General features: G+C 39.7%; 2 protein-coding genes across 2 annotated transcripts; both read right to left on the bottom strand.

Moving 5' to 3' along the window:
• Positions 1-23,903: 23,903 nt before the first annotated feature.
• LOC131255945 (protein kinase PINOID 2-like) lies at positions 23,904-26,660 on the bottom strand. Its single transcript, XM_058256913.1, has 2 exons — positions 26,061-26,660; positions 23,904-25,022 (listed from the first exon to the last, which is right to left on the bottom strand). The coding sequence occupies exons 1-2, from the start codon at positions 26,624-26,626 to the stop codon at positions 24,149-24,151; spliced, it is 1,440 nt and encodes a 479-aa protein (XP_058112896.1). The 5' UTR covers positions 26,627-26,660; the 3' UTR covers positions 23,904-24,148.
• An 11,554-nt stretch (positions 26,661-38,214) lies between these two features.
• LOC131255938 (uncharacterized) lies at positions 38,215-69,414 on the bottom strand. Its single transcript, XM_058256904.1, has 10 exons — positions 69,189-69,414; positions 67,472-67,597; positions 67,226-67,313; positions 62,561-62,646; positions 61,671-61,889; positions 45,705-45,871; positions 39,074-39,232; positions 38,861-38,941; positions 38,715-38,769; positions 38,215-38,631 (listed from the first exon to the last, which is right to left on the bottom strand). The coding sequence occupies exons 1-10, from the start codon at positions 69,297-69,299 to the stop codon at positions 38,422-38,424; spliced, it is 1,302 nt and encodes a 433-aa protein (XP_058112887.1). The 5' UTR covers positions 69,300-69,414; the 3' UTR covers positions 38,215-38,421.
• Between the last annotated feature and the right edge of the window lie 2,675 nt (positions 69,415-72,089).

Genomic DNA, 72,089 nt, shown 5'->3' with positions numbered 1-72,089 from the left:
TACTACCAGTATGGTTATATATTGATGGATGAGTGGCCAACTTAGTGTGATTTTTTCTCAAGATTACACACTACCGCCCTAGTTAAGCATAGTTGAAAACAACAAGGCATTCGAAACAATATATGATGCAGTCTTTTTAAATGCATAGATGCGTAAATGCACATCGACCGGGGAATGCTCATCCAGTTAGACTTGGGCTCATTACCCATGCATAAGACTTGTCACCAGCATAGCATATTTCGTACAGTATGGTGCCAAGTCATCAAAATAGGTCGATAGTCGATAGTTTGGGAGCTAGCGAAACGATACCTTACTAGAACTAAGGGCACGTGCTAAAAAATTCAAAATTAGTCACCCGTCATCGCCAATATGCTATGAATGCATGATTAGCCAAACGATTATTATTCCAATTACAATTAGCTAGTTTGAGTAACTCAGTGGTCACTACAGGGGGCTCGTCACCCAGCATAGGCCAACAGCTCGGGCATAGTGTCCCATGACCACCACCCTGGCTCATGAAATTTCCTCACCTTGGGATGCTTAATAGATGCCCGTCAACCAATGGCCAATCAAATTCAGTAATTAGGGATTACCATCGCATTGTATAAGCCATTGAAGCCACATCGGGCAAACCTCAAAATATCACAGCGGCAAAAAGAGTACACGGAACATCAAATCAATCGGCAAAAAGGGTCAAGCAAGGCTAAATCAGAGCAGTTAAAAGAGATCATTTATAAGCCACTCAAGCCATATACCCTATGGATGGTAAATCCCACATTAATGTTTCATATCCCATATATTTTTTAAATCGAGGGCTCATTTCTTACCACAACCCATCTTGTTACATCCTAAGTATGGGTTCATGTACACAAGAGGGAATTACCCACTAGTAAGTGTAGCGAATAGAGATTCATAAGCGACTTACAACAATTCATGTGAAAGCATATAAATATAGTATGCCAAATGTATGTGAAGCACTCGATACATAATAATCGCAAATATCATGAATTGAAATTTAAATGTAAGTCATCATGTAAATAATTATTGCATGCAATCATAAATCAAATATAAGTCATGGCTTAAGAGTTTATGACTAATGGAAGAGATCACACCCGATAAGATAACATGTGTGATTCTGATAAAGACTATTACTTAACCAATTTGGAAATGGAAAGCTTAAGGGGAAGAAATCATCACCTTACAACCTGGTTCGCTAGATAGTGTTGCTAAGGAGCGCACACGCCTTAAGAATCAAATCCTATCATGAATTGCGAACCGTATGGTTAGATTAAGGTTTACAAACTATCTACAGTAACGTTTTAACGTTAGAATCTTAATTATATTATCTAGTAGACCTTTACCTACCATCCAACTTAAGGTTTAGATTACCTAGGTTTAGAGCTTCATCCTAGAGTTTAATTCCAAACTTAGATATTTAGGATTTGAATGCTAGTTGATGTACGATGAGTCGCAATGTTAACCACAAAACTGTCATTAACATTACTGATGTAATCAATTATTAACTATCATGATAATAATGATCATTATAATATTAATAAATAGTATGATCTATTATCAATGATAATATCTAGGAATGATAAATAAGTATTATTATCTAACATCTAATAGTTGTAATTTGTTTATAATAACTCATACTAGCATATATAACCCGCTAATAGCTAAACATGATTAATAGTCCCAATAACAATAGTAAAACCAATTATAATAATAAATTAAACGATTCACTTTGTGAGTCGATTATCCCTTATCTTTTCTAAGAATCATGTAACGCTTATTCGTTTGTCTTGGCGAGTCAACTCGGTGCAACTAGGTGCAATGGTTAAATCCTATCAAAGATAAGTTAGCTTTCTTAGAGAATGACCAACACCAACTGACTATAGGCAATACTAAGGTCTATCTGGAAACAACTAGGTAAGAAGGGAATCAACTCAGTTGGTTTGAATTCGGTTAGGAGAATTACCTGAAGAGAGTAGTTTGTGTTAGGATTTAGCCCGAGAAAGTCGATAGTCGGGGCTGATCTACCAGCTGTGGATGACCTTGTAACAATGAAATTTGGATGTAATCAGCAGAAGCTATACCAACTATTCGTCTGGCTGGCTGAAGCACACCCAGCGGGTAGAGCTGGCCTAGGTCCGAGGTTTTCCTGGTGTGGGCGGAGAGTTTGCTGTCGTGAACGGACATGAGTTAGCTTCACTCGCGGGATGGCCTATCCACTCTCTCAGCCTCTGTACCTTCTAGAACTTAAACAGGGCTAAGCTGAGGCTCGACTCTGCGACTCGAAGGGCTGACCCAACCCAGGTTATTGCCGTGAACCGGCAGACCAGCCAGTTGCTCCTCCAACGAGTCAGGCGTTGTGGTGTGGCCTTGGGTTTGCAGCAAGGACCCCTCCTTTCTTTCTCTGTTTCTAGCACAGGGCCTCATCTCAGCTCGAGTCATCGATTGTATCGACTCAATGCAGTAGGGCAGTGTTCATGCCCTCTCCTCCCCTTTATTTTCTGATTTTCCTCTCTTTTTTCTTCCTTTCTCTTAGAGAGGTTTAGAAATATCTAGACTCAGTAAAACTCAACCCAGCTCGCAAGTGAACTTGCCCGACTCAGTGCGACCCACTTCAGGAACTCGACTGCACGATGTAGTGCAGTTGCGGGACTCAGTTTCAGTCTCCATCTCTCCCTCTATATTTCTTCTTCTTTTCTTCTCCTTTATCTTTCTCCCAGCATCAGGGATACCTCCAGGCAATGAGAGTCCGAAAACATCTCAACTAGACAGGGTCCGACTCTATTTGACACGATGAAGAAGATGGTCGGCTCTAATGGCGGATTCCAAACAGAAGTTCCTTCTTTCGATCTGGAGGTGCTGGTGGTTCGGATGGGCTTAGAGGAGCTTGTGGAATAGAGATTTCGAAGGTTAAAGGAGGTCGGGCTTATGGGTTCGAATGGAGAAGAAAACAGCCAGTTTGGTTTTGTTGTGGAAGAAAAACCCTAAACCACTACTAGAATTGACGGCTGAGATAGACCTGAATGGAGGGCTAGGATTTCTCCTCACGCAAATCACCAAGTTGGCAGCAGCAGGTTTCCATTTTTGGAATGTTGTGTTTGTAAGACTCGCTTGCAGCAAGGATCGTGTGCATGCACACGTGTTGAACTGTGCGAAACTCCCTTAGTTTTGGTCAAAGCCACGCTCTGAATTTGATGGACGGTTTGGATCGTCCTAACGGGGCTAGATGGTGGGCCACCGATCAAGGGAACAGATGTTCATTCGTCCACTGTTAAAAACCAAAGAGAGAGAGAGAGAGAGAGAAATCTCTCTTTTTAGAGAAATTACGGGTCAGCCCGCTATGACCGAGTTCCCCAGGCTGGTGCACAGCGAGTGCACCACCCCTAGTGCACATGCGACATTTGTGTGGGGTCCACCGTGATGTTTATGGGAAATCCAACTGTCTATTCTCTTTGAGGGTCTCATTTGAGACGTCGGGCCAGTGATCAGACTGATCCAAGGTTTAAGTGGGTCATGGTTTTAAAATCTCAAACTTTAATTTTGGATCTTTATCGACCTGAGAATGTTATATGGCCCAATCATGAAATTTGCGTCACTCATCTAACTTGTGGGCCACCCAAGGCCACTCTCTCTATTTTAAATTGATGTCATCTTGTATAGATGGGCCATACATCATCTATTCTTGGGTTTAGATTGTGGTTCCTGATCACCTGATGGTTAGATTATTCTAGATCTGATCATCAACATGCCTACTGGTTTGTAACTCGATTTAGGGAAAATTCAATAATTATTTCTACAATTAATGGTCCATACATTTCAATTGAATGAACGATCATGGGTTTGAACGGATGGATTATCTTAGAACAGTTTATCAATGGTCCAAGAGTAACTTGGATGGATTTAATGACTAGTTTTGATGATTAGATCCATCATTGCATGATGCGAGGCCTAAATCGAATGATCTACCTCGAATCCCGTAATTGATCTATAATTCCAACGGTCAAATTTTGAGATCCAAAAACACAAGTGTTTCAGACACTCTCCTCACTAATTTTATGTGCCCTAAAGACCCTATAAGTAGAGATCTAACCACTAGTCCTATGCTTAGAGGGCCAGATGGCTCGATCTACAAATGAAGATCCTCCTACTGGTTGGATGTAGACTAGAATGAACATGAACATTTGCTTAACCTAGGTTTGTATTTATATCAAATTAGGTTACACGGTAACACTCGAGTACTGAAAAGTACAGGGTATTACACACGGTGTCCTATACCACCATGCCCGACTAATGAGTCTTAGTGGAATCATATCGCACTAACGATTATGAATAGACCATCTAATGGGAACGGGATATCATATATTCAATTTGGTCGTATCATATATTTTGAACATATATGATTAGTCGGCTAGTGGACTAATTTGATTAACCTTGGAGAGCCGTGGCGTAACCGGCATTGGTTGTAAGCATCTCATGTAGTCCAGCTACTGTCGGTCGTCCGTGTACACCCGATTCGATTAAACAAACCTTGGGTGGCCGCCCTAACTTGGGCTTCCCCTTGATTTTGGCGATTTACCAACCGGCCCAATATCGTAGAAATCTTAAGTATCGTTATGAACTAAACACTACATCATGCAATAATAACATATGTTCTACTATACAACCACTTAGGCATTTCATCAAACATGTGGGCATCAATGGAAGCAGCACACCTGCTTAAGCATTTTATCAAACATGTAAGCATCAATGAAACAAAACATCTACTTAGGCATTTTATCAAATATGTGGGCATCAACAAAATAATACATTCAATTCAGCATTCAATCAAGCATATGAGCATCCATAAAATAACACATTCAATGACCTAGACATTATATCAAACATGTAAGCATCTATATCCAACCAATAACATATATTATAGAAAAATCAAAATATTAATATATTAGCATGCACAAATTTATTTATAAGCACTAATCATAACTAATACCCTCAATGGTCGATAAAAAACAACCTAGAAATAATGGTCAGCACCTTGTGACGATTCACCGGATTCACGACGCTCCTAAGGTTAGATTTTTTTTAGAGAAAATTATTGAAAGACCTAAACAATTATACAAGCTTATGAGTTTAGAGATAAACAATGATTAAAACCCTAAATTATATGTAAGATTCAACACTTACCTCCAACAATTGTTGGGAAAGCTCCGACGACGACTTTGGCTACGGCGAGGCGGCTAAAGAGGAGATAAGAATGTGGAGGTGCACCAACACTCACACCCCAAGCTTTCTCTATCTCTCTCTCCTCCTTTCTCCTCTTTCTCTTCTCCCTTTCTAAGGTAAAAATTGTATGGGGAGAGGGGGTGTGAAATAAATGGGTATTTATAGTGCTAGATGTGGTATAAATGGTCCTAATGACCCTTTGTTCATTATTCTAACACTAAGAGAAATTGTTTCCCACTAATGGGACCCAATGAAAGGCATACGGGTCAATCTAAGTCATGGAATATGTGTCCAACAATGCAATCTTTGTTTGGATATAAATATAAGATGATTAGGTGTACCAATCAACCGAGAAGGCCGTAACTTAGATCGATGGTCACTGATGATCAATCGGGGCCGTGGTTATACAAATATGTGTGGAGAAATATCTTCAATCGGTACCCTAACTTTGGTCATAAATCGATAGTCCAAAAGCTACAACTTCGTAAACGAACAAAGTGGCTAGTTTCACTTAAGTTATAAATTTTCATATAAAGTATTCACATAACTCAAGCACTCGCCTTGCTAGTCCAAGTTAAATGATTCGAGATGCGATCTTGGCTCGATGTCCCGTGATGGACGTCAAGCCCACTTAGACGAACATATTTCTATAGCATCAGGTTTAATGGCACATTAATAAGCGGTCTAGAGCTTGTTTGGATAATCTGGGCATTTCTTAAATGAATTAAGTATCGAGATTTCTTGTGTATAATGATTAAGATTTGGATTAAGTAAGTTAATAGTGTGGTCTATTTATAACTAGCGAAAATGATAATTCGATCATAATCACCATAAACTGTTGGTTCTTAGGTTAAAAGGATAACTGGGTCAATTTGGTTTGTTAATTAAGATCTGGCTCCTACTTGTCTCGGCTTTGGATAGATCTTTATTTAGTTACGATTATCTCGATTAGTCAGTGATGGGTCGGGTAAATTTGGGCCCTAGATTAACAAATCATCAAGCTAGAATTGATGTTTAAGTGGTCAGGCGGATTTGTTAGCTTACTATAGCTACTTAATTGGGTTTGTATGATTCTTTACTGGTACCACCCGCGTATAAACTAATATCGAGTGTTAATGGTCAGCAAGTAATAACATAAATTAATTATATTAAAATTTTTTAAGGGTTTTTAGAAATCTAAAACAATGAAAATCCAGGATGTTACATTAATTTTGTAATCTCTTATCAGAATTATAATTATAAGATATCATTAAAAAGCTAGAGAGAGAAATTCTTTGGAGAAAAGCTCAAATTCAATGAGTTTTATATGGCTATTGTATTTTATTTATGTTAATTTAAAGTATTTTTACTAGATCTATGTAATGAATGGGTTGAATTGGCCACATGTTCATTGCATTGATCTATTCGATTATAATTAAGAAATGCATATAGAAATTTGGATTTTCCTGTGTAAGGATCTTCGACACGTGTGATTGTCATATAAAAATTTTGATTGTCGTACAAATTTTTAGATTTTCGTGCATAAGGATCTTCGACACATGGCACAGGAGATTCTCTCTTGTAATTTACGCATGGATGAATCAATCGACGCGATCCTTCAATTCTCTAAGATAAAAATATGTTAGGATATCTCAAGGATTAGACCAATCTGATTATCTGATGGATCATATTTATCGACAGATATCCAAATATTTCTCTTATTTGTGGATAATTTAGGATATAATTTTCTGTGCAAGTATTTTCATGACTTGGTGTAAAGAATCATATTGGGCTATTATAAGTTGTGTGGTTAGATCCACACCAATCAATATATTCATAAGATCTGAATATATTAGTATTTCAAAATTCAGATCAATTAGACCATTGAATGGGCTACATCAATTGGGATGGTTGAGATCTAATATAATCTAGATTGTTTATTTAAATCTTAGGATTAGACTACGTTTAGGATTTCTACATCGATCTAACTACTTGGTGGGGCGCACCAATTGAATGATGATGATTATTAAAAATTATATAGCTTTTAATAAAAGAAACTATGGATTGTCTAGATCTAAACGATTTATTAGTTAATCCTTAAATCGATTTTTTGGAAGTCAATTGACTCTTTAAATCTGATCCATATGAGTACTTAATCCTTAAATCTAAAGATTAAATAAAATCCAGAATTTAAGTCAGATCATCGAAATCGACGACCTTCGATCGATCAATGATTGATGTCGATTCGATCAACAACGTCAAAAAGTGTTCAAAGATTAAAATTCGTAATTTAAAAGTTTTTCGATTCGATCAAAGGACCTTCGATTGAACCTTGATTCGATCAACAGATCATCGATTCAAGTCCATTTGATTGACACACAAATCGAGTCAAAGGACCTTCGATTGAACCTCAATCCGATCAACAAACACATGGACAGATCTATTTAATTCTAAACCTTAATAATTGGATTAATAAACTTAAATTTCTTACAATTTAACATATATTAGACCATTTATGGGTTGCCAGAAGTGGACAACCACTTTTATGTGGCTAAGCGGGCCCCACATTAATAGTAATGAATGTAAACCGTGTAATAATTAAGGGTTGGATCTGAAGGAAATTTAAGTTTGATAGTAAGTAATTCTTCTTTTGGACCCCACTGTGGGAGATTGGTTAATCAAAGTTGGGTCCTACCATGTTTATATGTATGTTCAATACTTAATTTCATTTATATGATTATTAGGGAGTTCAAATTTGATCCAATATGCGTATTCTACAGAATCATTTTCACCGAATATATATGAGTGATCCCAACATGTTTCCTCTCAATTTAAATTAAAGGAGTTTGGTTGTTTGATATGTTTGAATGATTACTTTGATGTTGTTGTTATTTTCTCTTAGTAGATTTGATTGGATTCATGATTTTGATTGTTATAATAATGTAAAAGTAACAATGCTTAGATTCAGGATTTCATTCTTGCATTAATATAACTTATTAATATTGATTTACTATATGGATGTTATTAGATCACATGAAATCATGTTAATATTAATTTGAGAATCGGAGTGATATATACAATCCACGGGTTACAACTATATTGCTGTAATTGTGTATTTATTTCTTGCATACACAATACATAACTGAATTCCCTTAGGATCTTCTTAGATGGTGCACCTGATAGAATTGCTACCGGATGCCTACCATACTGGTAGAAGCCTGCACAAGGGGTAAATGTAAGCCTTGCCCATGCCTACCAAAATTATAGAAGCGTACCAAGGCGCAGTTGCAAGTTAACAGGTTTCCACTTAGGCAAGTGGAAGTATTTTCAGTATTCATGCATTTATACAAAATTTACGTTATGCATCTATATTGTTAAATGGTTGTTTATTGATCTATTTTGATTTGATGTAATACCATGTCAGGAATTCTCATTAAGTTTGGTCAGTTGAAAAAAATCCGTACAGATATTACTAAGACTAGGTCATTGGCAAAAATATGGTAAGAAGTAAGGAGCCAGTGAACGACCCATGGAATATGTGGCCATATTTGACTGAGTTAGTTGCCTTAGACTACTTTTTTTTCTTAAAATGTTATTTAATTTATTTGAAAAGTGTTGGATATGAACTTTAGTAATTGTTATATTGATAGATGTTATTCACTTTGAATAAGTCCGCAAATGGACTGTGGAATTCAATTTGATGAGTTGGAAGGGATACTATTGTCAGAGGGGATCTACTTGATACTCAGGCTGCCCGTGATGCTTGATACGCATGCACTCGGAAAGGGTACACGTGCCGTTCATGAACTCAAATTAAACCTACGTTTTCCAAGTTACCGTCCAAAAACAAGATTGCGATCATAATCTTAACCTCTGATCGGTGGACACTTGTTAAAATAAAACAAAGGGGATGTTATTATTTTTAACCGTCCAATAAATGTCTACTGATCGAATGGTCAGACAATCAAATAAGCGTGCCATTGCCCTCGGGCAGAGGCAGTAGTTTCTTTTGTAATTTCTGTGAAAAGTAGTGGCCTTTAAGATTGGCTTGCCATGTTTTTCACTGACAGGAAAATGAATAAAATATCTTCACCTTTCTCTAGTGGAAGCCATTGATTAGGAAATTGAATGAAGGTACGGATAAAAACGGTGGGTACCCATTAGCGTTAGCATCTCTGAGATAGGGACACGTGTCCACAATCGGACGGCCCAGAGAAAATGACATCATTTCTCTAGATTTCCACCTAACTGAGAGAAAGTGCAGTGGTTTCTGTTTTCGCTATTTTTCAGTGGGGGGAGCAAATGGTTTGGCGGACGCAGTTTGGCTAGTGACGCTGCCATCAGCCAGGTGGCTAGTGGTCGGTGCTAGGTGGACCCATTATTATGTATGTGTTTTATCCACGCCGTCCATACATTTTTAAAGATAATTTTAGGGCTTGTTACCAAAAATGAGGCAGATCTAAATCTCAGGTGGACCACACCATAGGAAAACAGTAGTGATTGAATTTCCACCATTAAAATCCTCCTGGGGACCATTGTAATGGTTATTTGATATCTAACCTGTTGATTAGGTCATGCAGACTTGGATGAAAGGAAAAATATATATATCAGCTTCATCCAAAACTTTTATAACCTCAAGAAGTTTTTAGTGGTGACCGTTCAATCAACACTGTGTGGTCCATTTGAGATTTGGATCAATCTAATTTTTGAGGTCATACCATAAAATGATCTGGAAGAATGGGTGGACGGCATGGATGAAACACATACATCATTTTGGGCCCACAGCAGCCAATCCGTTCGGCAGTGCTACATCTACAAACAAACGCACTGCTCGTGACATGTACGTGGGATGTGATTAGCTTTAATCTTAGACCTTGTGTGGCCCAACAAACGTAGCACACGTGACACGTGTGTGGGATCTGAGACGTTTATCATGTTACACTTTGTACCACCAACAAATGTACTGTACGCATAACACACGTGGGATCTAAGAAGTGTATAATGTTAGACTTCGTGCGGCCAACAACAGTACATGTGACGTGTGTGGGATTGAAACGTTTATAATACTAGACTTCTTGTGGCCCCTGGGACTCTTACTGACACATGTTTATTTTTATCTAGATATTGTTGAGATTTTCCTGCATTTGTGCTCGTATGCATAGATGTGCTTGATTTATTTTAGTCCACTTCTTTTACTATATATATATATATATATATATATATATATATATATATATATATATAGAGAGAGAGAGAGAGAGAGAGAGAGAGAGAGAGAGAGAGAGAGAGAGAGCTGGTCTATACAAACGGTATCGCACGGAATTTATGTGGGCTCCTTCATGTGGCCATATGATGAGGAGAGCGGTTGCGATTCCACTGCATTGAGAAAGAGAGAGTCTTCGAAAAAAAAACTCTCTCCTGCACTCACGCCAAGAGAGGCGGATTAGCTACTGCAAAATTGAGTAGAGAGATTTGAAGTGACGTCACCAAGTTTTGTGGGCCTCCCTTGATGTATTTGTTGTATCCACACCGTCCATCCAGTTTGAGAAATCATTTTAGGACATGAGAAAAAGAATGAGCATATCGAAAGTTGGAGTGGACCCCACCACAAAAAACAATAAGGAGAGATTGAAACAGTGTTGATTGAGTGTCGACTATTAAAAACTTTGTGGAGGCCATAAAAGTTTTGGATCAAGTTGATCTTTGTTTTTTTCCCTTCATCCAGGTTTTTATGACCTAATCAACAGATTGGATGTCAAATAAATAACACAGTGGGCCTTAGTAGGATTTTAATGGTGGATATCTAATCACTATTGGTTTCTTGTGGTGTGGTCCAACTTAGATTTATATCAGTCTCATTTTTTGTATTAAGCTCTAAAATGATCTTTAAAAATGGGTGAAGGGCATAGATAAAAGACATACTTCATAGTGGAGCCCACATGGCTATTGGCAGGGATAGCCAATCCTTTTCCCCTCGCGTGTGGTACAACATCTGATCGAGACGAAATCGGATTAGTTACTTAGTAACTCTTATTGTTGGGCCCACAGTGAATGTATTTGGTTTATCCACACAGTCGATCTGTTTTTCCAGATCATTACAGTGGTTGAGCTCAAAATTGAAGCATATCCAAAGCTCAAGTGGACCACACCACAAGAAACAGTGGGAATAATGATTTCCACCGTTGAAATCTTGCTATGGCCCATAGTGATGTTTATTTGTCATTCAACCCGTTCATAAGATCACAAATACATGGATGAAGGGAAAACTAAAATATCAACTTGATCCAAAACTTCCGTGGCCTCCCAGAATTTTTCAATGGTAGATGTTCAATTCATATTGTTTCCTATGATGTGGTCCACTTAATATTTTTATAGGCTTAAGTTTTGAACTCATACAATAGAATTATATGATAAAATGGATGGACGGAGTGGATAAAATAAATAAATCATGGTGGGCCCACAGATTTTACTTAGTACACTTAGGGTACAGAGTTACTCAGTACGCAATCCGCTTCCAATCCAGACTCCTGGACATGGTTTGGCTAGTACACTGCCACTAGCCAAGTGGCTAGTGGTCGGTTCTATGTGGACCCCAACATGATGTATGAGTTTTATCCACGCCGTCCATCCATTTTTAAAGATAATTTTATATCTTAATACCAAAATTGAGGTGGATCCAAATCTCAGGTGGACCACACCATGGAAAAGAAATTTGATTGAAAATCCACCATTAAAAATCTCCTAAGCCTCTGTAATGGTTATTTGACATCTAACCTATTGATTAGGTTATACAAACTTGGAAGAAGTGAAAAACTATAAATCAGATTGATCCAAAACTTTTGTCACCCCAAGAAGTTTTTAATGGTGGGCATTCAATCAACACTTTGCGATCCACTTGAGATTTGGATCAACCTCATTTTTAGGCTCATCCCATAAAATGATATAAAAGAATGGGTGGACTGAATGGATGAAACACACATATCATGGTGGGGCTCACGGAACATCGACCATTAGCCATTGGCTAGCCGGTTACCGGCCAATCTGTTTCCTGATTTCCAGCCAAAGCCTTTTGGATGAAGTTCCTACGCTAGAACTTAGGTGGGGTGCACCGTGATGTTTTTGAGAAATCCATCTCATTCATCCATTTTTTGAGATCATGTTAGGACATGGGGTAAAAAATGAGCTGGATTCAATACTCAAGTGTACCGAAAACATGAGGATTGAATGTCCACGGTTTAAATATTCATAGGGTCACATAAGTTGTGAATCAAGATAATATTTTTGTTTTTAGTTATCTCAGTGGAAATGATGTCATAAACGGTGCGGATGTCATTTAAACATTATTGTCGATCACAGGGCTACAAATGGCATGTAAACATTATTGTCCACCTCGCAGAGCGTTGCCCATCTGGGCGGGGGTAGGACGCAATCCTCGTCCAAAACTGACTGGTTGAGTAGACTTGCTACTAAAGTGACATCACCTAATTATGTGGGCCTCACTATGACGTATGTGTTGTATCCACACCGTCCATTCATTTGTAGAGATCATTTTATGGCATGAGCCAAAGAATGAATCAGATCAAAAGCTTGAGTGGACCCCACCACAGAAAATAGTGGAGAGAGTGACGCTCACCATTAAAAACTTTTAAGGGCCACAAAAGTTTTCGATCAAGCTAATATTAGTGTTTTTCATTCTTTAATGACTAAGTTAACTGATGAACAGGTTAGATCTTAAATAAACATCAAAGTGGACCTTAGGAAGGTTTCAACGGTAGGTGTCTCTCTCCCTATTGTTTTCTATGGGGTCCACTCCAGCTTTCGATATGCTCATTCTTTTTCTCATGTCCTAAAATGATCTCTAAAACTGGATGGACGGTGTGGATACAACAAATACATCAAGGTGGGCCCTCAAGTCTCGCTACTCAACTTGGCAGTAGCTAATCCGCCTCCCTTGGCGTGGCGTGAGTGCAGGAGAGTCTTTTTCGAAGACTCTCTTCTCAACGTAGTAGAATCCCAACCACTCTCCTCATCCTACGGCGTACATGAAGGTTCGCACATAAATTATGTGCGGTACAGTTCGTAAGAGACCGGCGCTATATATATATATATATAGAGAGAGAGAGAGAGAGAGAGAGAGAGAGAGAGAGACGTCACTGTATTTCAAGGAGTTTATATGCGAGCTTTCATGATGGCCTTAAGATGAGGAGAACGGCTGAGATTCAATGCATTGAGAGAGAGTCTTAAAAAAAGACTCACCTACACTTACTCGAATTGCAAGCGGCTTTCCCGCTCCTGCGCAAGGATTCCGTGTGGGGCCCATTGTGATGTTTGTGAGGAAGCCACTCCATCCATCCATTTTTTTAAATCATTTTAGGACTTTTGACCAAAAACAAAGTGTATCCAAAACTTAAATGGGCCTCACGAAAAGAAACGGTGGGGATTTAGTGGACCACCGTTGAAACATTCATATAGCTATAAAAGTTTTGTATCGGTTTAAGTTCTTGGTGTTTTCATTTCATCTCAGTGAAAATGACCTTATAAATGGTTTGGATGGAATCTAAACATCAAGGTGGAGCCTAGGAAGGTTTCGACGGTAGGCATTCATTTCCCTACTATTTCATCTCATATGGCCCACTTGAATTTTGGATCCTCCTCATTTTTGGTATAATGTCTTAAAATGATTTCTAAAAATGAATGGACTAATTGAATTTCACACCAACATCATAGTGGGCCCCACACAGAATCCTTGCGTAAGATCTTCGTGGGAGAATCCTTGCGTAAGATCTTCATGGGAAAGGCTTTAGCAAGAAATCCGTGTCCCATGGAATTGGAAAACGAATTGGATGATACCCCTGCCACCTGCCAATGGCAGGTAGTCAATGTTATGTGGGCCCCACCATGATGTATGTGTTTCATCTATGTCATCCATATGTTTTTCTAGATCATTTTATGGTATGAGACCAAAAATGGGGTATATCCCAATCTCAAGTGGACCACATTACAGGAAACAGTGTTGAATGGACCTCTACCATTAAAAACTTTTGGGGGCCCATAAAAGTTTCGGATCAAGCTTCTTTGTTTTTTCCCTTCTTATGGGTCTATATGACCTAATCAACAGATTAGATGTCAAATAAACAGTACAGTGGGCCTTAGGATGATTTTAATGGTGGATAGCCAATGGTGTGGTCCACCTGAGATTTATATTCCTCTCATTTTTTGTCAAGCCCTAAAATGATCTTTAAAAATGGATGAACGGAATGGATTAAACTCTTTGGGGTCCACCATGATTTATATATTTAATCCACTCCTTCCATTCATATTACCAGATAATTTTACGGCTTAAGCCCAAAAATGAAGCATATCAAAATATCAGATGGACCACACCATGAAACAGTGTGAATTAAACATCTACCGTTGAAAATTTCTCGAGGGCCACTGAAATTTTGGATTAAGATTATATTTGTTTTTTTCCCTTTTATGAACGGGTTTGATGATAAATAAACATCACCGTGGGGCCTAGCAAGGTTTCAACAGTGGAAATCATTACTCCTACTGTTTCGTGTGCTATGGTACACTTGATCTTTGTATGTGCAATTTTGGTTTCGACCACTTAAATGAGCTGGGAAAACGGATGGACGGTTTGGATAAACCACATACATTCACGGTGGGCCCAACAGAGTTTAACTCGGAACGCAATCCGATTTCCGTGCAAAGATAGAAGTCTAGCGTAGAAGTCTCGGTGTGAGCGTAGGAGGTGGATTTCCTGCCAAAGGCTCCTGCTCAAGGATTCTGGGTGGGGCCCACTATAATGTTTGTAATAAATCCAAACCGTCCATCCTTTTTTCGAGCTCATTTTAAGACATCCGACCAAAAATGAGAAGGATCCAAAACTTCAATGGGCCATCCGAGATGAAACAGTGGGGAAAGGAATGCCTACCTTCGAAACTTTCGAAGGCTCCATCTTGTTGTTTATATTCCATCCAAACCGTTTATAAGGTCATTTTCACTGAGATGAAGTGAAAAAAATAAGAACTTAAACCGATCCAAAACTTTTGTGGCAATATAAATGTTTCAACGGTGGTCACTAAATCTCCTCAGTTTCCTCTTACGTGGCCCATTTAAGTTTTAGATCCTCCTCATATGTCCTAAAATGATTTTGAAAAACGGATGGACGGGTTGTATTTATCATAAACATCATAGTGGGCCCCACTTAGATTCCTTACGCAAGAACTCACTCACTGCTAAAGGCTTTCACGGGAAATGCGCAGGTGCATAGGTAAGCATGCCTCTCTCTCTCTCTCTCTCTCTCTCTCTCTCTCTCTCTCTCTCTCTCTCTCTCTCTCTCTCTATATATATATATATATATATATATATATATATATATGTGTGAGATGATCAAAACAGAACTCATAGAGATGATCAGTATTATGACTTTCAACTCAATCAGATATTGTAAGACTAATCGTTACACCGTGAATGGATCATTAATTAATTGGATGAATAATTGTATAGACGATATATGTTTTATCACTCATAATGTATGATTAATTGAGTCACATGTGCGGCAAGATTAATTGTCTACAAGTAGTGGGTCAATTCCATTTCAGTTGTTAGTGTGAATGTACTAGTCCTGTAGGTGGCTCTTATATCCTTGTTATTCCATGCTAAGTGATAAGGTCCTGTGGACCATTGTGCAATGCATAGAAATGATACATATTCAGATACACGTACATGTGAGATAGAACTTGGCCTTGATTTATAAGATGATCAAAATGAGATCTCACAAAATTTAATATATTGACTTTATACTTAGCTAGATTGTGCAAGCCTATATATTACCTTGAGAATTAATTATTAGTTAATTAAATGAATATCACATGATGATACCATTGTATAGACGACAAGCGCTTGATCTTTCATGATGTATGATTTGTTATTAAACCAATTGCCTACAAGCAAATGATTAATTCTAATTTAGTTGCCAATGCAAGCATGCTAGTCTAATAGATGAATCTCGTGTTTGTATTACTGGATGTTAAGTGACAAAGTTGCAATAAGGTAATATTATTTTCAAAAAGGCAAATAAACGTCTCATGCCAACCGTTAAGCTGGTGGCCTTACTTGGGCTCGGACACAAAAACCTATTACGACGGTTCCTACCTATAGTAAGTAATAATAAATATAGGTGGGCTGGATTTGGCATTAGTTAGGCCCATTTACACCTTTTCCATACTAAGACCACCAATGTCAGACTCTAGATGAAGATTCATCTACACCTATTAAGGTTATCTGCAAATTGAGTCTGTCCATATATAGAAAAAGTGGGATAAACTGTAGAAAAAGTAATGGATGCAATTGAATCATGGATTTTATTTGTAAATAATCCATCTATCCTGATGCCAGCGTTTGGATGCACACGTGAATTGAATCGTGACGTTGATATTGATTGGAGTGAATGTGAGCTAGAATAATTCATTAGAATGGTACGTACATAATAGTATCCATGATATGGACGGTTATCTCATCAAGTGGGCCCAATGGAACGATGGGTGTTATCCATCTGGAATCATGACAGAGGTAAAACGAACGTGAGATATGTCTCAAGTACCACATGGCACGCCCCAGAACACCATGGCCATGCTCTAGCGTACCATTGCTTGAAATCGGCTTCAATTTACAACCTTGGCCCATGGGCATCCGGCCTGAACCTAGCAAGCATGACCCATCAATTTCATGGCTGGGCTTGGGCTCAGCTCAAATCCTTTCAACCCAGTTGTCCCAGTCCAGTTCATATGTTCATGTGTTACATCTTGCAAATATGCCATCCCAAACATTGTAGACCGTCAGTTTCGTTCCTTTAAGTATCTATTTCTATGTGCATATGTGGTCAGCTTGATTAACTAATGGATTAGGAACATTCAAGTGGGAAATAGGGGGTTTTATCAATTCTGCAGCCCGGGATGGTTGACCCAGGTGCAACCATTTCTTGGGCTCGGTTTGAGCCCGTTGTGTTAGACCTATGATGGTTCAGGCTTGGACCTTGGGCCATTAGGCCGGGCAGGGCCAGGCCAGGTTGGGGATAGTCTCTTTTGTTTTTTTTTTTCCCACACACACACACACATAGAGACACCATTGAAAAAATAATGGAAAACGACCCAAAAACCTCAAATTCATGTGAGGCCCACCAGCAGGTTGGATGTCATACAGACCATAATGGGTCCCACTCGACTAGTCATACAAACTTTTTTTATCTACAACCAGTTTTATGAGTAACAATTTGATTCATTAACCACATCTCAGGAACCATATTTGAACCATGATCAACCGTTCACATTCTATTTTGAGATGTCTTTTAGCTGGGTTAACGAGCTCATCCCGAATGATGAACTTTTGGGCCTTGGGCCATCCATGCCTAACTCACCAGTTGATTAATGGCTCTGATCACAAATATGGGCTCCAAGGATGTTGCTACCAGTATCAAGGGAAATGGTACAGCTAAACATCTGTAACTCACACGAGGGTTCCAACATTTCGAAGGCGTGATCACATGGAAATATGGTGGAGCTAGCACTAGGGAAATATGGTAGCTTTACCTTACACATGGAGTGACATGAAAATTCAGGTCCTTCCATATGCAAAGCCCTATCATGGATGGTTTCTCTCAAAAATCAAACCTACCAGACAATCCTATCTACCTAAGTTGTGGCCATTAAAGTAAAAGTAGGATACAAAAATAGTTTAAATATCCAATATTATGAAGTGCAATAAACTATAAGATAAAGTAATATATACCTCAAAGAGTGTTGGGAGAACCCCAATAATGATCTATAGCAATGAAAATGGAACACACCAATCCACAGCTCAAGTGGTAGAATGAGTGACCAAGACTTCATTGTTGAAACGACGGGCTACCATTTAACCTATCGATGGTGATCTGCAACTAATGATGATTCTAAGTTGTCATTGATTAACACCTAGTCATTGTCTTTGAGATGTATCCACTGAGCCAGATTTCCCCACTAGGTACTCACACTCTGTCATGTGGGATTAAATAATTTCACAAAAAGCTTTTTTTAAAAAAAAAAAAAATCAAATGGTATAACTTTTGTTTTTCTAACACTCTACTTTTTATTTTTGAAATACACCACATTTCTCATAATAGACCATTGTGTGGAGGCAGTGGAGCATCATACTCTCCAAATAGAAAACATATTTCCTTTCTCACTCTCTTCTCTCCTATTCACGACTGAAGCCTAATTGTTTAGGTTGTGTTGTATGTACAATGCGAACATATGTAGAAATCGTGTGCATCTTGTGGGGTTTTCTTTGGTGAGTGATTCCGTGTATGGGTGGAGAGTGATCCTTGTATTTTATGATTTTTCGTATTTTATTTTTTTTCTATTTGCCTTTGAGTTTTAGTATGACTCTTTTTTATGGTTTTGCTTTACTTGCACCGATAACATGTGGTGTTTTTCTATAACAAACTAATCATATGGTTTTGAAATCTTACTCATGTGTATTTTGAACCATTTGCCATCCAATATAGGGAAAAACTGTAGCGATGGTCTGATTGTTAAGTGACCTTTGCCACATATGCTATGAGAGATGGCTCTACGTTATTCTAGCTAGATAAGCTCTACCTTATCATCTCCCATGTGTTTTCGCCCCTAAATAATTGTTTGGGGAGGTGGTGATTTACTGTAAACCGATGCACGTGCCAATGCATCGCACTTACGCGGATTCAATGGTAAGTTATTACTTTAGTCCATTTGTCATGAAACCATATCCATTCTTCCAGTAGTCGTGTCCATCCATTAATCAAGTGGGCCATAGGAGAAGGGTCAATCTGAATTATACATCCACTGTCCCAACATGGGCTGACAACTCTGCCACGTCAGTAGCGGAAAAGTGCGTTGGAATGTTATGGAAATGGTTGCTTGTTGACATAAAAAACCAACTAGCATTGATTGAGGCCTCTTTCAATACCATTCATCTGTCTAAGGAGAAAACAGTCTCCATGTATTTCTCCTGACCACATCTTCTACCTAATAATATAAGCTCATGTAATTCACACATCATGCATTTCCATGTCTTTATAACTCTCTTTGCTCTTGGAATGGCCTAGAAATTTCTCAACATATGTGCCTAAGAGTATATACCTATAGGCATGCAATAAAAGTGCATGCAAACTAACAAAAAGGTCTTTTTCTCAATTCAATAAAAGGTACTGTAGGCAACAAAATAGTAGCTGGGATATTGATTTTACCTACTAAGGTTTGGACACTTGGAATGGCCTGATTAGGGCTTGAAATAAGGCAGTTTTCAATTGGGTGGGATTGCATTTTCTCACTTCAATTAGGATTTGTTCCATACGGAGATGCTCACCATGGTCTTGAAGTGCATATATTGCCACGTTTTAACATTCCCAGCAAGTTTCTCAACTGCTCATGGATGTGACCTTTCTGTTTACACCCGTCCTGATGCATGCACCCAAATCAATAAAATGCCACCGTGTGTCGGCATCACATAGTAACTAAGGATGAAATCTCACTCATGACTCGAGGATATTTTTCGTCTTATATTCTCCGGCAACATGTCACCTGCAAAAGGAAAACAACACAGAGTTGTATACATATTTGCAGATAAGATACTACAATGAAGGATATGCAGCTCTCACACGTGTGGTTGAAGCAGTGTACTCCGTAAGCTTATAAAGACCTCTCGAAATAGGAACCTTATCGCAATCTGGATATGCTCGGCAAGGTCATCTCACACATTCCTACTAAAATGGAAATACTTTTTAGACACAATCAATGCTTTTACAGTGATTACGAAGGTTCGAGAAGCCAATTCCTCTTAAAATGGAAAGAAATCAAAAGACATAATGAGGAATCTGAGTCTGATTAGGATACAAACTAATCTCAAAACTTTTACGGATCTCTGCAGTCATGCTGGCAAGGAAATCCTGATCTAGACGATCACCCTCCCATATCTATATATATGAGGAGCACCTAATGAAGCACTCAAGGCCCACGCTAAACACAATCTCTTTACATAGCACAACGCTACTTATCTTAGTTTTAAATTTAGTTCCTCCACTTCTGTTTGGCCCCACTACAGAACTTCTGGATTTTAAGATAGCTTAGATCATTATTGTCCAGCGCCATCAATGCAATACAGCAAGAGTAGTGTAAATATTTATGACCTACCACTGTCAGATCCCCGACCAACTAAGTCTTAACTTGGAAGATCACACTCCGGTCACATTTTGTTAACCACCTGCCTTGATTGTTTATCCATACATGCAGCCTTAGATATTCCTCATTTTATTTATTTCTCTACTTGTTTTGTCTCTTTGTTGATGTACGGAGCTTTATTTATAAATCAATAAAATCGGTGATTCCACCTTTACTTTTTAAATTTCTCTTCCTTTATTACATTATTAAAAAAACATAAGGCTTGTAATCACCATTAAAAGAAAATTCATTGGCTCAAGGTTATAAATTATTTAAAAAATCCATTCAAAATGACTAATCCTCCCTTTCTAAATTTCCTGATTGTTGCAACATTGATGGTTGGATAGTCAGATCAACTTTCATAGGTTTTATCTGATGGCTGGTTTGGTGCCTAGGGTTATAAGAGTTCAATTGAACTTAAGTTGAATATGACTCTCGCATGCCCACACTATTCTAACCATACACATTTAACTAAATACGAGTTGTCTATTAACATATGTGGCCTCGTGTTTTATCGAATACCAACATTATCATCAAAATACTATATTGTGTAGAGAATTTTGAGATGATCTTTTCTTCCCTTATTTCACTAATTTATAATAAATGAAATTATACAAAAAAGATAAGTATACAAGCAAATATAAGTATAGATATTTATGTGCTTCTGCAAATCACCTTATATTATTTTCTATATTTGCTTGTGTTATTACCATTTTTGTACAATTTCACTTATTATAAATTAATCAAATGAAAAGAGAAGAGATCATCTCAACCAAAAAAATAAAAAATAAAAAATAAAAGAGAAGAAGAACAACGTGGTATCAAAGCCTAAGAAAACCCTAGCTTATCTCTATTTTTTTTTCCTCACACATCATGACAACAACTCTTCTCGTCACTCCGTCTAGCCATCGTCCACCATCTCTGATGTCCCAATGCCCAAATTAGTTTGAGATCTGTTAAAACACTAGCTCAATGTCAAATCTCAGCCTCTCATGCTGCACGCGCGCAGCAAAGCCGCCACCACCACTCGCATAGGACATTGGCTCTTCCACACACAACAATGACGCCATACCTAGTACAAAAATTATGATGAACTAAAATGAGATGAACTTATTTTTAAGTGGCACCCAAAAGTAGACTTGATCAAGGAAGACCATCATCATTATCATTTAAGCCTTATCTCAACTAATTTAATAAAGGACATGATGAATCTGTCAAACAACCATTTACTCCAAAAGCTCAAGTTGTCAGAGTGTGGTGTATCAATGTATATCAATGGACTTAATTACTTCAACACCCCCTCACACGTGCGGGGTGAGAACTTCGCACGGGAACATATTGACGAAGGTGGAGGGACACTCACACCATAAATAGGCCGGACTTAATTTCCCGGTCCCTGGGCAGGACCTGATTTTCCTGACCCCCCATGGGAGAATAATATATTAGCAAGGCATATTTGCTGCTCTCGAGATTCGAACATAAGACCTTCTGCTTTGATACCATGTCAAACAACCAGTTACTCCAAAAGCTTAAGTTGTCAGAGTGTGATGTATCAATGTATATCAATGGACTTAATTACTTCAACAGAATCCTATTTTGCCAACCATGTTAAGATCTACTATAAACTTGTAGCAAGAGTTTCACATTGACTATCAACCTGACAAAACCCTCTCCCTTTATCTAGGTTTGAGACGGGCATTGAAAGCACAACTCCCATGGTGTTATTCTTACAAAGAAGATCTTGCTAATGAAATACTAACTACCGTTTTGCTTAATCAGTCACGCATTTTCCTTTTAAATTATCTTGGAGTGGTGCAAGTAGATAGTATTATGAGCATTTTACGTTGTGGATGACACTTGCTAATATCTGAAGTTTTCTCTGGAGGGTAAAAGAGTTCAAGCTTCTTCCTTTTTTTCTTTTCTTGATCATGGCATATTTGAAGTTTTCTCTAGAGCTAGAGTCGAAGATTTCTCCCTTCTTCACTTTTCTTCTTGATAATTAAGCTAGCTTGAGCTCAAGACTTCAATCTTGAAATACAATAGGCCATTCTCTTACTACTGCTCGTCCAAGCATGCTTAATTGCGGAATTCTGATGTACAATGCCATTACCACGGAAGAGAAGCTTCAGGTGGAACATGTATAAAAAACCCACCCCAAACTACTTAAAGAGTGTAAGATATTGTAAGTTCAAAGATCATTAAACCAGTTCTCGTGACCATTTGGAGTAATCGTCGGCTGCAGCATTTGTAGATTTTCTTGATTTCGACATAGCTTGTAATTAGTGGACGATCGTATCAAATTATTCTAGATTAACCGTTAATTTGCAACGCCATTTTGTTTGATGTCCACCATGTGGATGAACTGTATTATAATCTTCGCTGGACATAACGGGCATACGTGCTACTCCATCTAGGCCATTAAGTAATGGGACACCTCTTCAATTTTCATCTAGCCATAATTTTTAGTATGCGGATGATCATCGGATGATTGTAACCACCCAATTAGTTGCCTAACTTATTAGGTGATTCTCATAGTCCATAAGATTTGGCAATTGAGATCACTATATTGGTGTCAAATATGGACTGTGGCCCATTCAAGAGATAGATCATCCATTGAATGGTACAGATATATGGATTGTGGGCTAGAGATGGAGGGATAGAGATGGGGAACACCGAACACTGGCAGTGCAACGAATCATTGCCACTATTAATCAAAGGGAGCATGTATCAGATCTGAACCGTAACAGCAGCACAGGAAGCAATGACAATCATGCCTACATCCAATATATTTACTTGTTGTGGCCCACCTAAATTTTGGAATGTCTTGAATTTCAGTTTGTCACTTGATCCTGATGGGACACACCTAAGGACTGTGTTGGGTGACATTACACAACACTGTGGACCCGCATTCCATCTGGATGTTGCTAAGGTGGTTTTCCCTTCCCCAGTCTCTCCCAGTGTTCCCTCTGGTGTGGTCCACCGTCCACCTGAGTTATCGATCAGGCCATATTTTTTAATGTAGGCAGGATGCATCTAATGGATGACATGGTACTATGAACGTTAACATATCTCAAAAATACCATTAGCCCTTGTCTTTCTCATCACCAAATGTATAATTTGCAGATGAGGAGATTTCTTGCATGTGGGCCCACCTTTTGCTGACCCAAATGGGGGGTATGGTGGGCCTCACCATACATGAGGAATACCCGGGAAATCTATGAAATATCATAACACTTTGGTACTTCGACCTTTTTCTCCATTGAATTTGGAGCATTGCCCTGTTTTTAAAAAAATCTCCAACCGTGCATTTGCAGGTCACAATATCAAAGGGCTGAGATCCTTTAATGTGGGAGATTTCTGGGCCATTCCCACCAACGATCAGACAAGGTTCAACCTGCCAATGAGAATGAACCTAAGTATATTTCCTCCCCCACCAATGAATGCCCAAGGAAGTAAATCAACAAAATACTCCGTAGTAAGCTTTTAAAATCTAGTAGTACTACTTCAACATCTATCTTGTGGAGCCCACCAATGCCATAATGCGGCTGTCAGTGAGGTAGGCGCACCTCGGATACATCCGGACCATCCAATGAACAGGCCCGCCCTCGAGAAACATATAGCAATAGCAATTTCCTAGTTAGATCACTTCCTTTTTAGGGTCATCACATGATTATTTTTTTCCCACCTTATCTACAGTCCTAGAAATAGGCAAAATGCTGAGGAATGTGGTATGTGGCATCGTTATCTTTCTTGTATAGCTCTGTAGTAGTACCAACAGCTCTCTTCCGAACCTTCTCTATGTCTTTAGGAACCTCAGGAGGTCTCACAGTCCTAATCAAAGCCCAATTCACACCTTTAAAGAACTCATGCCTCTTAATTTCAACAGACCCCATCAAGCTCCCAATCCTCCTCTTGGGATTCTTCACTAAGAGTCTCTTTATAAGATCTTGAATCTTCACCAACTCTTCTAAATCCCTACTACTACTAGTTTCAATCCAAGGGAAATTCAAAGGCTTCTTCATAATGTTCATGAGTGTCTTATCATTGGTTTGGCCTTTGAATGGTGTTCTCCCATACACAAGCTCAAACAACAACAACCCAAATGTCCACCAATCAACAGCGCTCCCATGACCGGACCCCACGATAACCTCCGGCGCAAGGTACTCGTGTGTGCCCACAAAGGACCTTGCTTGAGCGTCGATAGGTTCAGCCACCAACTCGGGGTTTAGCTCCTGCAATTCAATCTTCATTGAAGTGGTTGTCATTGTGGGTGTCTTCTCATGACTCCTCGCAGCGTCTTTCGACGTTGAGAAACACGAGAGCACTGGTTGCATGGGCGGCACACATGAAGCAGTTGAACGCTTCTTCATGTTGTTTGCAGTAGTAATCCCAAAGTCGGGCCGGGTTTTGACGAGCTTAGGGACAACGTCGCATTTGAGGGAGAGATCAAAGTCAGTGAGCATGATGTGGCCATCTTCTCGGAGGAGAACGTTCTCCGGCTTCAGGTCCCGGTAAATCACCCCCATCATGTGCAAGTACTCCAGAGCTAAGAGTATCTCCGCAGCATAAAACCTATTTTTATAAATGAGTTATTAATTCTCCAGTGGAGTCCTCAATCTATAAAATACATCTAACAAAAATCAAAATAATAAAATTTAGAAAGCGAGCACAATAATAATTACTATGAAAGCGAGGTTATCAATGCAGGAATGAACGTGATGAGGTCGATCACCATCTTCCTCAAAGGGGATAACTACTCTGAACCTATGGAACTTCTCTATACTCCTCACAAAGATACCTCGAATCCATAAGAAAAAATAAGAAAATAAAAATAAATTCTAAGAAATTCAAAAATTGATTGATTAATGATATTAAATAATAATAATAATAATAATAATAAAATTACAATCCTAGAAAACTTAAGGAAAAAGTTTAAAAATCAAACTCCAACTCCTGACTGACTATAAATAATAAACTTACTATTTATAAAGGATCATGATTCCTACTAAACTTTGTGGTTTTTAGCCAAAAATAGTAAGTGTCATATTTATTCTCCTAATTTTTCTAAGCCTTTTTTATTTTGAACACAACTCTTAAACTCAAAGGATGAAGAGTTATGATCAAATTAAAACTTACTATAAATAGAAAAAATGAAAATAAAAAAGAATTTTCAACCATCAATCCAATGGAATCTCGCAAATTGGACATGAAAGTCTCCATCACCCGCTCTACAATAAATTGTGATGGAACCAGTACCCCACTTTGAATGTGAATAAAAATCTCCGCCATGAATGGAAATCTCTACTTACTTTTTCAACAGTTCTTAAATAAAGAGGGGGCAACTGTAAACACCCATATAAAGATATCTAAAATAGGAACTTACTTAACAGAAGAAACATTAAATCGCTTGTGAGGCTGGCGTTGCCGCACGGTGTGAAAGTCTCCATCACCCGCTCTACAATAAATTGTGATGGAACCACTACCCCACTTTGAATGTGAATAAAAATCTCCGCCATGAATGGAAATCTCTACTTACTTTTTCAACAGTTCTTAAATAAAGAGGGGACAACTGTAAACACCCATATAAAGATATCTAAAATAGGAACTTACTTAACAGAAGAAACATTAAATCGCTTGTGAGGCTGGCGTTGCCGCACGGTGTGCAGGTCACCACCACTACAGAACTCCATGACAAGGCACGAGTAGTGGGACGCGTCGAAATGGGCATAAAGCGTCGGAAGGAATGGGTGGTCGAGCATCCCTAATATCTCCTTCTCCATCTCGGCCCGCCGTAATTTCTTCCTTATGATGAGCGCTTCTCTATCAACCACTTTCATAGCATACATGCACCCGGACGGCCTTAATGTCGGATTCTTAAGCCTACACAAGTATACATTTCCAATGTCGCCACTTCCAAGGCGACGCAAGAGCTGGAAATGGTGGAGACCAATGTGGCCGTTCTCACTTCGGACGGACCTTATGGCCTCCCAGGCCGGGTGGTGCGCCTTGTGTGGCCTGTGACTACAAGATGTGATGCTGCTTTCTCCATATGAACATGTGGAGAGAGAACTTGAGCTCCCAAAACTAACGTCGCTGATCGATCTGTGGCCGGAATCATGGGTCGTGATCGAAGAACAACTGCTGTTGTAGTCGGATTCTCCATGGCTGGTATACATGGCTAGGCGACATGTGAGAGTTGCAGGAACGTTGTTGAGGCTTTTATATAGGCCCTGCAGTGAGCTAACACATGATTATTTTTCGAGTGTTGAGGGAAATCTACTTAACCACGGAAATTACCAAATTGCCCATGATTTAGAATGCCATTGCATTTTACTGTTTGGATATAAATAAAATTTTTTTTTTTTTTAAAAAAAAAAAACCCGTTTGGATAAAAGACAGATGTAACTTTGATAGGTATCTGTGACTGTAGGCCAATTTTAGCCTGTGTTACAAAAAGTTATGTGGGACCCACCACCGTGATGTATATTTGACATCCACTCCGTCCATCAGATTAGGTTGTGAGCACAAAAGTCAGGTGGATCCAAAGATGAAGTGGACCAGACACGGGAATCGGTGGGGATGAGGACACCCTAATTTTAAACCTTCTTGGAGCTGACTGAAGTTTTGGATCAGGTTGGTATTTGTGTTTTGCATTCATCTTGGTATGACCCACCCTGTGAACGGGTTGGATGGCACATTAACATTCAGGTGAGCTCAGGAAGGTTCCGATGGTGGGTGTTATTGTCCCTGCTGTTTCCTTTGGTGTGGCCCACTTTAATTTTGGATCTGACCGATATCTGGGCCCGGTGCAGCTTATGAACGGAGTGGATGTTACAAAGACACCTCGGTAGGCCCCACGGAGCTTTTTGCTGGGTAGTGCAATGGGCTGGACTGAACTGGGCCAGGCCCATCAGTTGCCAATTCATAAACTAAAATACCCATGATGGATCCCAATCCAGCCTACTAGCTAGGCAATAGAGCTGGGTGTCCAGTCGATTCGGACCAAGTTAGGGCTGACCCAACTCGATCCGATTTTGAAATAGGCCTGACCCGAACTTGACTTGACTCGGTACCGAGGCCAACATGCCTAAACCGATCAAAGTCGGGTTTAGCCTTGACTAATTTAGACCGAGTCTGACCTGGTCAAAAGTACCGAGTCCATTCGAGTTGGCACCGATTCAGATCGAGAGATGAGAGAGAGAGAGAGAGAGAGAGAGAGAGAGAGAGAGAAGAGGGTGGTGGGTGGCTACCGGGTTTGAAAGACGAGGGAGAGAGTGGAGAGGAGAGAGAGAGAGGAGGAGGAGAAGGAGGAGGAAGATGAGGGAGGGAGAGAGAGAATTTGGAATAAGGATGGGATCGGGGTCTAAGTGCAGTATATAGGTTAAAGATACTTAAAAATTAGGGTTTTTTATTATATATATACCCAAATTTGAGTCGAGTCTAACCGGATTGAGTTTCGGGTCAAGTCATGTTGAGTTACTAGGTAACTCGAACTCGAATCAATTTGAGTTTAGATTGGGCGAAGCCTACTCAGTTCGAACCGACTCACCCATTCGGTTTGGGTCGAGTGAGTCTAAACGAGTTGGACAAGTCAAGTCAGGTGAATCAAGTCGTCCCATGCCCAACTCTACTAAGGTAACTAGACCAGGCCAACCCAACCACATAACAAGTGCCAACCCAAGTGGGCCGAGCCAGTTCATGTACCTCTATGCATGCTGCGGCCCAGGTCTAATCCAACGAGCTACCTGGCTCATAGTTCATGCTACGGCCCGACCCAATAGTCTATGGGCCTTTCTAGCCTTAGACCAAACCTAACGTAAACCATGCGGACTGTAGACAGCCAGTCCGGCCCGTTTGTCACTGGATCATTTATTTCCTTCAAATGTAGAGGAAAACTTTGATACTCTGGGAGAGCGTGATGGATCATACTCGGGCATTAAGAAATTGTGCATATGGCACATACTTAAATTGAGCCAACCACTCGAGCCCCGATGTAGATGGATCATAAAGCAAAGTTTATCCTAGTTTGGTCACCTAACTATTAAATTAGAGCACGTGTATCGTATGGACAGAACGAAAATATCCAACGGTCCTAATTCAGCGAGCATGTATGAGAGCTTAAAATCTTTAAACCAATCTCATTTTGAGGTTACAGCCTATCTACAGTGGGTCCCAGAAATTGAATTGTTTTAATTTGAGTTAATATGACACGTGTACAATTTATTAGTACCTGCGTATGAACCACACACGATGCCGGAGTATCAAATAACTCATGGCAGTAACTGTTAGAAAGTTACGGTGCATGCAGCACCCGTGCCGCATTAACTTCCACCCCACATGAGTAGGTACCCTTTCTTGGGTAAACCTCTCCAGACATGTGACCCCATTTACACGTGGCTCGTGCATCCACGCTCGTACCAGCGAAGCAATGTTTGAAAACTGTAATTTTATACAAAACTAATACGGACCAGGTGCAGTATGCATGGCTGGATGAACTATCAATCCAGTCCACAAATCTACTGAGACGTAATGAGGATGGCTTATGTTTCAAATTCCAAAAATAGTATATTCCATTTATGGATTTTCTTCTATCTATTAATTATTTTGATTTTTTAACAAAAGAGTTTCAAGGTTTGCAGTACACTTAGTAAGTTAGAAGTTATCTACTGAGTGGACGATAACATTGTGGATTTCCTGCTAAAGCCTTTCACAAGAAGTTACTGCACTGGAAACCTAAGCGAGCCCACCGTGATGTTTGTCAGAAATCCACCATGTCCATTTTGTGAGCTCATTTTAAGAGTTGAGATCAAAAGTGAGCAGGATAATTTAGGAGTCGCAGTGGGTCAACCCAAATTCCTAAACCCTGAACTTAACCCAGCTCAATTATTAACAGCTGGAAATGCCTTGGCACTTTCGGTAGTCCTGTTGGGCTAGGACTGGGCGGTGGCTAAGCCGTTAAAGGCTTCTACAAGGCTTTTGTAAGTCCAATTTCATTCTTCTTCTCCCTCTTCTTTTTTTCCTTTTTTTTTTTAAAATGTATATCTTCCATTCACAATAAATCGCATAAATGATTTGAATCATCAAAATATACACATTTAACTATAGAAAATGCCAATGATTACTAACAGCAATATTAGTATTTCATTTTGATATCCAAACAACAACAAAAGGGTCCAAACAAAAGAAAATCAGTTGAGTTTCCTTTTCTTTTCTTTTCCAATTAATAATCCAAATAAGCCCTCAATGTATTTATATTCATTCATACTACAAGAATCAAACCTATGCAATCATCCAGAGGCCACGTGCACAAAAAGCCAATACTCCAAACAAAAGTATAAGAGTTTGTTTAACCATAAAATTAGTGGGCCCATTTTGTAAGTCATCAAAAGTTTGGAATTGCTTTATATTTTCATCCATATTGTTTTACAATGAACTTAGAGAAATGATTGTTTGTGTTGCACACATATTTTTAGAATATTTAAGAGCACTTAATCCATTGTATCATTACTGCATGAACATATTGTTTACACCTAGCTTAATACAATCTACATTGCTCAATGAGATGCCACCACATGTTGCCCCTCAAGAATGATAGAAGGCAAATCATACTCGCACCTCAAGAAATCTCCAATTTATATCCTTCAACAACACGTAGACTATGAAAAGCAGAATATCTCAAAGTCATACACACATTTACGATCAAGAAAATAGAGACACAGCTTGAATGGCACGTGATCATTATATGAGTGGCTCATATAACTTGTAGCCTATGGCAGAAGCTATTTAAATCCCCACCGATGCCAAATATCTTACAATCAAGTATACACATGACAAGATTGTCTCACACAATCATACCAAAAAATAATAATAATAATAATAACAGGAGATTAATACTTTTTCAAAGGATTAAAAAAATTAACAGAAGTGTCCATCCAAAATTAAAAGTAAATCATATTACGATAGTACAAAGAATCTAAATTTTAATAAGAAAAGGTCAATCACATCTGAGAATCAACAACCTCAATACAACCACCGCTTCTCCAAACCTATAAAAACAACATTTGATGAAAAGCTTTATGTCTTTGCCACACAAACAACAATCAATCTCTACAGTACGACGTTATTTATCTTAGTTTTAGCTTCTTAGCTTTTACATTATATTTATATTCGACCACACTGTAGTAAGTTTGAAATCCGTAGTTTAGCTTAAATTCATTATTGTCCAGTATAATACCTCGATTGTTCTGTCTACATAGGTAGTAGTAGGTAATTATTTTTGTTTCACTGCTTAATTTATTTTTTCTTCATTGATTGTACTATTTATTTTTCTTAATTAATTAAATCAACAATTTAATCTTAATTTTAGATTTTATTCATCTACCACCAAATTACTAAGAAACCAAACAAATGATATCATCGTTGAAAGAAAAGTCTTTAGTATATGACAAAAATATCTCATTTTGAAGAATTAGCAATCTCCTTCTAAATCACCTGCTCACTATGACATCGGTGGTTGGACAATCAAAACAACTTTTATAGGTCTATCCTAATTCGGCTAGTTTGACACTTGGGTCACAATTCTATTTTGACTAGTTTGGAACTTAAAAATAATAATAATAATAATTGTTAGCTTGTTAATACACCCCGCCGTAAGTTCACACTTCACTGTTAGCCACCCCCGCTAGGGATGGATACCAAGACCTCGGTGTTCGAAATGAGGTATCTTTCACTCAGTCTACTACTTGAGCTATGGATCAGGGTGTCTAATTTGACTAGTTTGGAACTAAAGATCACAAGTGTTTAATCAATTCAAGACAAATACAACTCTGACATGCCCCCATCACTATTTTTAATTAGACACATTTAACCAAATTTGGATAGTTTGTAATGCATCCGGATATTAGCAATGCATGTTACGAAATAATTTCAAGTGTTCAAAAATAAAAATTCAAGCTCCTAAGCACAATTTTTAAGATCCAAATTTTTGAAAAATCCAAGCTCCTAGATAAGCCCTTAATATATTTATAGATTTTGTTCCTATGCCTTTTTTTTAAAGTTTAAATTAATTTTGGAGCAATTGATCAGTGCTGTCAATGGCTCTGATTGATCTATGCGCCAGGTATGAACCCACAACCGGGGACCTGGGTCAGATCCAGTTCGGTTCGGTTTGATCTGATTACTACGGCATCCATCAACTATGTATTATCAAGGGTCAGGACTGTCAAATCTGTATGATTACCGGGTATGACCAATCCACAGTGGCCCAACTACTCTATTGACCTGGGGTACATGCTATGTGCCCAGTAGAAGAGCGGTTGGGATTTCAGGCTGATTTAAGAACAATTTCTGCAGAAACGAGAAACATGGCCCACCTGACATACCACACTGATTATGAAACAGCGATATAAAATTGGACGGTGGTGGCAGGGTCACGGATGCGGATCGGGTACTTCCCCCTCCCGGCCTCAGCAGGGAAGGGGCTATGAAAGGCCATCATGATGTGTCGGTTTTATCCACACCGCCCATCCATTTTAACATATCATTTTGGAGTAGAAGGCCAAAAATGACACAGATTCAAAGGCTCAAGTGGACCACACCACAGGAAACAGTGGTGGTAATGACACCCGCAATTGAAGCCTTCTTAGGGCCTACCTTGATGGTTAATTGCCTTTCTAACCTGTTCATAAGGTCACATAAAAAATGGATGAAGGGAAAATACAGATATTAGATTATTCAAAACTTCCGTGGCCCCCAAGAAGTTTTCAACTGTATGTGTTTAATCCCCACTGTGTGGTCCACTTGGGCCTTGGATCTGCCTCATTTTTGGGGTTAGACTTTAAGATGACATGAAAAAACGAATGGACCGTGTGGATGAACCCATACATCACGGTGGCCGCTCAGGAGGGGCGGGGGTAGTATACCCAATCCGCTCATGGTCACCGCGCAATCGCGCCGTATGAAATTTACCCGAATGGGGGATGGTAATGACGAGAACTGATGGGACGCGGTTTGGCTATTGATCCAATACCATCCAGCTAGCTGATGTCAAAGCTACGTGGGCCTCACCATGATGTATGTGTTTTATCCACTCTGTCCATCCATTTTGCCTGCTCATTTTAGGGCGTGAGCCCAAAAATGAGGCAGATCCAAAGCTCAAGTGAGCCACACCACAGGAAATGTTAGAGATTGAACACTTACCGTTGAAAACATCTCAGGGGTCACGGAAGTTTTGATCAAGCTGATATTTGTGTTTTCCATTTATCCAGGTTTGAGTGACCTTATAAACAGGTTGGATGACAAATAAACATAGCAGACTTCAACGGTGGTAAACGTCCAGTCATTAAGTAGGCCATGCTCTACAAAAAAGTGGACCAGCACCCACAACTCCAAATGGACGTGGTCGCCCACATGATGATTGGATTAACCTGATTGGGCATCCTCACTTTCGTAGTGGGCAACCACATGCAATGTTAAGTAGAATAAACATATTCCACAAAGGTTGTAGGGGCTGCAGAGTATTCCCTGCTATTAGAAAGAGAAAGGAAACACAAGAATGGTCGCTGTCCGGTTCTGATTTGCCTGCAAAGTCCAATCGATCAATCTGAATTCTACATCAAATCAAGAACACATTTCATGTGCTATCATGAAATATTGCACTCGTCAGATGATCCAATCCATGTATGGGATCGTTAGGAATGCCCTGCCAACTTGATCCTTCAGAATCGTAAACAATTAGATGGATTAAACCTAATGATCTGCCTAGTTCAATGAATTGGACGGTCTAGGCTCTCTCTCTCTCTCTCTCTCTCTCTCTCTCTCTCTCTCTCTCTCTCTCATTGTGCCTTTTCAATTGTCCTTTCCGCTGTGGCTCTCCAAAGCAAAGTTAATAGGGAAATGGTCAGCGATCCAAATTGAACGGTTACAGATGACTAGGATTGTCCGGGAGCGGATCAGGTGTTTCCCTGACCGTGGGGCCCATCTTGAAGTATGTGTTGTATATCCACGCAGTCCATCTGTTTCTCCAGCTCATTTTAGGGCATTATTCCAAAAATAAAGCAGATCCAAATCTCAAGTGGACCACACCACAGGAAGCAGTAGTTGTTGAATTCCTACCTTTTAAATTTTCCTAGGGCGCACCATAATTTTTATTTGCCATCCAACCCGTTGATAAGATCACATAGACATGGGCGTGTGAAGAGTATATTTTCGATATCTAGCGTGTGGGAGGATTTCACAAGACTGAAAATGGAAGAAGGGCGTGTGAAAAGCCAAATGCAGACACAGTCATTAACTTGGTTGACATAGGAACTTCAATGGACGGACATCCGGATAGATCCAAACCTTGGAAAAAGTTTGAAAAGCTGTGTTAAAACGGAAGAACGTTGATATGAGTCGAACAGCTTCTATCAGCTCAAACGGCTTCTACTGATGTCGGTTTTGATGTCAAGAATTTTGCATTTATTCCTGATGTTGAGAGGCTCTTGCAATTGCTATTATGATCTTGACTTAACCGCAAGATGGAACTCGACGAACTTGATGTTAGAAACAGCCTTGGAGTTTTGTAAGTGTTTTTTTTATTTTAACTAGAAGCCTAGGATTCGAACTATCATGATGCACCAAAGGAACGTGTTGAAATTATTTGGAAGTTTCTACAAGTTTTTAATGATACGTAACAAACATTTTCCAAGGAATGCAGTATCCAACCGCAATTTTATATTTTCAAGGGGTATCTGAAGATTCAAATGTTTCTAATTGAAAATTTGCAGAATTATCGAAATGCAGTTATAAGTAACTTGGCAAAGAAGATGAAGGAATAGTTTGACAAATATTAGAGAAATTATAGCTCGATTTTGTCAATTGTATTAGTCATGGATCCTCATTACAAGGTGAATGTGGAGTATTGGTTTTCAAAAATTAATCAAAATGAAGCAAGCTTCTACATTATGCATGTTAGTGAATGTCTTGTTATGCTTTTCAATGAGTATTTGGGATTGTCTCAATCAAATCAAATGAAGACTCATTGTAGCAATGGCAATAAGATTAATATTTTTGAGCAATGTTGGTAATGTCATGGTTGAAAATGATGATGATGATTAGGCATCATAATGCTTTTATATTTAGATGATAAAAAGTTTGGATTACAGGAAATCAAACCACTTGCGGTATCCTATTCTCTCCCGCATGGCCCACAATATTATGGCGATTCCTATATCAACAGTTTCTTCATAATCGGATTTTAGCATGGGTAGAGTGCTTGATCAATATCGTACTTCTTTAAAATGGAAGGAGGGAAGCATTGATATTTGTTCATCTCTTGGTAAATACATTATCAATTTAAATTTTGATTTAACTTCCAAGTTTTTTTTCCTCTTCGTTTTTTTTTTTATGTTTTCTATGTTTTTAATGATGAGCCATTTTGATAATCTTTAGAGTGTGATGGTGGAAAAGCAGGCACTGAGAAATGGTGCACACGGCATGACTGAACTCAATAAACCCTCCAAACTGCGCATACATCATCAGCCAAAAATCAGGTTAAGGATCCTAACCTATTGTTCATGGAATTTCTGTTGAATTCCTGAATTTATTTAACTTCAGACCATTCGTTTCAGTGGTCCATTAAATGTCCACATAACTCCCAATTAGCAGATCAGATTAGTACAATTTTCAATGTCTTCATACATGTGCACCTGGCCTGATGGCCCAGCCTAGGATCGTCAGTCATATACACTGTTGGAGCCCACCGATGTCTGGCCGGAACATCTTACTAGTAAATGAGTGCACACAAATAGTTAAACACAAATGCATGTTAACATCCTAATTACAAACTACGGGTGCAGATCGGGGCAAGGACAATGCCCAGCACTGGTACTATTGCAAGCCGATCCTTTTATTCCCTAACAAACCCAGGGTGCAAATGGGACTTGACAAGGCTGACCCAGGCCAGATGCACTTAAGAATAGAGTCATAGTTTTGAGTCGGGATCCTCTGTTATCTGGTCAACAGGGATTTCCTGTTACCCTAATCCTCATTGGTCCACATCACCATTCACTTAAAAGAAAAAAAAAAAAAAAAAAAAAAAATTTTAAAAACAAAGCTTCGGACGCCAAACCATTAGGGTAACGGGAAATCCCGGTTGACCAGATAACAGAGGATCCAGACTCCATAGTTTTATACCCTGACCCAACCCATTTAAATACTGGTCAGATCAGGTCCAACTCAAAAACCAAAAACAAAACAAAACAAAAACAGAGAGAGAGAGAGAGAGAGAGAGAGAGAGAGAGAGAGAGAGAGAGAGAGATTGAAAATACAATTGAAGTTTTCATATAGAGAATGTTCCAAAACAATCAAAATTGGCAGTGACTATTAATTTTGAACGTAAATTATAAATGTCTAGCAGTCACAAATTCAACGGATGAAGTCAAATGGTCAAGGTAATTGAATTAGTGTGATTTTTGAAACTTTCCCTATTAACAACGGGCCCCTTATTTGCAGTCCACATTGTCACTAGCGGATGAGTAGAAAAAGTTGCCAAACCATTGGGGTCCACCAAAAAGAAAAAAGGAATAAAAAAGAAACGGCACATGCTTAATAAGCTACTTCTTGGGTTGTTACAGGTGGTGTGCTCCTCACCTAACCTTTCTGTTAAAAAAACAAAAACTGAAAAAACCCTCCTTGGGTCTGGGTTGGGGTCAATTTGATTTTGAGAGGACCTAAACCCAACCCATTTAGGAATTCAACTTGAAGTTTTAACTTCTGGACCCGGACCCAGACCCAGCCATGGGTCTAAATTTTGGTTGGTTCAGGTCCAGTGACTGAGTCTGGACACCCCTTTCGGGCTCACTTCCTGACAACCCAGCCCACAACAGGAAATGGGCAGGCATTGACAAAAGCCAAAGCCTGGGCAAATTCAATCACCACCTGGGTGGATGGAACAGGGGACAAAATCAATCTCTGGAAACACTCAGTTTGTGGAGAATCGCCCCTGGAGGAAGCTCATTGCAAGGAAACTGAGGTCAAGTGCCCAACCCATTTTCACCCGTACAAAATTGAACTTAGCAATTAAAACGTATTAAAATAAAAAATTTAAAAAAAAAAAAAAAAAACTGTACAAGGGAGGATGCTTCTAGATTGACTTGGAAATCAACATGTTTCCAGCATTGAAAGTGCCCCACACAAGGTGTCCCATCATATCATATCATAAGAGATGTGCCATTATACAGACATCAGTTACATCCATCATGTGAATTCAGAAATTATTCAATTACAGCTATTATTAAGGGCCCGTTTGGATACCACCAAATATGTTGCGTTTTCTACTTACAGCGGTAGATAAGTAACTTATTTGAGATAAGTTTGTTTATGACCAATTATAAGTAGCTTTTTTATTTGAAGTTACTTAATCACTTCAGTTTAATAAGTAGAAATCAAGATAAGCAACTTAAGGCATAGGTAGCTTAAATACCTTACGATCCAAACGTTGCCTAAGTGTTACAAGTAGTTATGGCCAGTGTTCGAAATATTGGTAATCGCGTTACGTATCGCACCCTTGGGATACGGATACATATCGGTTATCGCATGGGATATATCTGTTGTATCACGTAATGTACCGTTGTTGTTGAAAACATGGGAGATATTAGAGTCGAATTTTTCAATGAAACTTTTGTGATTGTTAAAAAAGACATCAATGTACACTTATAAATCAAAACATCACCAAAAAAAAAAAAAAACAAATGCATATAATAGGTTTTCTTTGTATGGGGTCCTAATCTATGGGTTGTCTAACTGAATTGATGCAAATATATTCAAAGTTTATTCATATAAATTTATAAACGTAAGAAGACGTGGAAACACAAGCAACACATTCAAAAGCAAAAGAAGAGTCACTAAATTAGGTTACATACATGTTTGATTTTACGTCTATGTTTGGACACAAAGATTGCAACAGATTTGCAAGAAATTGGAAATTTTTTATTTGTTTTTCAATTTTCAGCAGTTCGGCCTGTCTCCTCCAAATCTAGAAATTGAAGCTCCCAATCCATGATTTTTCATGCAAAACATTAAAAATCATAGATTTATACACTAATTTAACATGATTTACAGAAGAAGAAAAAATGATCGAAAATCGAAAATGCTTACCAGATCGAACATGTGAGATACATCCCACTACTAGTGTGTTTCATATCACATAGGTGGGATACAAGATATATCGTGGGATATATCGGCCAATATCGTTGATACTTAAAACATTGGTTATGGCAGGTGCAACACGGAGAAAGCTGTTGCAATATGTGGGGGCAAGGGAAGGATAGGAGGTTTACTACAGTATGCCTCAACGTTCTTGTGGGATACTCCACATTCTTGTGGGATATGCCGAGACCATAGTCATTGGACTTGAGGTGATGTTTGAATGATTTGAACCGTTTATATGATTTATTTGAACATAGCTCTCAAATTGGACTAGTTCGATCCTTTGATCATTTAAAACTATCTTTAAATACAGATCATCTTTGTAAGCAACTTATAGGAAGTCTAGACTCTTTCAATACTTGGGATTTCCAAGGCAGCCACTATCAACTGTATTCTCAACAGATCAACAACTTCGATCACCAAACATGACTCCAGACTGAAGTCCCGACTTATTCTACAACAATATGCAAGTACATACTTAACACTGACCTTCAATTACCTAAATGCCCTTTAATTTTGTTTAAAACCCTTCCCATGTCCTTTAAAAAATAATAGTCTTAACAACACTGAATGCTAATTGTGTGCAATTTTTTTCCCTTGCAACCCTGTCTTCTCCGCTTGTTATATATAGGAGAGGTAAAGAAGCACGTTTCAGCATCCTATCGTCATCCAAATATCATACACCACACAGCCAAAATTGCATCAAGTTTCCACAAGAAAAGGGGGCCAGAGAAGCAACACTTACAAAATGCTTGGGCTGAGATTATGCTGCAGTCTATACAAACTAGGATGCCTTTCTGCTCCGACTACCAATACCAGATGGGCTCCTTATGCTGGCATTTTCTGCCGAAGCATGTGGGTCTCTCTGACCACTTGCAAAACTGCCTCGATATCCATGAGACGGGAAATGTCGGGGGGACTCCAAACTCGACTCGTTCCCTTTACCGAACGCTTCAGCCTCCAAAACCTTGGCTTCCTCCATCAGCATGGCTAGCTATTTTTTCACAACATCGGAAGGTCAGTTTAATGGCAAACACAACCCAAAAATTGCAAGCGAGAAATGCATTGCTTAATTACCCTAATTTCATTTTCCTTCAAGCGGTCATGGAGAGCATTTATAGCAGGGCTTAAACTGCAAAAAACATGAAACAGGATAGGAAAGAAAATCTTATTTCAAGTCGTTGTCACCCAGAAAATGAAAAATGGCATGAGTTTTTTCTTACCAATATTCCATTAACTTGCACATAGAAGCCTGGTAGGTTGATGTGTGATGGATGAAAGCAAAAGGGTGTGTTTTTCCATCCCTAAATAAAAGGTAAATGTAGCCAAGGAAAAAAAAAAACATCAAATGACTGAATGTCATTAAATTACTAAAATAAGCATGGAAGATTCACCTTGTGAATGATCGGCAGGTGGGTCGGGTATTGTGGGTTTACCGCATATTCTCTGAGATGGCTTGATTATATGCAGCCCGCTCCTCCTCAAACAAAACTTGTTGCAGTTGAGTGAATGAGGTCAAAGGTGAATCAATCTTTAGCAAGGATCTGGCGGGCAAAACTTGAAGAGGAATTTCCTTCCTGACATACTCTGCACCGCTGTAGGCCAGGATTTCCAATCAGAGCTATAGATGGAGAAACTACATTTGAAACTCAAAAATAAATTCTCATAGAGGGAATTGAATATGAATTATCATATTTGGAAAATCATCATGATAGGCGAAAACATGCCAATAGTGTTTGGAGACAGTGGCCCTGATGCCCTAACAAAGAAAGCAAAAACTTTTTTTTCCACTTTTCCACTACATTTGAATGTAGTTTACTAAAATATGGGACAGACTGAAGTCACTAGAATCACCGGAAAAGGTCAAAACTAAGCATTCAATGAAGAAAAAGAAGAGCGACAATACTATATGAAAGGCCGTTTTTAGGCCGCTTTTCATGTTTTTGGGCTCCCTCCCTTTCTCTCTCTCTCTCTTGTTGTTTTTTTTCACATTTTAGTATACTCATTCATTTGGGTGCTTGTTAGTTGACTTGTTATGGTCTAATAGATGTAACAAAATTTTAACGAAATTGGTAATAAAACTATAAAAAGGAAAACAATTGCTGACACTTGTAGTATTTTTACAGAATTTTTTATAATCTTTCCATTTTTCCTTGATTTTTTCTGTTCTTTTTATTTTATTTTATTTTTAAAAAGATTTTGGGTTGTGCAATCACATATCGATAGCATGTAAAACCCCTTTGGGTCACATGCGTTCACTTATGCCATCTGACAACATTGATCATATCCAAAGTTAAAACTGCCATGATGCTATGATTAAAATCAATTTGGAACTAGAACTAGAATCATAAAACTGAAAACTAAATTAAACATAATGCCATAATAGAAATAAATTGACAAGAATTGGAAGAAAAAAGAAAATCTTAAAGCAGGCCACTTTCTTCACTAACCCTTCGATCTTTATCTTTTCCATTGCTTAAGGTTCCTAGGGTTTTCGAAGTCCATGCTAAACTAATTTTTTAACGTAGATTTTTTTTTGTTTTTCTTTTTTTGAAAAATAACAAAATTTTATTAGAAGAAATGCCAAAAGGCGGCAGAAGGCTTACAACAACAACCAACCCCAAGATGAGTAAAGAGGATCAATCGGAACCCGTCAATACAATGCCCAATCCAACGCTTCTGACTTCGACCACCAAAAAACCTTAGACGCTAATCCACACTTATCTCACAAGCACAAACTGTTTCTGCCCCCCAAATGGCCAATAACCCAGCTAGCAAAGCTAACCTCCACAAAATGTTGCCTTTTTTCCCAAGACCAGCCCCAAGCCAAGACAAAAACAAGCCACCAATGGACCCTGGCAACACCCAATGAATGTGAAAAAGGTCAAAGAACCTCTCCCAAGCCGATTTCCCAAATGAACAATGGGATAAACAAGTGGTTTACTGATTCCATATCCTGCAAGTACATAGGGCACACGTTGGGAATATCGACGATAAGGACTTTGTCCCTTCCCAACAACCACACGAAAGCCACAACTTTAGGGGGAGCTCTGTAATGACAAACACGAGCCGTACAATTCGAGCACACATCTGGCAAACTTGAACAAGCAATCTGTAGAAGGATTGCACAGTAAAGTGGCTCGACCTATCTTTTCTCCAAAGCAAGGCATCCTTCCCCTCCAGCAAGGGGTGAAATCCATGAAGATGCTTAAGAATCCAAACAAACTCATGCAGCTCCTCATCCATCTCTAAAAATTACTAAGAATTTTTTAGGGGAAGTGTATGTGAGGGATTTGAGCATAAGTGAGTTATGGGCGAAAAAGAGGGGTAACAGGGGTATCCAACCATGGTTAAAAGAGTCAGCGGTTCTGACCAACTCGTCCAATCTCAAATTCAGTCGTAACTCACCCAAGTCAGAGGTGACTTGTCCAGGTGACTCATGGTTTTGAACCGGAACAGGTCAGACTGAGTCTGAGTCAACTTGGACGAGTCGCATGGGACTCATCCGATTCTTAAAGATAGGATAAATAAGCTTGTACAGAGGCCCAAAGGTCGGTGGAAGGGGGAGAAACAGTACGTAAAAGGTTCTAGAACCACTTCTAAATGACCCAAATGTAATAACCAGTGTGGCAGTTAGATGGTTGCAGCCAGCATGATTACTTTTGACCAGTTTAACCCACATATGCCTGATACAGCCCCTCTTTTGACACTAAACCACAGAAAGGGTGACCATGTTGCCACCCACACGGTATATTTTCCATTTCCACTAAATCTTGGCCATGGGATCACGCTCCGATCAAGTAAACCCCACCTTGTATTTTTGGCAAGGGCGGCAATGACAATTTCACTACCTACCTGGTCATTTCAGCACATTAAGAGCACAAAGGTAGTGACAGTGTCGCCACTGGTGTGTTCATTTCCCTCCATGGGAGTGCTTCCAGTTGCTGTGATCAGAGACCTAAAGGCTACAGTTCAGTTCATGGACCATTTGAAGGCCTAAATTGCAGTCCACATTTTGACCTCATACTCAATTGTCATCTCAGAGGGTACTTTCCTTGATGCATTCTAAGGCTTAAAATGATGCATGGTTAAATGAGGTAATGCATTCAAAGGATATAGTAGTAATTAAGGAGTGAAAAATATCAATAACTTTTTAGTTAAATTATGCTTAAATATGAAAAAAGGCAAGGTCTAATAGATATTTTATACTCAGTAGGATGGACAGCAAAATTGAGTATCTACACTGTCCACAGCCCTAACAATGTGGTTGGGGATTTGGATAATCCCAACCATCCAATTTTTAGATTTACTTATAGGGGCTGTTTGATTTTCTAACTGTAGCAGTAAATCAAGATAAATACATGTAAATAGTAATTATGACTAATTTCACCTGTTTGAAATATGTGAGGAATTACATCTCGAAAATCGATCCACAAAAACAATGTTATTACTGATTTAAACTTGTGAGCCCCATCATGTGACTTATCCACACCATCCAATGTTTTTAACAGCATATTTTAGGATATGAGTCCAAAAATGAGGCAAATCCCAAGGTCAAGTGGGCCACACCTTAAGAAATAGTAATTGTAAAGGCGTCAATGGTTGAAAGCTATTTTCTCCCTAGGGCCCACATTGATGTTTATTTGTCATCCAACATGTTCATAAGGTCATAGAGCCATGGACAGAGGGAAAACAAAATTATCAGCTTGATCCAAAACTTCTAGGGCCTTCAAAAAGCTTTCAATGGTAGGAGCTCAATTCACATTGTTTCCTACAGTGTGGTCCACTTGAGCTTTAGATCTGCCTCATTTTTCGGCTCATGTGCTAAAATGAGTTAGGGATGAATGGTGTGGATAAGACACATATCATGGTGGACCCCACAAATATAATGATTTTTTCCTCGGGTGGCATGAGAGTGCTATAAATGAAGGCCGCGGTCAATGTCACCTCAAAAATGCAGCTGAAAATTCAAAGGTAAATAATTATTATCCATTTACCTTAAATTACCTTTGCAATTGGGGAAATCAAACAGTGTTATAGACCACTGGCTATATTTCATAGCATCCATTTGCAGACAGGCATTAAGATGTCTACTATTGTCCAAAGGGGAAATTTTTGCAGGATTCGCAATCTGGAGAAGACCACTATTTGAAAAGTGTAGATCACTGAAAGGTGGAACTCCATTTTTAAGGCATGCGGGAGCAAGTAAAAGATGACGTCAATTGGGATGAGCATTTCATATTTCATTTCCGTTAGAAAAGTGAAAAGCAAACAAAAATGCAAAAGTTGTAGACTTTAATTAATTTTATACAATTGTTGATAAATGTATATAGTTTAGCAGAGCAGTATTTTTTTTTTTAAACTGTAGTAGTAGTTGTAAAAATGTAGTAGATTTAAAATCTTAAAATTAGAAGAAATAGTTACATAATAATCTTCAAAAAAAAATAGTTACATAATAATTTAATACTAGTGTATTAAAACTACTTTTCTTTTCCTCCTTTTTTATGTACACACCCTCACACCCACACACACCACAATGGGTAGTCGAACCCATGACCTTAGTGTTGAAACTCATGTGAGTCTACCACTAAGCCATGAGTAGGGACCCGCATTAAGACTATTTAGTAAACAGAATTTTTAAAAAAAATGAAAAATCAGTAAACATAAGGAATATGAATAAAATTTTATAGAGTTTCATTCACCCAACATGTAAATGATGTTGCCATTCTCCAAAACGAAAACAAAAAATCCAAAAGCACCCTCCTAGCAAAAGAAATCATCCAAGGCAGAAATTTTTATTTCAACTTTGTAGAACAGCTGTGAAGCAATGGCAAAAAGGTTGAACCATGGATATGTTCATGTCATATGATTGGGGCTGTCAATGGTCTAGACAAAGCAATGGGCTCTAAGGCCAACTAATGCAGATCAGGTTCTGTTGCCGGTAGCAATGGTGGTCAAAAGTGTTTGGGAAGCTAGGCCAAGTTGGGTTTAAAATTTTTGGCAGGTAAAACTTAGGCTCAATGATGGAAGCCATGCATCAAGGGCTCGTTGCACTAGATATAGGGCTGCCAATGGCCAGCCTAGATCCAAGTATCCAGCTCATCCATTACCTGTAACTGATGTGGTGGAAAAGCCCATCCAGTCCCTATCCCTTAGAAGTGAATAATCCTTCATATTCCTTCTCACCACCTCAATCTAAGTCCTTTTTGATCTTCTTCCCATACTCTTTTCAAACCCTCATCATCATTCCCTTCTTACCAGAGCTGTCTCTAGCCTGTGTTGCACATGACCAAACCATCTCAATATGCTATCCATCATGTTATCTTTTATTCCCAGGCTGCTTCGGATGTTTTTTACTTCCACCCTTACCAGTCTCCCCTAATCTGCCTCAACATCATCATCTCTTCAACACTCAATGTATGCACATGCTGCTTTCTAACTGCCACTTTGCCCCTGGAGCACGGCCGACCAAATAGCTATCTTATAAACTTTTTCCTAAGTTCCATAGGCATGCAACAATCACTCAACACTGGAGAGGCACTTCTCCACTTCATCTGCCCAACTCCAACTTTACTAGTAACACCCTCATAAATCTCGTCATGCTTTAGAATAATAGTCAAGGTAATAAAAAAAGAAAAGAAAATTGCTTTGAGCCATCCCTCCGTCCCTCCACCCACCCACCCACCCACCCACCCAATTCCAAAGCCTCGTCAATCTCCGCACGCTTTAGAACAATAGAGCCGAGGTAACAAAACAAACTGCTTTGAGAAATTCATTCCTTTGTTTCTTTTAAGGGTGACTGAGATTTTATTAAACCAAAAGGGAAAGGAACATACCAGTTGCTTTGAGCAATCTCATTACTACTGATTTTAACTGAAGCCTTGCCCCTATAGTTTTTCTACTAAAGTTGCATTCCAAGTACTCTATCCAGGTTCTGCTAACTAGACCCATCCTCTAAACTTAGCTGCAGGATCCTTCTAACTAGGTGCCACTCCTGCTTCAGAGACTCGCTCCAGCTCCCGCTTCCCATTTATTTATACTTGTTCACATGTTGAAAGAGATGCTTCCCTGCTCCTGCACCCAAATTTGTTGCCACTTCGCTCCACACTTCGTGCAACTATACTCTAAAACTTCAATTTAGTATTTGCCCCTTCTAGTCATTTCAAACAATATTGCGTCATCCACAAACAAAATACACCGATGGATCTAATCATGTACACTAGCAGTTATTTTATACCAATATAATAAAAAATAAAATAGCAATAAATTTCCTGATGGGTTTGTAACTGAAGGTGAAGAGCCAACTCTTATAGGTGTGAAAAAAGGAGGGCAAACTAACCTGAAGAAGTTTTCTAGTAATTAAATAGGATCTGTAAGTTGAACCATCAGGAGAGTTAACTATCCTCAGAAATAGTACCATCTCTTTCCAAAAATTTGCCTATCGGTAGCAAGCAAACTTGTGTCCCTCAAGAAGAAGCAATATCCTGATTAAAGTACTGTGAGCCAACATCGATTTGTCATTGATTCAAATTCACAAACATTCACAATGTACTAAGAGAAATATCTTTGCTACGCCTCAAGCTCTGTAGTCAAGTTACAGCACATATGATTTCAAGACATGACCTGGTTTGAGTTATCTGAGGACATTTCTGCATTTCAGTGAGACGGTGGCCATGGAACTCTACCAAAACGAACAAATTGCTATTAATAAGAACTAATTCTAAAACCGCAATCTATGTCTGAGATGAGAAAGTCGGACCTAATCAATCATATTTAAGCTTCAATATTCAAACCCATGTTAAATTGTAACACTAACCAATAACCATGAGATGCAATGAATTCTTTTTCTTTTCCTTTTCCTTTTTCTTTTTCTTTCTTTTTTTTTTCCATTTCTTTCTTTCTTTTTCTTTTATTTCTCTCTCTTTTTTTGAAATAAGATGCAACCATTTTTGTTTCTTCAAACGTTAGCCTATTTTCATGTTATAAAATTTGCAACTTTAGTTTGTAAAAGAAACTAGGAAAAATGGAAATAGCTACCAAGTGATCAAGTACGTACTCATGAAATACCTCATGTCCAAATTCGAACGATGCATGGCCTCCTGCATACTTGCGGACATATCCATTGGATCTACATCAACAATTGGGTTCTTTGAGTCTCCTCTTTTTTCTCTTCCTGAATAGTTGACGTCGGCATGAGAAAAGAACTCCTCCAAGTCCGAAGATTTCCCCCCAACCTATCCAATAAAGTGATATTATTTTACAGAGTGAAAATTAGAAAATGCCACAGAATAAGCAAAAGCCATAGTCAAGATATCAAGTAAAATAAACCTTTGAAGCTCATCAAAAAGGAAACAAAATACTAGAAAAGGACTTCCTTCCCATATCAAAATTGGGGTCTTAACTCACGATATGGCAGTACCATTGCAGAACATAGCTTTCCAATGGTTTGCCCTTTAATGATGAGACAGTACTGTTGCAGAACATAGCTTTCCAATGGTTTGCCCTTTAATGATGCGAGAGTCTTTTTTCTTTAACGATGATAATTTTATTAAACGGCCACAGCCAAACAGAAACAAAAACAGAAAATTACAACTCAACCCAACTTTGAGGAAACTAATCGACTGACTTGGACACATAAACCCATTCCTTGATTAGGGAATTTGCATTCAGAAAGATTGCTTGCACCTTCCTTTGCTTATTCCTAAAGCAGCGGTTGTTCGTTTCTAACCATATACACCATAAGCCTGCTAGCAACGACATATGCCAAGCAAATTTCCCTACCTTTCCTCTTCCCCCACCCCGCCACGCCAAGAAGAAACTATCAATTGAATTTGGATTCACCCAGGACACTCCAAATAGATTGAAGAAATCCTCACAAATCTTGCCCGCAAAGGAGAAAATGAAGAAAAAGATGATCCACTAATTCCGCATTTTGATAACACATAATACACACGTTCGGGAGGACCATCTTCCTTTTTTGGAGATTATCGATTATAAGAACATTCTTGCAACCTACTATCCATGCAAACACCGCAACCTTCGGAGGAGCGTTGTAGTGCCAAAAATGCATTGTTGGACAAGCCTCAACCCGTAAGTTACCGCCACTCAATACCTTGAACAAAGACTTGACCAAGAATCTACCGGATATATCGTACTACCATTTCATAGAATTCGTTTCAGAGGCATCCAGACGGACAATGGACAACATATGAAGCAAAGAAGAGAGCTCAAGAAACTCATCCTCATCCGGATGCCTCTTGCAATGCGGAGCCCAAATGACGTGCTCCCCTTGAAATGAGAAGCATTTATCGACGGTTATTCCTCTATCATGCGCGATATTCACTAAACACAAAAATAAATCCATTAGTTTTTTATTCCCCGCCCAAACGTCCTCCCAAAAACTTATATCCTTCCCATTTCCCAAATAAAACCCTACACATTCCCATACTTTCCCTGCCAATAAAGCCACCACTCTCCAAAGATATGAAGCCCTATATGACGAAGACAATCTCGTCCACCTCCCTCTAGAGTCAACCCCATATTTGCTCTGAAGCACCTCCCACCACAATGAACCCACCTCATGCCCAAATATCCAAACCCATTTACCTAGAAGAGCCGAATTCATAACCACCAAACTCCGAATACCCACTCCCCCTTGACCGCATGGCTTGCAAACCTCCTCCCACTTTATCAAATGGAATTTGCGCTTGTCTTCTCCCCTATGCCATAAGAAATATCTCCTCAGCTTTTCCAATCTATCGATCACCGATTTTGGACATTTAAATAACAACATGAAGTACAATGGGAGATTTGACATTGTCACTTTTATGAGATTTAACTTACTGTAACTTACTGCCCAAGGAAAGTGATGAGGACATCAGACCCTTCAAAGTTTATCAAAGACGAAGGCGGCCGACGAATACATCTTTATGGCTCGATGATAGTTTGTGGCACAACAAATGAGGATTTTGAAGACCTTACACATGTCTCTGGATTAATTGAAGGCCCCACATTAGGAGGACACATGTAGGACGAGTTAGAAGACTGATCTGTTACACAGGATTTTTTTTATTTTTTTTTAAAGCTTTGTTTTGCACGTTTTTTTTTTCTTTTGTTATAGGGGTAGTTTGGTCATTTTCTTTTAAATCCGAATTTTATAAATAGGGTGCTATCTACCCTAAACCTAATAATGTTTTTTAATGAAAGCTTGGTGCCTCCTTCCTTTCTCTCTCTGTGGTAAGTTCTTCTCTTCCGTAATCTCCTCTTCTTCTAACTTCTATTTCTAACCCTCCAACCTTCTTCTTCTCTTTCTATGCCTAGTCTTTTTCTTTATTGCTATTGACCCTGAAAATCTGAGAATTGATCTCAACCCTCTCTCAGATTTTTCAGCCATCTCTATTCCAGAAATCATTTGATTTCCTAGACTAGAGAAGTTGCATTGATTGTTGGATTGAAACCATGCAAGATCGAAAGGTCACATCCCTCGCCGGATCCAATCCACACATGATTTGAATACGGTACCACAGGATTGTAATGATGGTTTGCAACCATTGCATGTTCCCTTTATTATTATTTTTACTATGATGTGGAATGTAAATATTTCAATTGATTTGTTTAGTTTATTTCGCTGGATAATTTTTGTGCTCACACATGCATTCTAGTTTAGACCGTCCTGCATAAAATTTGGTATCAAAGCTTTAGGTTTTGCATGGTTTTTGTTAGATTGAGTTATCTGAACTTAGGATCATCTATTTTCTCATCTAGGATTGTCTAGATAATTCCAGATCTACATCCCACAGAAATTGCGAACCTGATTTTTCATATTCAGTCCTGTGAGATATAAATCTAAATTTCCAGATTTATGTTTTCATTATAGTTAAATCTGAAAATCTGTAACATTCATACATCATATAGAAATAGGATCATACATCCATATTGAGGTCTGTTCAAACCTTAGAGTCAAGCTTAGGAAAATCGAGTTCGAATTTTTGGTGTATGCCCACTAGAAGTGGTAAGGGTTTTGGCCAACACCCCATCATGAGTAACGAGCAATTAAGCGATCACCTCGCTCAATTACTGCAAAAGATAACTGTCATAGAGACATCCAACAAAAATATCAAATGAAAACTAACCACCACCAAAGCTAGACTTGAGCAATTAGAGGCATCCCAAAGGGAGAACCCCACTGTTGGGGGAGATGTGCAGTCGCAGGCAAGTGGTGTTGGTGAGGAGCTAGCCCTTAGACAAACCCCCACCAATGGCGGGCATGTGGGTAGAGAACGGGCACATCAGAACCGCTTTAATCCTGACAAGAAGACCACAAAGAATGTCAAGATTGATGCCCCGAGCTTTGATGGTCACTTTGACCCCAAGGCATTCCTTAATTAGTTAGCTGACATGAACCACTATTTTGAGTGGCATGAGATGTCAGAGAACCGACAACTGCGGTTTGCCAAAATGAAGCTTGTGGGGCAAGCGAAAATGTATTGGACCAATAAAGAGTGTAGGATTGAACGGGTGGGAGGAGCTCCAATTACCCAATGGAGCGAGATGAAAACTATGCTAAGAGAGAAGTACCTCCCTCTCTCTTATCGACAGAAGCTCCTGTAACAATAACAATCTTTACGCCAAGGATCCATGCCTGTCACGGAATACATTGCAAAATTTGAAGAATTCATGATGCGGTGTGACATTGAGAAAGACCCTCTAGTAACGCTCATGCGTTTCAAGACGGGCCTTCAATCGGATCTTCAGCGTGAGCTTTGCGCTCATCCCATGACAGATTTGGACGAGATTTACCAAGTGGTGCAGGAATTAGAACAACATTTGAAGACTCCTGTCACAAGACGATTCGATTCCCAAGACTCTAATGTTAAGATTGGTTCTCAGTGAACTAGACTCAACATTGGTAATCAACCCAGGGCACAAGCGAATGTTCCACCTAGGCCTAGGTATGACAAGGAAAAAGGCGTCCTTGGTGCTGGTCTAGGTGAAGGACAGAATGTGCAATGCTACGAATGTAGGAATATTAGCCATTTTGCAACTCAGTGTCCTACTAAGAGCAAAGAAAAAGCCTTAGTCATAGGCGATTCGCAGGATAGCGAGTATGATCAGGGCGACTCTAAAGTCAAAGAATATCAGTCCGTAGGATCATTGAGTGATGAGGATGAGGTGGGTGATGATGCCACACTAGCAGTTGTCAGGTGTGTGCTAGCCCAGACTAGAAGTAGTGTTGACTGACGTCGCAACACTATCTTCTACACGATCACCAAGTGTGGCGAGAAAAATTGTAAGGTGATGGTGGAGAGTGGGAGTTGTCAGAATGTAATTTCCACTAGCACCTTAAGCCGTCTAAAGTTAGAGGCCACCCCTTATCCTGACCGTACGAAGTCTCATGGGTAGACAAGACTTCCCTTCCTGTCACTCATCGATTGATGTCTTGTACCCATCATGTTCGAATCTTGTAAGGTGATGCGGACACAAGCGTATTCAAGGTGTACCAACGAAGAAAGCGTCAACCACAAGTGTCGTCCTTGTGGATAGGCGACTATTGAGGAGCTGAAGACCTTTCACATGTAATTGGACATATAGAAGACCCCACTCAGGGAAGACACATGTGAAGGAAGATTGGAGAAAGAAGACCGAGCGCCTAAACTTTACCGTACTTATGTTATTTGCGCGTTTTTGACTTAGTTAGGGGTCTTTTAGTAATTTTATGTCTTTTTTTGCTTATTCTAGGGGTATTTTAGTAATTTTATGTCTTTATTTGCTTATTTAAGTGGGCTAAAGCCCTAAACACGAATTTCAACTATTGATTAATGAAAAGCAAACCTTTTGGTTGCCTCCTTCCTCTCTTCTCTCTAATGGTGCTTCTTCTCTTCCCTTGATCTTCTTCTTCTAATTTCTTCTTGTGCCCCTCCAACTTCTTCAAGGTAATAATTTTCTTCCTTCTATTTTCCAGTTTTGGCTAATCCTTCTTCAATCAAAATCTTGAGAACCGATCTAAACCCTAAACCCCAAATTCTCTAATCCCTAATCCGAGAAACTTCTTGGTTCTTCGGACTAGTGATCTTCATTGATCGATTGGTTGTGACCATGCAAGATCGGGAGGTCTCATCCCTCGCCGGATCCAACCTAAGTAGTAATTGAATTCCATATCCCATGGTTGTAGTAATGGCCCGCTCCATTGCATGTTTCCTTTATGATTTTCTCAGTTTTGATGATTACTGTTAGAATTTTAGATCATTTATTCCTTTTATTTCCGCTGTTTAATTATGTCCATGAGCTTGCATCATAATTAGGGCTGTCCTGCGTCAATTTTGGTATCAAAGCCAGGTTTGCATGGTTTTTGTCTAGATCGAGTTATCAAATTAGGGTTGTGATTTTTAGGTTTAACTTAGGAAAGTGCCAGGTTTAGAAATTTTTCAATTTTAGAAACTTTCCAATTTTAGAAAGTTCCTAATCTGGAAAATTTCCATATTTGAGTTGTTTCCTGTGTCAACTTAATTGTGTCAGTTCATAGTAGTTTTGCATTCATCGCATTCATCTTGAAAGTCATAACACTTAGTAGTCTAGTTAGGTAGAGTTTGGTTCAAGTCTTCATTGTATGCCCACGAGAAGAGGTAGAGGTTTCGGACTTCAACCTACCATGAATAACGAGCAGTTATCTGAGCAACTTGCTCAATTGATACAAAAGATAACCGCCCTAGAAGCGGGTCAAAGGCGTGAGTTTGTCCGCCTTGAGAACCAAATTACCACTACCATGACTAAAGTGGAGCAACTAGAGGCGTCCCAAAAGGAAAACCCCGCTGTAGGGGAAGATGCGCACTCCCAAGTGGAAGGAATCATTGAAGAACGTGCTGCCACACGTGGTGGTAACGAGGATAGAGATCGTGGTAACGGTCGTGGTGTAGTGCGAGAGGCACGAGCCACATGTGGTCATCAAGACCGCTATGATCCAGATGAGCGTGCGATGAAGAGTATGAGAGTTGAGGCCCCGAGTTTTGATTGGCGCTTGGATCCCAAGGCATTCCTTGACTGGGTTGCTGACATGGACCACTACTTTGAGTGGTATGGCATGTCGGAAAACCGTCAAATGCGGTTTGCTAAGATAAAGCTTGTGGGTCAAGCCAAGCTCTTCTGGACCAACACCGAGCGTAGGATAGAGAGAGTTGGTAGAGCCCCTATCACACATTGGTATGAGATGAAAGAGAAGTTGAAGGAGAAGTACCTTCCTCTCTCATACCGTCAGAAGCTCCTTGACCAATGGCAATCCTTACGCCAAGGGTCAATGCCTGCCGCTGACTACATCGCTAAATTTGAAGAGTATGTGATGCGATGTGATATCCGAGAAGACCCTCTAGTAACGCTCTCGCGTTTTAAGACGGGCCTTTGTGCGGATCTTCAGCGCGAGCTTATTACTCGGCCCTTAACGGACTTAGATGAAGCATATCAAGTCGTGCAAGAGTTAGAGCAATATCTGAAGGTTCCTGTCGTTCGTCATTTTGAGTCCCGAGACTCCAGTGCTAGATCTAGTTTCCAAGGAACTAGACCTAATATTGGTAATCAACCTAGGGCACAGGCGACCATTCCGCCTAGGCCTAGGGAGGACAAGGGCAAAGGGGTTCTTGGTGCCGGTCCTAGTAACATGAGCCAAGTGAGGTGCTATGAGTGTGGCAACCTTGGCCACATGTCTAATCAATGTCCTACGAAGAGCCGTGGGAGAGCCTTAGTTATAGGCGAGTCCCACGAGGGTGGAGATGACCAGGGTGATTATGAAGTTGAAGAGTATCACCCTGAAGGAGGACTTACTGATGAAGAAGAAGTGGATGGAGAAGCAACGCTTGCAGTAGTCAGGCGTGTGTTAGCTCAGTCTAGAAGTAGTGCTGACTGGCGTCGAAGCACTATCTTCTACACTATTGCCAAATGTGGTGAAAAGAATTGTAAGGTGATAGTAGACAGTGGAAGTTGTCAAAATGTGATTTCCACTAGCACCTTAGATCGCTTAAAGCTGAAATCCACACCTCATCCAGACCCGTATAAAGTTTTTTGGATTGACAAGACATCCCTACCTGTTACCCAGCAATGTCTAGTCCCCATCAAGTTTGGGTCATACAAAGAGTCCCTGTGGTGTGATGTTTTACCTATGGATGTGGGACATGTTATCCTAGGTAGACCGTGGCTATTCGATAATGATGTCACGATCTTTGGCCGTTCGAATGCTTGTACTTTTATGTATAATGGTAAAAAGATCAAACTTAATCCCATGCCACCTGAGAATACACTAGGGAAGAAGAAGGATGAGAAGGCAAGTGAGCCTAGAGAAATGGGGAAATCCAAACCTAAGTCTTCACATATAATCAGCGCAAGAGAGTTTGAAAAAGAGGCTAAGGAGGATTCTATGGTGTATGCCCTTGTGGCTAGAGAAATTACACCTGAGGTTCCATCAGAGTTGCCCTGTGAGGTGACCTCGGTCCTGAAGGAATACAGTGATGTATTTCCTGAAGACTTACCAAATGAGTTGCCACCTATGAGGGACATACAGCATGCTATTGATCTTGTCCCAGGGTCTACTCTACCGAACCTTCCTCACTACAGGATGAACCCTGCAGCGCATGCAAAGTTGAAGAAGCAAGTTGATGAGCTTCTGCAAAAAGGTTTCATTCAAGAGAGTATGAGCCCGTGTGCCGTGCCTGCATTGTTGATGCCAAATAAAGACGGCACGTGGCGCATGTGTGTGGACAGTCGTGCCATAAACAAAATTACTGTCAAGTATAGGTTCCCTATACCTAGACTTGATGATATGCTTGACATGTTGGCTAGGTCCACTATATTCTCTAAGATAGACCTCAAGAGTGGATATCACCAAATCCGTATACGCCCAGGAGATGAGTGGCAGACAGCGTTTAGGACGAAAGATGGGCTGTATGAGTGGTTGGCCATGCCCTTCGGCTTGACTAACGCACCCAGTACTTTTATGCGGGTGATGACACAAGCTTTGAGGCCGTTCATGGAAAAATTCCTAGTGGTGTACTTTGACAATATTCTTATTTATAGTACCACTAAGGAATCACACCTTGAACATTTAAAGAAGGTCTGTAGTGTCCTTAGGAAGGAAAAGTTGTACGCTAATCTTAAGAAATGTGCATTCATGTCTAGCCAAGTTATGTTCTTAGGATTTATAGTATCATCTGAAGGGATGCGCGCAAACCCTGAAAAAGTCAGGGCCATAGTTAAGTGGCCAGAACCAAGGAACATTCATGAGGTGCGAAGTTTTCACGGCCTAGCAACTTTTTATCGTCGGTTCATTAGGGGTTTTAGCACGATCATGGCTCCCATTACCGAGTGCATGAAAAAGGGAGAGTTCGTGTGGTCTAAAGCCGCCGTCAAGGCTTTTAAAGAAATTAAGGGCAAGATGGTGGAAGCTCCTGTCATGCGTCTACCTGACTTTTTTAAAGTCTTTGTAGTAACGTGCGATGCGTCTGGTGTCGGTATAGGTGGAGTGTTGAGTCAAGAAGGACACCCAGTGGCTTATTTCAGTGAGAAACTGAATGAGGCAAAACAAAATTACTCGACTTACGACAAAGAATTTTATGCGATAGTGCAATCCCTGAGACATTGGCGACACTACCTCCTACCGCAAGAATTCATTTTGTTTTCTGACCATGAGGCTTTGAGATATTTGCATTCTCAGAAAAAACTCAACCCAAGGCATACCAAGTGGGTAGCGTTTCTTCAGGAATATTCGTTTGTTTTGAAACACAAGGCCAGGGTTGAAAACAAACCAGCAGATGCCCTTAGTAGGAAAGTGGTGTTGCTCAACTCCTTGAGTGTAGAGGTAGTTGGATTTGAGCAACTAAAAGATGAATACCCCATGTGTCCTGATTTTGGGGGTACTTACGCGTCGCTCTCTAGTGACCAGCATATTATGGGTGAATATGTTCTTAAAGATGACTTTCTTTTCAAGGGAGACAGACTTTGTATTCCCCGTATGTCCCTTCGTGAATTCCTCATCTGGGAGCTTCATTCAGGAGGGATAGCTGGCCATTTTGGTCGTGATAAGACCATTGCCCTTGTGGAAGATTGTTTCTATTGGCCAAGCCTCAAGCGAGACGTAGCCAAAGTTTTAGGGCAGTGTCGAACATGTCAGCTGGCAAAGCAAAGAAAACAAAATACTGAGTTGTACACGCCATTGCCAGTGCCACATGCTCCGTAGCAGGACATTAGTATGGACTTCGTGCTCGGGCTTCCCAAGACTATAAAAAAGCACGATTCCGTTTTTGTCGTTGTGGACCGTTTTTCTAAAATGGCGCATTTCCTCCCATGTTCAAAGACATCAGATGCGTCTCATGTTGCTCGTCTCTTTTTTGATGGTGTGGTGCGTCTCCATAGGTTACCTAAAACCATAGTGTCTGATCGTGATGTTCGATTTACTAGCTATTTTTGGAAGACACTGTGGCACATTATGGGAACTCGTTTGCAATTTTCTACTGCTTACCACCCACAAACAGATGGTCAAACTGAAGTGGTAAACCGTAGCCTTGGAAATCTTCTACGTTGTCTAGTGGGTGAACATGTTAAGACTTGGGACCTAATTTTACCAACTGATGAACTTGCTTATAATGGGTCAGTTAATAGATCTACAGGGTTGAGTCCTTTTGAAATTGGAAGTGGTTATAAACCTAGAATGCCCATAGATCTCTTACCTATGTCTGTTACCCAAAGGTCTTCTGAGTCAGCCGATGCATTTGCACGCCATATTCATGATTTGCATAATATTAGACAGCGGTTAAATAAAAGCAATGATGATTATAAAGTTTCAGCTGATTCTCATCGTAGAGTGCAAGAATTTCAAGAAGGGGACTATGTAATGGTGCGAATAAGGCCAGAGCGATTATCTCAAGGATCTGCAAAGAAATTACAAGCGCGTAGTGCTGGACCATTCAAGATATTACAAAAGGTTGAGTCCAATGCGTATCGGGTTGACCTTCCACCTGAAATGAGCATTAATCCAACTTTTAATGTGGAAGATCTAGTCTGTGCCCATACTCCCATTGTTGATACATCGTCCCTTTCATGGCCTTTTTCTGAGTTTGCTACCCAACCCCTTCCACCCCCTCCTCCACCCATTACCCATAAAGAAGCAATTGAGGAAATCTTGGATGACGAGATAGTATCCACGAGAGATGGGGGTTTCCAAAGGTATCTTGTCAAATGGAAGAACAAACCATCGTCTGAATCTCCGTGGCTGTCGGGCGACGCATTGCAAGGTATTGATCCAGATCTACTCGAGCGCTACAAAAGTTTCAACTCGTCGGAGTCGAGTTTTTCTCACTCGAGGGGAATTGATGCGGACACAAGCGCATTCAAGGTATACTAACGAAGAAAGCGTCAACCACAAGTGTCGTCCTTGTGGATAGGCGACTATTGAGGAGCTGAAGACCTTTCACATGTGATTGGACATATAGAAGACCCCACTCAGGGAAGACACATGTGAAGGAAGATTGGAGAAAGAAGACCGAGCGCCTAAACTTTCCCGTACTTATGTTATTTGCGCGTTTTGGACTTAGGGGTATTTTAGTAATTTTATGTCTTTATTTGCTTATTTAAGTGGGCTAAAGCCCTAAACACGAATTTCAACTATTGATTAATGAAAAGCAAACCTTTTGGTTGCCTCCTTCCTCTCTTCTCTCTAATGGTGCTTCTTCTCTTCCCTCGATCTTCTTCTTCTAATTTCTTCTTGTGCCCCTCCAACTTCTTCAAGGTAATAATTTTCTTCCTTCTATTTTCCAGTTTTGGCTAATCCTTCTTCGATCAAAATCTTGAGAACCAATCTAAACCCTAAACCCCAAATTCTCAAATCCCTAATCCGAGAAACTTCTTGGTTCTTCGGACTAGTGATCTTCATTGATCGATTGGTTGTGACCATGCAAGATCGGGAGGTCTCATCCCTCGCCGGATCCAACCTAAGTAGTAATTGAATTCCATAACCCATGGTTGTAGTGATGGCCCGCTCCATTGCATGTTTCCTTTATGATTTTCTCAGTTATGATGATTACTGTTAGAATTTTAGATCATTTATTCCTTTTATTTCCGCTGTTTAATTATGTTCATGAGCATGCATCATAATTAGGGTTGTCCTGCGTCATAAGGAGTCTCTGTGGTGTGATGTGTTGCCCATGGATAAAGGTCACATCATCCTAGGCAAACTATGGCTATTCGATAATGATGTTATGATCTACGGCCGTTCTAATGCGTGTACCTTCATGCATAACGGCAAGAAGATCAAAATTAATCCTATACCACCACAAAACACTGCACAGAAGAAAGGTGAGAAGGCTAGTGAGCCTAAAGAAGTGAGGAAATCCACACCCAAGTCTCTCCACATCATCACAGCTAAAGAGTTTGAAAGAGAGACCGAGGAGGATTGGACGATGTATGCCTTAGGGGCTAGAGAGGCTACACCAGAAGTACCAGTAGAGTTACCCCACGAGGTAGCCCCGGTCTTAGAGGAGTACAGAGATGTATTCCCTAAGGATTTGCTGGATGAGTTGCCACCCATGGGGGATATCTAGCATGCCATTGATCTTGTCTCTGGGTCGACTCTACCAAACCTTCCTCACTATAGGATGAAACCCTGCAAAGCATGTAGAGTTGAAGAAGCAGGTAGATGAGCTCCTGCGAAAGGGTTTCATACAGGAGAGCATGAGCCCGTATTTCGTACCCGCTTTACTGACACCTAAGAAAGACGGCACTTGGCACATGTGTGTGGACAATAGAGCCATTAACAAAATCATGGTCAAGTATAGGTTTCTCATACCTAAGCTTGATGACATGTTAGACATGATAGCTAAATCCACCATTTTCTTCAAAATAGATCTCAAGAGTGGGTATCACCAAATCCGTATACGTCCCGATGATGAATGGAAGAGAGCCTTCAAAACAAAGAATGGGCTATATGAGTGGTTGGTCATGTATTTTGGCTTAACTAACGCACCCAGCACTTTCATGCGGGTGATGATCCACGTATTGAAACCGTTCATGAAGAAATTCTTAGTGGTGTACTTCGACGATATCCTGATCGATAGCACCACTAAAGAATCACACCTTGAACATTTGAAATTGGTCTATAACGTCCTTAGGGCGAAGAAATTATACGCTAACTTTAAAAAGTGTTCGTTCATGTCCAATCAGGTTGTGTTCTTAGGGTTTATCGTGCCAGCAGAAGGGATGCGTGCAGACCCAGAGAAAGTCAAGGCCATAGTTGATTGGCCTGAACCGAGGAATATCCATGAAGTGTGAAGTTTCCATGGCTTGGCCACATTCTATCGTCGATTCATTAGGAGTTTTAGCACGATTATGGCTCCCATTACAGAGTGTATGAAGAAGAGAGAATTCGTGTAGTCGAAAGCCGCGGTTAATGCTTTCAAAGAAATTAAGGGCAAGATAGTCAAAGGTCCCGTCATGCGCCTTCCCGACTTTTCTAAAGTCTTTGAAGTTACGTGTGATGCATTTGATGTTGGTATATGTGGAGTCTTGAGTCAAGAGGGTCATCCTGTTGCCTATTTCAGTGAGAAATTGAATGAGGCAAAACAAAAATACTATACCTATGATAATGAATTTTATGCGGCAGTGCAGTCTTTGAGACATTAGCGCAACTACCTCCTACCACAGGATTTGTCTTATTCTCTGATCATGAGGCCTTACGTTATCTTCACTCCCAGAAGAAACTTAACCCAAGACATGCTAAGTGGGTTGCGTTCCTTCAAGAATATTCGTTTGTCTTGAAACACAAGGCCGGAGTAGATAATAAACCAGTCGATGCCCTTAGCCGTAAAGTGGTGTTGCTTAATTCTTTAAGTGTAGGGGTTGTCGGCTTTGAGCAACTGAGAGATGAGTACCTCACATGTCCATATTTTGGGGGGTACGTATATGTCACTTTTGAGTGATCAACAAAGTGCGGGGAGTTTCGTATTGAGAGATGGATTCCTTTTTAAAGGAAATCGTTTATGTATTCCGCGTACGTCCCTCAGTGAATTCCTCGTCTGGAAGCTTCATTCGGGAGGGATAGCTGGCCACTTTAGCCGCGATAAGACTAATGCCCTCGTAGATGATCATTTCTACTCGCCAAGTCTCAAGCGAGATGTCGCCAAAATTTTAGGACAATGTAGAACGTGTCAGATGGCGAAGCAACAAAACGTGTGCTTGGGCTTCCTAAGACGATTAAAAAGCACAATTCCATTTTTGTTGTGAACTGCTTCTCTAAGATGGCGCATTTCAACCCGTGTTCTAAAACTTCGGATGCGTCTAATATTGCTAAGGTCTTTTTCGATAGTGTGTGTGGTCCGTCTCCATAGTTACCTAAGACTATAGTGTCTGACCGTGATGTCAAATTTACCAGCTATTTTTGGAAGACACTATGGCACATGATGGGAACATGTTTGCAGTTTTCTACTGCATACCATCCCCAAACTGATGGCCAAACTGAGGTGGTTAACCGCAGCCGTGGAAACCTCTTATGATGTTTAGTGGGCGAACATGTGAAACTTGGGATTTGATTCTACCTATAGTCGAGTTTGCCTACAATAGTTTAGTCAATAGATCTACAGGGTTGAGTCCATTTAAAATTGTTAGTGGGTATGAACCTCGGTTGTCCATAGACTTGTTACCCATGTCAGTTACCCCATAGACTTGTTATCCATGTCAGTTACCCAAAGATCTTCTGAGTCAGCCGATGCATTTGCACGACACATTCATGACTTGCATGCATATGTTAAACAGCAAATAAATGCGAGTAATGATAATTATAAATGTTCAGCTGACCAACATCATAGGTGGACAAAATTTAATGAAGAGGATTATATAATAGTTAGGATTAAACCAGAGCGGTTACTTCCAGGTTCCGCTAAGAAATTACAAGCTCGCAATACTGGACCATTCAAAGTATTGCGTAAAATTGAGTCTAATGCATACAGGGTAGACCTTCCACCTGAAATGGGAATAAATCCGACGATTAATGTGGAAGATATAGTCCTCTGTCCTAACCCTTCAATTGTTTCTTCTTCCCACCCTTGACCACTTTCTGACTTTACTTCTCAACCTACTCCACCGCTTCCACCGTAAGGAAGAGTTTGAAGGGATAGTGGATGAGGAGATTGTTTCCACATGAGATGGGGGCTTCCAATGGTACCTTGTCAAAGGGAAAACAAGCCACCATCCGATTCCACGTGGCTTACAGAAGCGAAACTGCAGCGGATTGATCTGAACCTTCTCGAGACGCGCAAGTGTTTTAACTCGTCAAAGCCAAGTTTTTCTCACCCAAGGGGAGTTGATGAGGACATCAAACCCTTCAAAGTTTATCAAATACGAAGGCGGCCAACGAATACATCTTTATGACTCGATGATGGTTCGTGGCACAACCAATGAGGATTTTGAAGACGTTACACGTGTCCTTAGATTAATTGAAGGCCCCACATTAGGAGGACACACGTGTAGGATAAGTTAGAAGACTGACTGTTACGCAGAATTATTATTATTTTTTTAGAAAGCTTTGTTTTGGGTGTTTTTTTTTCTTTTGTTATAGGGGTAGTTTAGTCATTTTCTTTTCAATCCAAATTTTATAAATAGAGTGCTTTCTACCTTAAACCTAATAATGTTTTTTAATGAAAGCTTGGTGCCTCCTTCCCCTCTCTCTGTGGTAAATTCTTCTCTTCCCCTAATCTCTTCTCTTCTTTTAACTTTTATTTCTAACCCTCCAACCTTCTTCTTCTCTTTCTATGTCTAGTCTTTTTCTTTATTGCTATTGACCCTGAAATTTTGAGAATTGATCCCAACTCTCTCTCAGATTTTCCAGTCGTCCCTATTCCAGAAATCCTTTGATTTCCTGGACCAAGGAAGCTGCATTGATTGTTGGATTGAAACCACACAAGATCGGGAGGTCTCATCCCTCGCCGGATCCAATCCACACATGATTTGAATACGGTACCGCAGGATTGTGATGATGGTCTGCAACCATTGCATGTTCCCTTTATTATTATCTTTACTATGATGTGGAATGTGAACATTTCAATTGATTTGCTTAGTTTATTTCGCTAGATAATTTTTGTGCTCACACATGCATTCTAGTTTAGACCATCCTGCATCACAATATTTTACTTAAAAACATAAAAACATAAATAGTGTTTTGTGAACATAAAAATAGTGGATTGAGTAAAGTCCTTCAAATAAAAACATAAAACTAAATATAAATAGTGTCTTGTGAACAGGTGCACATATGCACGGATGGGTCTTATCCCATCTCATTATCAAATTAGGAAGAGAGCCTATGAATGATATAATACACGAAATCGATTCCCTACCAGAGATAAAGGAAAAAAATAATAATAATAATAATCAAAAGGGGGGAGACAGGGAAGAGACAAGGAATCACTCCACTCCATGGATAGTGAACACAGATTCATCGTTTAGCACTTTAACTTCCTTTTGGGTCAGAAACGCAGGGTATCCCCATTGCCCGTTATGTCTATATATCAATGTCCATATTAACCACAGAAGTGTCATAGATGTTGATTAACATACTTGTGAGGCCATCTGATAAGTTGAAGATGCTTACTTTAAAGAATGGTTTTTTTTTTTTAGAAAAGCGAATGAAAAAGTTTAATCACAGATAATAGTAGCAAGAACTCTTGCATTATAATATGAAGTTACCATTGAGCTCCAGGATAACTTCTATGAGATTACACTGCAATTTCTTCAACCAAAAAGTTTGAATTGACGATGGTATCTTCCAGTGTGAAAATGTCCTTTGCATGATAGAAAGCAATTACATGGTGGACCATTAATGGAGAATTTATTCAGACATGAATTTCTTTTCATCGCTAGAAATTGGGAGGAAATGTTGGACTGGTGAGCTTTGCCAACATGACTGAGGTCACAGCTGACAGGTCACAAATCACAACTTTCTGAGTCTGATACCACTGGATCTGGAAGATCACTGTCAACACTAGATGAATCACAAATATAGATTGAAAATACCTTAGTGGCTTTGGAAGTTGATCTCGAATCACCAGTGTCCTGTTCAAAGCTTTCCCCCCTTGCAGACCCTGATGTCGACAACGCATTCTCTGAGGAGCTCCAAGATGATTCGACCTCTATGATTGAACTGTTTGTAACTGGAGGTACGGGTACAGGTCTTGGCATGTGCTTCTGTTTCCCATCTAGTGACTGGAAAGCAATGACCTGGATTCTTCCAACCTGAAATGATACCCAAAATGTCAGAGTTGTGCATATTATGAAGTTTTTGCCAAACCCACATGCACCTCTAGATTCGGCCAAACAATGCAAACCTGGCATTGTGTGGGACTACCAAGCTATGCATCAAGTACATGACATGGACAATGATCAGGCTGGTTCCCCAATCAGATGGGCCATGTCTATAAATTGAATGCAGGCCTTTCACAATTTTCTTTAAACGAGTCATTGGGTTTTGCATGCATGTGCAGCCCACCTGATGAGTTGACTGGCTTGATTATCGAGCCAAGGTGTTTGCCACATGGCCCACCTAATTCACGGCTCAGATATCCTACACATGCCACATCAGCATGTGTGGCCACTAGTAGAGGCGTGTATGGCTTAACAATACTCCTTATCATACGAACTAAACAGTTGAATAAAGTACACCATGAGGAAAGATTGTGTGAGCACAGTGTGCACCAAGAGTCGATGAGCACATATCTCCAACTGTCCAATGATGGTGAGCTAGAATCTTAACATGCATCTTGAAATGGTGAAAAATTGGCAATTGAAAATTCACCATTTCAAATGCCCATTAGATTCCCACCGTCTCTAATGATGGGAGACAATAATGCATGCAGTGATGCTTGGTACTCTGTGCACTCAGGTCATTCTCATATTCTCATACACACCTTTTGGGCATCTTCACTGAAACAAGAAAATATCAATCCGATGAACCCCGCATCCAGAAGTTGATACATTGCCTGAGTTCGCACATCTGCATATTGTACATTCAAGGGATAAATTTCACTTCAAGTGGGTTACATGAAATCATATCAAACATTCCGCTAAGGAAATTAGAAGTCTCAAAGTGAAAGCTAGGGGATTAGTCGCAGTTTCAAAAAAAAAAAAAAAAAAAAAGATAGGGGATTAGTGCTCGATCTCCAAGAAAGAATTACCAATAAGCAACTTCATTTTATTAAGCATGAAGCAAAAAAGAGAAGCTTGAGAATTCAAAAACAAGTATTCCTAGAGCAGCCCGAATAAAAGCAGATAAAGCAGATATTAGGTTCATCTTTCTTCTAACCCTATATAAGAAATCCCGTGGAACCCATGTGATTTGAGGACCGTGTGAAGCGGGTGGCTCGTGTGAGGCAGAACCCATGGATTTGGGACCCACAAGGAGGTTTCGACCGAGGACCTAAACCATGGATTTGGGGCCTAGGCTATGAGATAAAGGGGTTAATTCGCCATGCTCTATCAGTTCGAGCTTTTAGAGCAATTGGTTAATTGTCTTGCATCAAATTGGTGTTAGAGTGGGAGGTCTCGTGTTCGAGACTCCTCACCATGGGTGATTAATGCGGATGCATTTTCACATCGGACTCGAGTGGGGTGGCTGTGGAATACGGGGGCACACTCAGAGTGGGCAGCCTACGGAACCCATGGATTTGGGGCCCACAAGGAGGGTTCGGCCGAGGACCTAATCCATGTATTTGGGGCCTGGGCCATGAGATATAGGGATTAATTCGTCATGCTCTATCAATTCAAGCTTTTAGAGCAAGTGGTTAATTGTCCTGCATCACAATGGGCAAGCCCAGGGCTAATTCGGTCCTGGATTTTGAACTACTCAGGGCGGGCCAGCAACGTCCAGCCTATTTTAAATATTGATTTTGCCTGGCCCAAGCCAGCCATTTCCAGCCCTAAAAATGCCCTTCCTTGGTTGAGCATCCGCCACATAATTTGTCTGCCAATGCATTACCCATAGAATTTAAATGGTTCATAATCTCATCCATGACATATGTTGTGGACAGTCTGGGTCGTGACAAGGCCCCTGGGCCCACAAATTATTTATGGTTTAATATTTTATCAGAAGATGCAGATGCGTCTTGGAAAGTCCAATTACTGAATTAGAAATCAAAGCAATTGTGGACAGTCTGGGTCGTGACAAGGCCCCTCGGCCCAATGGATTTCTGCTCGCCTTTTTGCAAGTTTTCTGGAACATTGTGAAAGTAAGCGTAGCCAACTTTATTAAGGAATTCTTCGTAAATGGAACTCTCCCCCGAGTTAGGAGCCTCCTTTATTACTATAATACCCAAAATAGAAGGATTCGAAGGCTTAAAGGACTTTAGGCCTATTAGTATCATCGGGAGTTCGTATAAAATACTAGCCAAAGTTCTTGCCTCCAGATTTAGATTTAGAGGAGTGTTGGAAACCATCATTTCCCCTAATGAGAGGGCCTTTGTGGGAGGATACCAAATTTTGGACTTTGTTCTTATAGCCCACGGGTGCAACAACTCCCACTTTCATGAAAAGAAGGCTAACATTATTTGCAAGTTAACATGGAGAAGGCTTACAACCATGTTGAATGGGAGTTCTTGGTCTATATGCTCGCAAGATTGGGTTATGGATAAAAATGAAGTGGACGACAGCATGCATGAGCTCCCTTGTTTTTTCAATGTTAGTGAACAGGTCTCCAAAAGGCTTTTTCAAACCTTCCAGGGGTCTTAGACAAGGGGATCCACTCTCCCCTCATTTATTTATAATTGTTGTCGAAGCCTTCAGCCGGTTGCTAGCAAAAGGCCAAGAAACTGAGATTTTCAATAGATTCAGGATATCTAAGTTGGGTGATCGGGTGTCGCATCTCCAGTTTGCTGATGGCACTATAATTTCCAGTGAAGCGGACCCTTCTATGGTTTGATAATTTAAAGGAAGTTGTTATCTGCCTCAAAGCAGTCTCTGGTTTGAAGATCAATGTGGGCAAGAGTGAGATGCTAGGTTTTCACCTTTCCAAAGCCGAAACTGTGAGGATGGCGTCCCCATTTGGATGCAGAGTTGGGTCGTTTCCCTCTACCTATTTGGGGTTGTCGTTGTGCATTGAAAAACCCACCAAGCACCCGTGGGACAAGAAGATTAAGAGAATTGAAAAGAAAATTATCTTCGTAGAAGAGTCAATATCCATCCCTAGGTGGTCGGCTTACGCTCATCAAGTTTGATTTCTCCAGCATGCCTACTTAGTTCATGTCGATTTTCAAGTGTCCCACATCGGTGCGCGAGAAACTAGACAAACTTCATAGAGACTTCTTTTGGAGGGTATCTAATGAAGAGTTCAAATTCCACCTTCTCAAATGGGAAGAGGTTTGTAAGCCAGTGGACCAAGGAAGTGCGGGAGTGAGAGCTTTGTGGCATGAATGACGCCCTTCTAAGCAAGTGGTTATGGCGTTTCGGTACGAAGGTGGGAAGCTTTTGATGCGAGTTGGTGGCAAGCAAGTATGGCCTCTAAGAACTGGGATGGGAGACTAAGAAATCATCGCTCTATCAGGCCTCTCACATCTAGAAGTGTATTGTAGCTCAACACTCAGTGTTCTGTCAAGCGAGTTCCTTCTCATTAGGGGACGGCTCCAGAATTCATTTTTGGGAGGATTCCTGGTGCGGAGATACTCCTTTCAGGCAAGATTTCCCAAGCTTGGCTCTTCTTGCTCCATCTTCTACTACATGCGTAAGGGACTTCTACTCTAGAAGTGGGCTCTCCTGCTCTTGGGCCTTATGCCATCTTCAGTATGTTACTCCATCAACAGACCAAGATTCTATGTTTTGGAGTGCGCATAGGTCAGGGCGTTTTTCTATCAAATTGCTATACAAGTTGATTCGTGACTCTAAGGGAGATGTTGCTACTCAAATGAAGCATGCCTTTCATTTCTAGTCCTACGGAGCCCTGCCCAAGGAGACTACATTCACATGGCTCAAGGGAAGGAAATGGGTCTTAACTATAAATAATCTCCCAAAGCGATTGATGCCTATTCCAAACACGTGTTGTTTATGTTTGCAAGATGCGGAAACTGTTGATCATTTGTTTATCTCATGCCCTTTCTCATCCAAGGTGTGGGGGAATCTTCTTGTAAAGTATGAGGTGTCGCGGGTCATGCCGAGATGCATTTCAAAACTTCTTTGGGCTTGGCATGGGAGCATAAGAGGGAAGATCGATCAGGCCACATGGCACCTCTCCTTGCCATTTGTGTGGTGGGTTGTTCGGGAGGAGAGAAATAGGAGGACTATTCGGAATGCCTCTACGTCAATCGAAGCGGTAGTAGAGGTGGTCAAAGTGGCTATTTCGAGGGTTGTCTCTCGATAGTTTCTCTTTTGGGGTTGCCGCTTGAGACAGTTTTTGGGATTGTTGCTATGTTTTCTTTTCTTTGTATTCCTTTCCTGCCCCGCATTTGTGGGTAGGCTTTTTTAGTAAAATTCTCTTTAACCCTCAATCAAAATTCTATGACATATGCTACTCTCCAACTGAATTTTTCTAAAGTGTCCATGATTTAGCATTTAGAGAATCGCTTCTACTGTTAGCCGCCCCTCCAAAGACTTTGAGCATTTTCACCCTTGGCGTACAGCCCTTGCCTCTGCTTCACATGAATATTTAATTCTAATTACACCATAAAAGTGCAAACAGCGTCGAGTCTAAGAAACACCTCCAGGACCTGCCAGCCCAATGTTTAACCCTAGAATTTATGATGAAAGTTTGCTTGATGAGACCCGCTGTAAGGATCCTTCCCAAACGTTATCCTTCATATTTTTTCTCAACAACTACAACTCCATTTTCTAATACAATCTCTCAGGTTTACTCCTAAAAGATCCATTTGGGTTTTATTGGAGAAAAAGGTCGAAAGCATTCACAATTTCAAGGTCTAATGCAATAATTCTGATTTTTATTTTTTATTTTGAAAGATATACTTTAGAAATTTGTGATCTTGTAACTGAAGTATATACTTATACATTTTCCTCCAATCTTTTTTTTTCCTTTCAAGCAAATAAATAGGATTAAAGGAAGACATAAACAACGCATCTGCCAAGCGGGAAAAGGATTAAAAGCACTGAAGAGAGGAATTGGAATTGAGAACATCTCAAATGCAACTAGCTGTAGATTAAAAGCCCGTGCAACTAATTGCCTGAAAGGCCCCTAATGGTATACGTATGGCATCCAGCCCCGCCCAGCATGAAAATAGGACACCCAAAAAATCAGGCTAATCCAACCGTCAGGTGGGTCAGACCATAGAAAACAATGCAAAACAACCGAAAAACTTCCAATTCGCGTGGGCTTAGATCAATCTGATTTTTGACGCGTTCGATTTTCATGGTGGCAACCCTGCTAGATAGGTTGGATACCACATACACACCATGGTGGGCCCCAAACAGAACTACTTGCACACACTTCTCATCAACAACTAGTTGCCTGTGAAAAGTTCTCTTTGTTATTTAATTAAAAAACTGTGTATGTTTGAGAAACAACCCTGGTCATGATCAAACTTCAAAAGCAATGCTGATGAGACATATTAGCAACAAGTATCATAAATCATACTTACCAACATGAGAAGGCAGCACTGTAATGTGTGGGTGTGAATGATACCACCCAATCACTCTTGTTGTTATTCCTGTTGTCAGTGTCATTCTGTGCTATTCAATTAAGTTAAGCATCTTCAACAACAACCCTTGATTAATTAGTTCAACCAAATTTTCAAATTTAACAAAATTAGAATAAATAAAGCAACAAAGCCCCAAATAAAAAAATAAAAAAAAAGGACAACAAAACGAACTAAAAAAATGGATATCTCGGCCTGATGTGATGCTGCTGCCAACTGCTCAGGATTGGTCTCAACACGGTCCTTGCGACGATCAGACCGTGTCTGAGGCGATGCACCCCAGATTAGAGCGGTGGCATTCCCATTACTCGAGTACTGAAATTGCAACATCAAAACAAGCAAGAAAATGGGTATGAGATATCCATTAATACAATTTCTCTAATATGAAATTTTATTAAGAAAGGAAGGCGAAGTAATAGAATGGAAAGGGCAACACCCTAAGAATTTGTGCATTCCGCTCTCCAAGAATCACATAAGGGCCAAAATTCAAGTACTTCTTCCTCCAAAACAACCAACACAATCCCTAACACAAAATCTACCCAAATGGTGCAAAGAGTATCTCAATTCAATAGACAACCCAATGTCATGGATGCATGACTCTTTCAGTTCCATTCACCAATAGGAAAGAAAAAAAAAATGTAGAAATAGCTTAAGTCTACATGACCTATGTCCGGAAATTCAACTCATCTCAAGAAATGAAACAGCCATCACAAAATTTATAATAATTTAGACAGCAGTAGAGATCATTTCATAAAGATGAATGCTGAGGCAAGTTGCACATTGCATCGCCAAGCCTATTTGCCACACACAGGCGAGAGCTGGACCGTTCATCAGGCAGGCTCCAAAGCAATGTGCCCCAGACCGAAAAACAGAAAGTGGAGCAGTAGGTGAGTCAATCATGTACCAAAAGACGGACTGTTGAAAAAGGATAACCAACATGTCACATTCAACATTTGAAGTTCCCATAAGATACTTATTGGGTCACAGTTTCATGTCAAATGCGATTTATTTTTTTTTTGGAAAGTTATGTCAAATGCAAAATTCCCGCGCATATTCTACATTATAGCCTGCAACTGATTCAGCTTTCACTTCCGGGAGATCAGACAGACCTCAATTAGCTTCTGTTAGACGAGGAATGAGGAACATAACCAACATGTGTGGTTGGCAGCCAAGATCTTGTGCATGTGTGTCTGCATATGGAGAAACTGCATTGGAAGGATGCAGATGCATGACATGCATAAGCATTTTATCATTCTCTTCTCTCTTCTTTTTTTCATAAGATAACCAATTTCTTGAAATTTAATTCTGTCAACGCCATTCCTACTATAAATTAAAGCTGTAGAACTCAAACACATAACGTTCAAGACGGGGAAGTAAAAAAAGATCCAAAATCACATAAGCAATAGACAATCGCGCAATCAAGTTCTACCAACACAATATTCAGTAAAAAAAAAAAAAAAATCCAAACAAACACTAGGAAAAGAAAACCCGATTCTCAAAATAACCAAAACTCTTCAAACTCCATTCCTCTGGTAATTCCAAACACCCCATTCCAAGAAACCAAAACCCAAAATTCTTACTTTAAAAATAATAATAATAATAATAAACAATTCAGTTCAATTCAATCCATCTCATCTGAAGCAATACAACACCCACCACAAATAAATAAATAATCCCATTTTAGAAAGGAAAAAAAAAAAAAAGACCCACAGACTCAAAACTCTTCCAACCTCATTCCATCCAAATTCCAAACATCAGAACTCCACCCAAAACAAAACCCATAAAAACCTCTCAAAATCTCACTAGAAGGTACAGAGAATCCCAGCCATCAATCAAAAGATTATTTTTTTAAAAAGGAAATTAGATAGAAAAAATCCCATGGTTTTTGTCAGAATTACAATCAGACCTGGATGTCACCGAGGAGGAGGCCCATGATCTCTTCAGTCTCTGTAGACAAAGAATGGGTGAGGCATGTCAGCCACACTTCTTCTGACATTTTCACCCCTGTAAGTGACATTTTCGATCCACTTCTTTCTCTTTTCTCAGATGATTTTAGACTTCTTTTTCTGTGAATGAGAGAGAAAGAGAGGGGTTTTGGGGCTGCTTTCGATCTCGGAGAGTCACCAACAACCTACAGCATGGAGTAGTTATTTGAGAGAAATGATCTCATGCAGCGGCTGTATCTTAACTTCTACAAATAGCTATTTCCTCCCATGTATGTGTCATATATGCAGAATATCTGATCTGTGAAGACTGTGGGCCCCACTATAATGATCACTTATTTATGAAATAAGTCAGATTAAATTATTTTTTGGGCCATCACACTGCACTGAGTCAAACCATTGGCAATCTAATGATTTTAGTGTTTTTTCACCCATCTTTGAGTGGATCTGGCTAATTTTTCGTATCTCATCATTATCATCATGTGTAAAACTATTTTATCGGATTAGATTTTACACACATCTGATAAAAAATCGTGAAAGAAACGGCTGTACTGAGATCTTACATGCAGCCTTGAGAACTGACTGCTGGTTCCATGCTATATGGCTAAATTAGGATCTAGAACGCTGCCCCATGTTTCCCTCCAAATAGCCACTCATTAAATCATCCGGTCCATGAAAACGGTCATCTCCATCATGAAGATGATTAATCTCAAAAATCAGACTGATCCACTCAGTAGGTTATCCATGTATCTATTATAATCCAAACCATCGGACGTTCTTTGATTTCTTACGTATGGCCTCCCTAATGCCTAGACTTGCCGTAGTTCCCTGCCAGGTAAAATTGATGGTGAGGTCCACCGTTTAATCGGATAGGATGTAGTACAAGGTTGGCACATTGGCGGGAACGATGAGCTGCATGCTGAGTTAACATGCACTTAGCTGCAGGTGATTAATTATCACTCGATGAATAATAACGAGCGGAGCCGACGCAGTTTGGCTCTACGGAACCCACGTGATGATTGCGTTTCATCCAACCTGCCCGTATACTTAGCTTTAAAAAAAAAAATATAGTAGATCCAAATCTAAAATGGGGTAGAGCATTAGAACTGAATGCGTAGTACCTGAAACTTTTTAGAGTTATAGAAGTTTTGGATCAAACTGATATTTGCTCTTACTTTCATTCATGTCTTTGTCATCTTATGAATAGGCTGTATGAGAAATAGAAAACACTAAAGGTTAATTTGTTAAATTTGAAATTCAAAGTTTGTAATTGAAATCTGATCTTAAAAGTTTGAATTTGAAATAAGAAAACTAATATTGAATTTAGGACGACAGGTTTGTTAGCTAACGTATGAAATATTTCAAGTATGTTAATTTGACATTTACTTATACGAAACAATCGTGATTTAATACCTTCTTTCGAAAACTTCATGGATTCACCATTAAGTTACACATGGGTTGCTGAAAATTTTCAGTATAAAAAGATGGGGTGCTTTTCTCATTCAGCAGTAACAAACACCACTCACATAAGTGCTTTTCAAATTCTGCATTAATTAAAAAATTTCAATGTTAGCAAACAGACCCTAATCCTATAAGGTTTTAAATTAAGGAAGTTCAATTAATATTATTTATTTTTTTGTGGTGTGGTTTACCTATAAGTAGGATAGGTCTCAATTTTAGGCTCATGGCCTAAAATAAACTTAAAAGATATATATATATATATATATATATATATATATATATATATATATATATATATATATATATATGAAGAATGTGGATAAAGTATATATGTTATGTTGGGTCCCATGTATCTTCGAGAGTGCTAGCTGGCTGGTGCTGACGTCACTAGCCAAACGGAGTCCAACGCACTAAGGCATCTTAAAAAGTAAAATTAAAAATTAAAATAAATAAAAATTCATGCCTGGGAGGGGATTAGATGCGGCCTTTGGGTGAGGTGCCGCCCTTACCATTTTGCTCGCTGCCATCTATGTAATCAAAATTCACGCTGTCCATCCATTTTATCAGATCGTTTTACGCTATGAGCCTAACAAAGTACATCCAAATCTCAACTAAACCATAGTGTGTAGAAAACAGTGATAATCATGCTCGACCATTAAAAACATCCTAGGGCCTGCTGTGTGGATTTTAGTGATGTTTATTTAAAATCCAGCCTATTAATAAGGTCGCATAAACCTTGATAAAAGGTAAATAGATAAATTCAAAAAAAAAACAAATATTAAATTGATCCAAAACTTTTATAGTTCCTGGTAAGTTTTTAATAGTCAATCACCGCTACTTCCTCTCATATAATACATATAAAATCCATACAAGGGCCTCAGTTAGGGCCGCATTGTCTTTGATGAGGCTGGGGCCACACTTAATCCACTCCCCTTAGGCACTATTCAAGCACTCTAAACCCATTTTGGATGGCCAATGGTGGCCCAAAAAAGATTGATCTGATTGCTGACTAATTTTTCTTTTAGCCGTCCATAGCATGTCTGCCATAGACAGGCTTGGATCATTAATTCAATGTAATTTTTCTGTTATTTAAAAATGTCTACATTGGTTTGCTGTTTATATGATTTGGTTCAGCAAACATGCATTTCATGTGTTAGTTGATTGCTTGCGTATGTATGGATTGCCATACTCTGTCAAAGCATCAACATTTTTTTCCTAAAGTATACGGAAGTGTTAGCTTTTCTCTCTTGCCCACTAAGAATGGTAGATAGCTAGCAGTGTGGCAACGGGCCAGCCTGAGGTTGGCCGAGCCTGGCCTGGCCCTAGAGGACTAGGGGCTCTGGCACTAGCTATAGATCTTGAGGTATCTAGGTTAGGAACTGGACTAAGGCCAAGGCATTGTT

Source organism: Magnolia sinica, chromosome 1, assembly GCF_029962835.1.
Source record: "Magnolia sinica isolate HGM2019 chromosome 1, MsV1, whole genome shotgun sequence".
Lineage (NCBI taxonomy): Eukaryota > Viridiplantae > Streptophyta > Magnoliopsida > Magnoliales > Magnoliaceae > Magnolia > Magnolia sinica.
The sequence above is the reverse complement of the archived record's forward strand: the minus strand, read 5'-3'. Positions and strand labels throughout refer to the sequence as shown.

Bases quoted from the DNA above. Each gene is read 5' to 3' on its own strand.
- LOC131255945 (XM_058256913.1), bottom strand. From the start codon at position 26,626: ATGTATACCAGCCATGGAGAATCCGACTACAACAGCAGTTGTTCTTCG. The intron at 25,023-26,060 runs GTAAGTTCCTAT...TTATAAAAATAG, and splicing joins TTTAATGTTTCTTCTGTTAA to GTTTTATGCTGCGGAGATAC.
- LOC131255938 (XM_058256904.1), bottom strand. From the start codon at position 69,299: ATGTCACTTACAGGGGTGAAAATGTCAGAAGAAGTGTGGCTGACATGC. The intron at 61,890-62,560 runs GTGTGTATGAGA...GTATCATTTCAG, and splicing joins TCAGTGAAGATGCCCAAAAG to GTTGGAAGAATCCAGGTCAT. The intron at 39,233-45,704 runs GTATTTCATGAG...CCTGGCCTACAG, and splicing joins CGTTCGAATTTGGACATGAG to CGGTGCAGAGTATGTCAGGA.